A 68,408-nucleotide genomic window follows, 5' to 3' on the forward strand; every position below is an offset into this window, starting at 1 on the left:
AATTTGCATAGTTTTAGGCGCTCGCTCAAAACGCATTTGTTCAGAGCGGCCTATCACATTCAGTAATCAAAGTCATGTTATGTTTGTGTGTGTGTAGCCCATTCACTATCTCCATCTAACCCCCACCCCCTGAAGATGGCTGGACCGTCATTGTAAATACATCATTGTAAATACAAACCTATGCTTTGTATCTCCCCCACCTCATTGTAGATTGTAAGCTCCACAAGCAGGGTCGTCTTATTTCGCTTTAATTATTGTATTGTTAACGTTGTTACTTATGACTGTTGTGTTTGAAACTGTTCAACTGTAAAGCGCTGCGGAATATGTTGGTGCTATATAAATAAAGATTATTATTATATTCACACTGAGGCGATGCTGCAAATAATATTTTATTCTGGGACTTTTTTATTTTATACATTGATGATACTAGGACTGGGTACTGTAAATATGACGTGTATTTTACCAATCAGTTTATTCAACACACTGAATAGAGGATGTGGTTCATTTCAAGGAATAACTACAAATTCCTGTGCTGGTATGAAAAAAAGGAGGATTGTAATAACATACCATCCTCAAGTCACTTTTTATCATACCTGCAAATGGAATAGATATGCCTTGCACCAAACAACATCCTCCTTAAATTTTTTGAAAGTACAAACTGCAGAGAATGGTGGTGAACATACAAGTCATATTTAATTGGTTGACAACACATATCTCAACCACACAAGAAACATGTATAGTAAACATACGAGTTGCCAATGAAACAAAGTGTATTGCGCTGTGTGTGTAGTCGGCGCTAAAGACATTAATGAATCATTGTTATTTGACAACATATTTTTACTTTTATTTAAAAAAAATATATACAGTGGGGCAAAAAAGTATTGTCAGTCAGCAATAGTGCAAGTTCCACCACTTAAAAAGATGAGAGGCATCTGTAATTTACATCATAGGTAGACCTCAACTATGGGAGACAAACTGAGAAAAAAAAATCTAGAAAATCACATTGTCTGTTTTTTTTCATTTTATTTGCATATTATGGTGGAAAATAAGTATTTGGTCATAAACAAAATTTCATCTCAATACTTTGTGATATATCCTTTGTTGGCAATGACAGAGGTCAAACGTTTTCTGTAAGTCTTCACAAGGTTGCCACACACTGTTGTTGGTATGTTGGCCCATTCCTCCATGCAGATCTCCTCTAGAGCAGTGATGTTTTTGGCTTTTCGCTTGGCAACACGGACTTTCAACTCCCTCCAAAGGTTTTCTATAGGGTTGAGATCTGGAGACTGGCTAGGCCACTCCAGGACCTTGAAATGCTTCTTACGAAGCCACTCCTTCGTTGCCCTGGCGGTGTGCTTTGGATCATTGTCATGTTGAAAGACCCAGCCACGTTTCATCTTCAATGCCCTTGCTGATGGAAGGAGGTTTGCACTCAAAATCTCACGATACATGGCCCCATTCATTCTTTCATGTACCCGGATCAGTTGTCCTGGCCCCTTTGCAGAGAAACAGCCCCAAAGCATGATGTTTCCACCACCATGCTTTACAGTAGGTATGGTGTTTGATGGATGCAACTCAGTATTCTTTTTCCTCCAAACACGACAAGTTGTGTTTCTACCAAACAGTTCCAGTTTGGTTTCATCAGACCATAGGACATTCTCCCAAAACTCCTCTGGATCAACCAAATGCTCTCTAGCAAACTTCAGACAGGCCCGGACATGTACAGGCTTAAGCAGTGGGACACGTCTGGCACTGCAGGATCTGAGTCCATGGTGGCGTAGTGTGTTACTTATGGTAGGCCTTGTTACATTGGTCCCAGCTCTCTGCAGTTCATTCACTAGGTCCCCCGTGTGGTTCTGGGATTTTTGCTCACCGTTCTTGTGATCATTCTGACCCCACGGGGTGGGATTTTGCGTGGAGCACCAGATCGAGGGAGATTATCAGTGGTCTTGTATGTCTTCCATTTTCTAATTATTGCTCCCACAGTTGATTTTTTCACTCCAAGCTGGTTGGCTATTGTAGATTCAGTCTTCCCAGCCTGGTGCAGGGCTACAATTTTGTTTCTGGTGTCCTTTGACAGCTCTTTGGTCTTCACCATAGTGGAGTTTGGAGTCAGACTGTTTGAGGGTGTGCACAGGTGTCTTTTTATACTGATAACAAGTTTAAACAGGTGCCATTACTACAGGTAATGAGTGGAGGAAAGAGGAGACTCTTAAAGAAGAAGTTACAGGTCTGTGAGAGCCAGAAATCTTGATTGCTTGTTTCTGACCAAATACTTATTTTCCACCATAATATGCAAATAAAATGAAAAAAAAACAGACAATGTGATTTTCTGGATTTTTTTTTCTCAGTTTGTCTCCCATAGTTGAGGTCTACCTATGATGTAAATTACAGACGCCTCTCATCTTTTTAAGTGGTGGAACTTGCACTATTGCTGACTGACTAAATACTTTTTTGCCCCACTGTATATACATTATTTTCTCCCTCGTTTGGGGGAACTTGGTATAATGTTTGGCGTGTGCAGTGTGGAACACAAACTAACACTGGACGCAGGTGTGGTGGGTAAAGGTGCTACAAAAGTGGTGGGGGAAGGCAGATCAGTCATGGAAAGGGAGGTGGATAAACTAGTAGGAGAGGGTTGCTGAACTGTCAAAGTTTTTGTTGGCCGTTGGCCGTTTTGACTGTCTCCTGGTGTCCAATGCCCGCCTTGAGTCCTGGGAAGGCAACACACTTGTAGAAAAAAAGGAATGTGGGTCCCCAGTTTGCTGCACTTCCAGTTGAGGTTGCTGCTGCTCTTTTTGCAGCTGGAGACAAGCCTGCGATTTTTTTTTTTCTGCTGCTGGGGCTGCTGCTCGGTGGTGACGCTGGCAGTGCTCGTCATTGCAGGAGTACCGGTGACTGCAGTGCTGGTCCATGTTTGTGTGGTGTTGGCGGCTGGGCTCCAACCTGTCTGAGTGATGGTGGCAGGGCTGTTCCAGGTTGTACTGGTGTCAACAGTTTCTGTATTCCAAGCAGGCGTGTGGCCGGTGGAGGTGCTCCAAACAGGAGCAGCAGTTGCGATGGTGTTGGCGGTGAGGTGACCAGCTGCACTTGTGGTGATGTAATGTTGGCTATCAAGCCTGGGCATAGAGGTGGCCGTGCAGTGGTATGCAGCAGAAGTCGGTACAGTGGTGAAGCGAGTCAGCGGTGGCACAGGTGGGAATGACACCACTGACTGCTGCACGTACCGATTCTGCTGCATAGCCTGCAAGTAAGCAGTGTTGCAGGCCTGCAAGACACTCAGCTGTTGCTCAGGACTAAGGTGTTCCGCCATGCCCCGTTCGATTTTACTAAAAAAATGGTGCGCCGGTCTATTGTGGTCGGCCTCGAGACGGTCAAGGCGCTGTTCGACAGAATTGAAGCGGAGTTCCATTTGGTTAAAACCTTTTTCCACAAGGGAAAAACCGCTTTCAACTCTGACAGTGCCTTGAGGCTATCACGAAAGCACTCGCTCAAGTGCATGAACTCGGGCAAGAGCGGCCTGTCCAAGGCCCTCTGCCGCTGGCGGGTAGTACCCGCATAACCAGTGGCAGAGACCTGGGACAGGGGAACACCTGATTGACCAGCTTCCTGGTCACCAGCTGTGTGTGTGGCTGACCTGCAAGGTGCTTCCTGGTTGTCGGATGGCTGGGACTGGTCCGAGGTCGATCGATGAAGGACCGCTCCGGGGACAGGTTGCAGGGTGCTGCTCCAGGTGTTGTTTAAAGAAACAAAAAAAAAATTAGTGCCATACATTGACAAGAAGCATCAGCTGTGGAATAGAAAAGCATTGATTTATAATAGCAACATCCAAAAAAAAAAAAAAATACTTACGCTCTAGTGGCAAGGACCGGTCTCAGGAACTCCAAATTCCTATGGTATCTGTAATTGGTTCTGGTCCTTGCCGAGGAACCACTGCGAACCTGTCCCTCTGCACGAACATCAGTGTTGAAGCGGTCCTTCATCGAGCGCCATCGGGTACGGACTTTGTCCACTGTACAAAAAAAACAAAAAAAGCAAAAAAAAATTAGTATCATGCTATATATCTGCATCTATACAATAACAAAATAATTTACCATGTTGATCCTGATATACCGTCATGTTTCCACGTAGAATATATCTATGAGTATACATAACGGTACCATCAGTCACAACAGTCAAGGCAGCACGATGCATAACAACATAGCCAAAAGCCTTCACTATTGATCCAGGAATGTTGTGTTTACCGATAGAATTTATCTATCAAGAAACACAACAGAAGCAGGGTCAATAGTTACGGCACCATGACAGAGCATACTTACGAAACGCCTTTTTGGAGGTTGCAGGGGCGCTGTCCCAGCCACCCAGCCATCCATCAACGCTGCGGCCACCTCATTCCATAGCCTCCGAGTAACAACATTGTCCTTGTGCAGCTGGTCCCTGCTGTCCTACAAAGGTACCCGCTCCTGGACTAGTTGGATCAGTTGTTCATTGTCCAGGTAAACGTCTTCATCCCTCTGTCAAACCTATAAAAAAAAAAAAATCTTTCAATTGTGTTTTTTTAAAAAAAAGGCTTAAAAAAAAAAAAAAAAAAAAGGCGCGAAGGAAACAAATAAAAAAAAAAAAAAAAAAAATTAATTATATATATATATATATATATATATAAAAGTAAAAAAAATAGGCAGCACTCAAATTAAATGTGAAAAAAAAGTGGATACTTTACTGATCCTCAAGTGGCAACGTTTCAACAGTGACCCGTCTTTATCAAGCAATGTGCTCATAGTCAGTACAAACTTAAATAGTAGTAACACATGTGTATACAATTTCAATAATTAATCTGTTTTACATATTCAAAATGGCCATTGCCATAGTAACATTTACAGGTGCTCCATACAACATATGTGCATATGTCCGAAGATCTAGATTACAAAGTGCAACAGTGCATATACAGTGCTTTAAAAAGACTCAGCTTGTCAATAAAAACGATCATGAGTCATGACACAACTTATGAAGGTACCAAGGCTTATATAGTTAAAGAAATGGTATACTTTACTCATATCCATGCAGCTCTCTGTCACTGCTGGCAATTAGCTGTGGTCAGTGTTACTGCCCAGCTCCAACATGAAGTGGAATGGTCACAAACCCTAGAGGCACCCACCAAGGTGACCCTTCATAATCTTGTAGTCACTATCTTCACAACATCATAGAACTGGAAAAAAAATAAAAAGGATCTTGTAAAAACAGCAACACAACCATATTGTCACCTTGGTGGGTGCCTCTAGGGTTTGTGACCATTCCAGTTGTAAATCCGCAACCCCAGGCACTAATACATGTATCTACATGGAATCAGCAAAAGGGCTGTGGTGCCCTGAAGGAAAATGGCAGTTCTGAACAGTATGTTTAGTGAGCATGCTCAGGCATCCTGCATTGATCGGCCTTGCAGTGATGAATCACATGTTGGAGCTGGGCAGTAACACTGACCACAGCTAATTGCCAGCAGTGACAGAGAGCTGCATGGATATGAGTAAAGTATACCATTTCTTTAACTATATAAGCCTTAGTACCTTCATAAGTTGTGTCATGATCGTTTTTATTGACAAGCTGAGTCTTTTTAAAGCACTGTATATGCACTGTTGCACTTTGTAATCTAGATCTTCGGACATATGCACATATGTTGTATGGAGCACCTGTAAATGTTACTATGGCAATGGCCATTTTGAATATGTAAAACAGATTAATTATTGAAATTGTATACACATGTGTTACTACTATTTAAGTTTGTACTGACTATGAGCACATTGCTTGATAAAGACGGGTCACCGTTGAAACGTTGCTACTTGAGGATCAGTAAAGTATCCACTTTTTTTTCACATTTAATTTGAGTGCTGCCTATTTTTTTTACTTTTGTTAATTTGGCTGTTGGGACACTGCTGAATAGGTTTTGCACCAACTATTTAATTTTGGTAGTGCTGCCCTTTTTTTGATTTTTTTTTATATATATATATATATATATATATATATATATATATACATTGATGAACGTACATTACGGGTCACCGCCGGGACTTGGGATTGCTGCTCCAGCTCTTCCACCTCACTCGACTGCTCCGATCATGAGGACTGAAAAAAAAAAAATTGAAAATATAACCTTTGTATTGGAAGAAGCTATACTTACCCAAAGGCACCAACATAATCACCTCATGCTCTGCTTGAGCAACTTCCTCCCGGGATGGGGAATAATGCGATCCAGAAGATGACATTCTTGAATTTAAAAAAAAAAAACCACATTAGAACCAAATAAACTTGTAAAGACAAGACATACTTTTACATTAAAAATACTCACAAGGCATCTTGTGATAAGCGCAGATAAGCGCTGACGTGCGTTGAGCAATGCGATTGTCAGCGCTCCCATAGGTTTTAATATTGTGTTTTTGTGCATTCTGCGCGCACACGCGCAATTTTTGAGGCGTCGGACGGAACAAAAAATGCAACATGTTGCGTCTGGCGAGACCGGGCGCATACCTTGAAAAACCGCTGCACACGCGAATCGCTGATGGACGCTAACATGCGCTAAACATTGCGCACACATGTTAAAGATAGGGAAGACATGCGCAAGCGCATAACAGCGCACAAGGCGCAGCGCTTAAAAACGCTAGTGTGAAACCAGCCTTAATGTTGTGTTGTATTAGAGACTTGCTTGCTTCTCAGTTCAGGAATCAATGTTTCCATTCATTGCCAGCAAGCAGAGGAAGGTGTCCTGGATACGTCTTATGTATTGATCCTTAAAGGGGGCTTTACACATAGCGATATCGCTAAAGCGTTACCGATTTTGTGACGCAGCAGCGATATCGCTAGCGATATCGCTATGTGTGATACTTCCGACCGGCTCCCCCGCTGGTTATCGGTGATCGCGCAGGTCCATTTCTCGACGGCTGCTTCCTGCTGGCGCCGACAAGCGACGCGTGGATGCGGGTGGAGGACGTCATCATCGCCGCGTCTGAAAGGTAAGTAACGACTGCTGCTGCATCGCTACTGAGATCTGCCTGTTTGGCAGCTCACTAGCGACCATTTAGCGAAGCACCAGCGATCCTGACCGGGTGGTATCATGGTCGGGATCACTGGTGCATCGCTAAATGTAAAGGGGCTTTAAGGCCAGACAGGAGATTGCTAAAGGTAAATGTAAAACAATCATACTATTAATCTCATCAGTATCTCAGGGTCTCAAGCCATTGTTCTCCCAGCAACTATGCCCGTTCTGTAAATGGGGATAGTAGACCCCGGGGAGCCATCACTATAAGGGGTCTCACATGCAGTCCCAGGAAATGGGCTTCTGGAATAGTCTTCATTCTTTGAGCAAAAAGCAACTTTTTAAGGGGAAGGGAAGAAAAGAAGCCACATGTTTAGTGAGGAGTTGTTTGAGTGACGTTGAGGGGAGAGGATCTTCTAGGCTGAGGTCCTGGAGCCATGGATAGACGGCATATGGAGTTTTTGAGGTCAGCTGCTGGCTGAGCCGGATCCCCCTGCTATGGTTGAGGGTTCTTTCATCTGGATTTCACAAACTTTCTTAAGGATTGTTGATCCTGGATAAATGGACACTGGTTGTGTTATTTTCATCTGAAGGAGCCTGGACTTTGAGTATACTGGTGGGAGATACGAAATCTGTGGACCAACCAAAAGTTGGGAGACAGTGAGTATCGCCTGGTACGGGGGCAGTGGAACTATCGGCCCTGGGGAGGGGATCTTTTGGACTGGGGTCAATGTATTTTGGCAATCAAACTATATTTGTTGTAAAACCATGGATGTAAGTAATATTATTTATTTATATAGCACCATTAATTCCGTGGTGCTGTACATGAGACGGGGTTACATCAAAATACAAGTCACTTAGTTTGTTTAATGTAACAATGACAGACTTGTACAGAGGGAAGAGGACCTTGCCCTTGCGGGCTTACATTCTGCAGGATTATGAGGAAGGATACAGTAGGTCGAAGGTTGCAGTAGATCCGATGGTGTTGAGGTGGTTACATGGTCATTACACGTTGTAAGCTTTTTTGATGAGATGGGTTTTCAGGTTCCGTTTGAAGGATCCAAATGTGGTGGATAACCGGACGTGTTGGGGCACAGAACTCCAGAGGATGGGGGATATTTAGGAGAAATCTTGGAGGCGATTGGTTGAGGAGTGAATAACCGTGGAGGAGAGATGGAGGTCTTGGGAGGACCGGCGATTACGTGAGGGAAGAGAAAGATTAGTTTGGAAATATACGGAGGAGAAAGGTTATGGATGGCTTTGTAGGTCAGTGTTGGTAAATTTAATTGAATACACTGGTAAATTGGGAGCCAGTGAAGGGATTTGCAAAGAGGAGAAGCAGGAGTATAGAGAGGAGAGAGATTAATTAGTCGGGCAGCAGAGTTAAGGACAGACTGGAGGGGTGCGAGAGTGTTAGAAGGTAAACCACAGAGGAGGATGTTGCAGTAGTTGAGGCGGGAGATGATGAGGGCGGTTATTTGCCCTGGGTGCCAGCTAGGAGACAGCTGTGCTGATGAACCATTGACCCTTGGGGAAGGCACCCCTCCCCCCTGCTCCACATGGCGTGCCATTGACTGAAATATTTAAGTTCATCTTTTATTCCTTTTTTATTTTGTAATTGCCTGTATATACTGTAGTTGTCTCTCTTTGTAACATCTTTTGCACACTGCCTATTCTTTTTGGAGTAAAATCTATTAAATTTACCTATTCCGTTCTCCTTGCTCAATAAACTTACTGCCACATCTCCGTACCAAATTCATGCTACCTAGTGGGTTGGCTCCTGACCCGATATTGATATTAATGTAGAACTAGGAGCTGGTGGCAGTGGAGTGTCCTGGAATTTGGGGAGACTCCGGCAGTGATGGACGGAGGTTATTATGTGTATTACCCACCTATGCCTGGGGATATACATATTGCCCTCCCTGCAGAGTGCCCAATAGCCAGTACACGACCAGGCAGCCTTTCTGGTGACTACTTATCCTAGGTGTAGTTCCCTGACTGACTTGAGGGTAAGGGGGGCGCGAGAGAGCTGCAAGTTCCAAAGCAGAACTGGAAAGTTCCCTGACGAACTGGGGGCAACCAAACGCCCCCGAGTTCATGACATATATAAGATGGTTGCATCGCTAACCTGCGTAGGTGATTACTACAGCCCACAACCTCTGATTTTCACACTGTCTATAACAGTTACGTTATTGAACACTTCCTTTAGAGTTAGTTTCCTATGTTGGGTGGACCCAATTCCCCCCCCCCCCCCGGTCACTCCTTCCTATCTCAGGAATGTCCAGGCATACTACCTCCTAATGCCATTCCATTACAGAGAAGGGAAACCCATCAGGCTCTGGGGTTGGTGAGACTTCTTTAGGTCCACCCCGTGTTATACGCAAGCAATAAAGGTCTCCGCACCTACTCATAAGTCCCAAAACAGAAAGCCCCAGCCTATGATAATTGGGTGCAATAAACCACACCAACCTCATGGGACTCAGTACCTCAGGCTGTCTCAATGTCCACTTTAGCCACCGGATAGTCTTTACCATCCCCGTGAAGGCAGCGGGTGTCCATCTACTTCCCAATGATCAATTGGAGAGGTATTGTGGTCCTCACGAAAGTCACCAAACTCTCTGAAACCAGCAGTCCAGTCATTTGCAGACCATTCATTTTTTCAGGGCAAGCTTGGGACACCTCACCAGGTGGACAGCCCACACTGAACTCTGGATATGCGTAGTATGAACACCGGCATCCCATGCTACAGTCTATTTGCTCAGTAGTTAGTAGTGTTAAGGGAACGTCCTCGGATAAGGTGTTTTCCAAGCATGCTCGTATGCTGAGTGTCTTCAGCATGCTCGAAAAATATAACAGGAAATCCCTGCATGTGTTGCAGCTGTCGAACAGCCATGAGACATGCAGCCGTGGGCACTCAAACAAATTTTTCTAAGTACGGCTTCAACCGCTTTTGGATGAGGTATAGCAGATCAAACATTTGGGAGTGAAGAGGTATGGCATGGTGATATGCCAATCGGTGGACCCGTTGTGCCCTGACATTGTCACCCCCAAGCGCGCCAAAATTTCCATTTTCAATTTCATATACTTTGGTGTCCTCTAAGGCTAAATCATAGTAGGCCTTTTGTAGCTCCCCCATTCAGTATAGCGCAAGGACTTCCGCCCACTACTCTGGGAACAGTTTCTCCCTATCGGCATCCCATTCAAAAATGGTTAAAAAGGCCTCTCTATTGTCCCCAGAGATCATTTTCTGCAAAGCTCTCCTCACCGCTTCTCGGATAGAAAAATTATCATCTGACCTTGGAGTTGGAGTGGCCGCCTTGCCACAAACCGCCTCTGTGAGTAAATTAATCTGCTGTTGCTGATGCTGGAATAGTTACTGGTGCTGCTGATGAAGCTTTTGATGCTGCAGCTGATGCATAAGCAGCTTATTTTGTCTCCTAGTGTGCCAGATGTTTCTGCTGTTGCAGATGTTTAACCAGGTTCGCCATGTTGTTTGACGTTGCTCTGGTTTATAGCTGCCTTCACCTATGACATGCAGTGCTTCTGTAGAAGTCACATGTCTTCCCTGGGAACTTTGCCCATATTTCTAACACCAAGTAAAACAATACTATTCACTTGGGAGTGATCTGAGGTATTACAGGACCCATTTCTATTTTAAATCTGGCTGGTTTATGACAGTCGTCATAAACCACATCACAGGAAACTCAAGTACAGCACTTGTCCAGCTTAACCCTCCGTCAGGTGCAATATAGATTCTCCTCAGTTCATGCGCAATGTGCCTGACAAGCACAGGTCAGAAAACCACCTATAGTAGCTACATATTTCAATTTCAGGACTATAGAAGTAGTCAGTGACCTTCATAGGAATGTATTAAAAGAGATTACACCAAATCAGATGCAAAAAAAAAGCATTTATTAACCATAAACTTATTAAAACTAAAAGTACCACTTTTCGGTAGTACCGCCAAATAGGCTCCAGTTATCTTTACTTAACTATTGCTTAAATATAAAATTATGGAAAAAAACTTAAAGGATATTGCACTTAGATGTTACTTAATTATTTTCTACTCATCTTCAGTGGTTTCAATTGCAGCAGAAGCAGCACAGGTACACTTAGAAAAGCAAGGCTGGCAGACGAAAGTTGCATGGGAAAGGCAGATTGATTCTTTACATATTTTGCAGTCATATTTAGAAAGCCTTCTGAAACCAGATACAAATGAGCAGGTAGTACAACTGCGTCTTTTAGAAGGTGGTAGAGTCGGTGTTTGTTCTGGAACGTCCTTGGGACGATATCTCTTCAACCGGTGTTGCAGGGCAAGGGGCATTCCAACCGTCTTTGTACTTCTTAGGCTTAGCTCTCCACTCACCAGTTCATTAGCCAATTGTTTTAGGTACATTCTTCTGCGCATTTGTTTAAGTTCATTACCGAGGTAAATTACTTGTGAGTTGATGCCACCCACATTCAGCATTGTAAAGAAGATTACCATCGGCCAGCGTTTGGTATTTCGACTTACATTGAAATTGCCACACATTTGGTCAGCAGTGTCAATGCCGCTTTTGGTCAAATTATAAAAAGTTATGATTTCTGGTTTCCTTAGCTCCCCAGACTCTGGATCAATGGTGTAATCATTATGTAATGAAGAGACCAAAATCACATTTTTCCTCTCGCGTGGGATGTAAGAAACTAAAATCTTTCCATTACTGAACCCAAACATAGTGCTATACTGTTGTTTGCCTTTTGTATATAGAAAATCTGGAGGCAACTGCCTTTTGTTTTTTCTAACAGTTCCCACATATGACAGCTTTTTCGTTTTTAAAAAATCAATCAGATCAAAGTCAGTAAACCAGTTGTCAGCAGTGATATTTCGACCAGATCCAAACATTGGCTCAGCAATTCTCTTTACCACATCACTAGGCTTGTTGCTCACATTGAAAGGACCTGGTGGCTGTCTTCCACAATAAACTTCCATGTTCATAGTGTACATCATCCTTGCATCAACCATGGCAAAAATTTTAATTCCATATTTGTTTGGCTTTGATGGTATATATTGCCGAAAACCACATCTTCCACGGAAACCTGGAAGCATCTCATCAATAGTGAGGTTTTGCCCCGGGCAATAGCTTTTTTGACAATTCATAATAAATTGTTGAAATATGTCCCGAATTGGTGCAAGCCGGTCATAACCTTTTCGTTCTGTCCGGGTACTTCGATCATCGAAACGGAGGCAACGGATCAGGACTTTGAATCGTTTCAGATTCATCACAAGGCTGAATTTTTCGATGCCATCACCGTCTGTCCCCCACAGCTCCTCCAAACTTTGCCTATTTGCTCTGAAAGCACCAGCTAGGTATAACAAGCCAATAAATGCCTTGAGTTCAATCACATCAGTGTTTTTGATGTCCCTCTCTCTGGAGAATTGCTCTTTGATTGTGTCAATATACTGGTTAGTGAACCGAACAATAGTTTCCAACATGCTATCTGTAATTAGATTACTCCAACATTCCACTGCAGTTTTAGCTTTTCTAGCACTTCCAATAACTCCAGGAAGGTGTGTAATAATATTGTGGGATTCTCTGCGCTGTTTGTTCTTGGGTGCCTTTTTGTTCCACTTTGTATTTTTATCTTTGCCCAAATAATAAGCTAGATCTGTGTCTGTTTCCTCTGTATCAGTGTCATCACCATCCTGCTCTGTTCCAGAATCAGTGTTACATTCTGCTACCTCATCTTCAGATGAAATGTCACTAGATTCCTCTAAATCCTCAGTTACTGCTGGTTCTTCCTCATCATCTTCTAACAAAAAAAATCTTCATTTCTTCTAAATGAAGGGGTTTAGATGAATCATACTGTTTTCTGGCCATTGCAGCAGAAAATCTGAAGCAAGAGAGAAAGAGTATGTGTTAGGGCGCAATGTGCCTTAGAAGCCACCCTCCTTTTGTCTAAGAAAACAGTACTTATGTACACTAACTTAGCATTAATCCTTCATAAAACAAGCTAAATACACAATCGTGATGAATAAAAAAAGAAAATACTAACCTTTCAATTTGTGTTGAAATCAGGCGCAATGTGCCTGAGAAGCCAAAGTGTTGATATCTGCTCACTAGAAGGTCTGCTGAGTCACTGTGATATCAGGTTTCACAGAGCCTGTAGAGTCAGGAGATAACTAGGAGGGGTGGGGTTTTCTGATAAGTGGGCAAGGAGAGAGAAGTGAAACTAATTACTGTGTGCCTGTCAGATCTATTGCGCCTGATGGAGGGTTAGGCTACAACATAAAGTCCATATAATCGTGCTGGTTAGACCACCTGGCTTAGAGTCCAGCTTCTTAGTCCATTATCAAAGGTATTCAATCCAGGAGATCTGCACACCTCCTTACACACAAGCATATGTGAGACAAACAGCTCTCAATTTACAAAGTGAACCACACCCAGGGGTGGAGATATTGTGACCAGCAGTCTCTCCCAACTCAACAGCTGCTCACAATCAGTCAAACCTGATTAACTCCTTTTAAGTCCTATATGTACTAAAACATTACTTCAAGTTTATCTCCCAAACACTAGGTGTCCCACAGACACCTTACAATAATTATGAAGAACAGTTTTCAATAGCATGATCCAAGGTGGAGAGTAACCAAAATTTATGCAGAACAGGCATCTCTCCTGTGATAATGTAATTGAGGTGCAGAATATAACCCATCACCAATGGAGAAAGGGATAAAAAAAAACCTAAAGAAAAAGAAGAGATAAAATAATGTGGACCAATGGAGATGAAGGGGCAAGAATTTGAGTGAAACTGAATAAGAGCAGGAGACCGCTACTATTAAGGTACCGTATATACTCGAATATAAGCTGAGATTTTCAGCCCGTTTTTTTGGGCTGAAAGTCCCCCTCTCGGCTTATATTCGAGTCATATACATCGGGGGGTCAGAGGGGGAGGAGGGCGGGGGTGTCAGGTCATACTTACCCGTCCTGACGCTGTGTCTTGAGCCCCCAGCTTCTCCCCGTGCTCTCTCTTCCTGCCTTCAGCGGTCACGTGGTGCCGCTCATTAAAACTCATGAATATGCGCATATTCATGAGTTTTAATGAGCGGCACCACGTGACCGCTGAAGGCAGGAAGAGAGAGCGCGGAGAAGCTGGTGACTCAAGACACAGCGTCAGGACGGGTAAGTATAGCGATACTCACCTGTCCTGCGTCCATGGCTGCTTGCTGCTGTCTGTCATCGGTCAGTGACTTCAGACAGCAGAGGGCGCGGTGACGTGGTTAGTGCGCGCCACGCCCCCTGCAGTCTGAACGTCACTGACTGATGACGTGGCAGATAGCGGTGAGCAGCCATGGACGCAGGACAGGTGAGAATCTGACACCCAGCGATGGAGAGGTGAGTATGTCATTTTTTTTATTTTTACATGCAGCAGCAGCGGCAGCATATGGGGGAATAATCTTAAGGAGCTTCTAATGGGGGCAGCATATGGGGGAATAATATGGAGCTTCTAATGGGGGCAGCACATGGGAGAACAATATGGAGCTTCTAATGGGGGCAGTATATGGGGGAACAATATGGAGCTTCTAATGGGGGCAGTATATGGGGGAACAATATGGAGCTTCTAATGGGGGCAGCATATGGGGGAACAATATGGAGCTTCTAATGGGGGCAGTATATGGAGCTTCTAATGGGGGCAGTATATGGGGGAACAATATGGAGCTTCTAATGGGGGCAGTATATAGAGCTTCTAATGGGGGCAGTATATGGGGGAACAATATGGAGCTTCTAATGGGGGCAGTATATGGGGGAACAATATGGAGCTTCTAATGGGGGCAGTATATGGAGCTTCTAATGGGGGCAGTATATGGGGGAACAATATGGAGCTTCTAATGGGGGCAGTATATGGGGGCACAATATGGAGCTTCTAATGGGGGCAGCATATGGGGGAACAATATGGAGCTTCTAATGGGGGCAGTATATGGAGCTTCTAATGGGGGCAGTATATGGGGGAACAATATGGAGCTTCTAATGGGGGCAGTATCTGGGGGAACAATATGGAGCTTCTAATGGGGGCAGCATATGGGGGAACAATCTATGGAGCTTCTTATGGGGCAGTATATGGGGGAATAATCTATGGAGCTTCTTATGGGGACACCATATGGGGGAATAATCTATGGAGCATTTCCCACCCTAGGCTTATACTCGAGTCAATAAGTTTTCCCAGTTTTTTGTGGCAAAATTAGGGGGGTTGGCTTATACTCGGGTCGGCTTATACTCGAGTATATACGGTAGTTAAACTAAAAGATAGAGGGGTATCTAAGTAAACAAGTGAAATACACAAGGGAATTGTTGGAGCCAATGAGTTGCCTGCGCTTATTAGAGCATGGTAAAATGAAGGGTGACTATACAGAGGACCAGTGGTGCTGATTCATTTGAAAGTTAGTTTCAAACAAAAATATAAGTTTTGGGACTAAAAATATATAAGTCTCTGTATACTTACATGACTAATTCTTGCATGTTTTTAATTATTCTTTAAGACCAGTTCCTTTAAGCCCACCTCAAAGCCCGGACATGTCAGCTGTTTTTGTTATAATAATTGTAGTAAATACTTTTCTATTAATGGAGATATATAATAGTACACATGATTGAATATACAGTATGTCGTTTTTATGCTTAGACTTAGAAACTCTTTTCAGCTGGTGTATTGTGAAGATATGGGTGTTACCTTTGGGTATTTTGTGAATGCTAGCTGACTTTCTTAAATAAAGAATCATCACTTTTTGTACTCTGGTAACGTAGATAAGGATTGCTAACAGCTTAAGGTACTGTCACACTTAGCGATGTACCAGCGATATGACCCGGTCAGGATCTCTGGTGCATCGCTAAGTGGTCGCTAGTGAGCTGCCACACAGGCAGATCTCACCAGCGACATCGCTGGGGACGGGGGTCGCTACTTACCTGTCAGACTAGGCGATCCTGACGTCCTCCCGCCCGGCTCCACGCTCGTCTCTCCACAGGAAGCGCTGCAGGAAGCTGATGACGAGAAACAGTCCTGCACGTTCTCGCGCGATCAGCAGCGGGGGAGCGGGTCGTAAGTAAGTATCACACACAGTGATATCGCTAGCAATATCGCCATAACGTCACAAATATTGCTAGCAATATCGCTTAGTGTGACAGGCCCTTAAGCATATTCCAATGTATGTACTATTTTGCAAACGTAGTATTTTGAACACCCTCCTCTTTTCTTACTTAAACTGTAAGAATATGTATTGCGTCAGACAGATGACTGCTGACAACTGGTGTGGCTGTCATTCTGTCTCCTTGCCAGCATGATCAATAAAGAACAAATAATCTTGCTTATTCAGATCTGGACAATTTCTAATTGGAAGATTGAAACTCCACTGACAGTTTTGAACAGCTGACATGTGTCCGCAATAGGCGTGAGCGGAATCGTGATTCGCCCGCGCCTTTTAACTAGTTAAATGCCACTGTCAAACGCTGACATCGGCATTTAACTAGAGCTTCCAGCCGCCAGGCCGGACATGGGCGCACCGCTGACCCCCGTCACGTGATCGGGGGTCAGCAATGCATTGCCATCACAACCAGAGGTCTCCTCGTGACATCCTATGGAGACTTTTGAAGTAAAAAAAAGAAAAAAAAAGTTTAAAAAAATAAAAAAGCATAAGTTCAAATCACCCCCCCTTTCACCCCATTCAAAATAAAACAATAAAAAAAACAAACATACACATATTTGGAATCACCGCTTTCAGAATTGCCCAATCAACAAAAAAGGATTTACTTGGTCGCTACATGGCGTAGCGAGAAAAAAAAATCTAAAAGCCAGAATTACGTTGTTTTTTTGTCACCGTGACATTGCAATAACAGGCGATCAAAGATTGTATCTGCACAAAACTGGTATCATTAAAAATGTCAGTTCAGCATGCAAAAAATAAGCCCACACCGAACCCGAGATCACCAAAAATGAAGACGCTACGGGTCTCAGAAACTGGCGCAATTTTTTTTTATTTTTTTTTTTAGCAAACTTTGGAATTTTTTTTCACCACTTAGATAAAAGAGAACCTAGACATGTCTGGTGTCTATGAACTCAAAATGACCTAGAGAATCATAATAGTAGGTCAGTTTTAACATTTAGTGAACCTAGCAAAAAAGCCAAGCAAAAAAACAAGTGTGGGAGTGCACTTTTTGCAAGTGCACTTGGAATTTTTTTTCCCGTTTTCAAATACACGACATGGTAAAACCAATGGTGTCATTCAAAATGACAACTCGTCCCACAAAAAATAAGCCCTCACATGGCCATATTGACGGGAAAATAAAGTTATGGCTCTGGAAAGAAGGGAAGCGAAAAACGAAAACGCAAAACCGAAAAAAGCTCCGGGAGTTAATTAGTTAATATTCGGGAATAAATGAATATGATTTTAAAATTCCACAATGTTTAGAAGAGGACAAATTTTAAAAATAAGTAGAATTATACATTACATCCACTGACTAGACAATGGACGTTAGATTGTCTTGCACAGATCCTGGATGATCAATGAACTTTACTATGATCGGCTATGAAATGCAACAATGTTTAGAAAAGATATTTTAATAACTGTTATCAATAATAGGAGAATCTTTAGAGGAAATGTAATTTTTTTTGCAAACTTATTGAAATTTTGAACCTTTCATCTTAAATCACAACAATAGGTAATGGGGAATTTGAAAGCTATGGAAAGAATCATCTACAATCTATAGTGTGTTGACTCATGTATTTTTTTTTTTTGTGTGTGTGTGTGTGTGTTGCTATCTTGCTGTGTAGAATTATATTAGAACCCTAATGCAAGTCTACCAATAATGACTGGTCTGAAGCTCCTCTGACACTATGCCCTTTTGCAGATATCATGTCTTTTATCGTGGTCATTACAGGAGCTGATTTGATTGCGCTGCTGCCTGCAGAAAAATAATGCCCAGTGCCATTTAACATATTGCTAAAATGTAACACTGGAGCACGGAAAGGTCCGGTGTGAGACATAAAAGAGGGTAAAAACCCCGACAAAAAGGTAAAGGAGCCCTGAAGATAGGGAGAGAGGAGCAGGGAAACCACTAAAGACTAACCTGAGACTGAACCCTGCGCTCCCTATCGTCCCTAGATGGGTTTTTCTGACTGTACACAATCACGTGCCTAAGCCATGGCTAGTCTTAAGCTAACCCTGACTAATGAGTAGAGCAGCAAGACACTAGTCTCACTACTACAGTAAGAAACACAGGGAGAAAGGCACTGGGAGAAATCAACGAGCAACTGAAACTGCCCAGCTTTAACTAGAACAACTTCTCCAGGGAGGTCAGCATAGAAAACCTATAACTGGCATTGGAGAGAGCTAGCAGTGAGTTTAATGGAGGGAAGCGACAGCAAGATGCAGCTGTGATGGAAGTATATATGTATTTCATATAGATCTCACTTGCATATATATATATATACTCACAGCTAATATATACACTATAATCAAGTGTATGAAATGGTTTACAAACTGATAGACAGACTGTTTGGTACTTTCCGGGCAAAGAAGAGGAACAATACCAGATGTGCTGAGTCAGTCAATGTTTCAATTTTTAGCTTAACCCCTTACTGCCAGCTGACTGAATAGTACGTCAGCTGGCAGTATCCCCTGCTTTGAGGTGGACTCCGGTGGTGAGCCCACCTCAAAGCCGGGATATGTCAGCTGTTTTGAACAGCTGACATGTGCCCGCAATAGGCACGATGGAACCGCTATCAGCCCGTGCCTATTAACTATTTAAAATGCCACTGTCAAACACTGATCCAGGGGTCAACGATGCGTTGCCATCACAACCAGAGGTCTCCTCAAGACCTCTATGGTTGTTGATGGCAGATTGCTATGAGCGCCACACTGTGGTTGGGGCTCATAGCAATGCTGTAATTCATTACACTGGTTACCAATCCACTCCAGAATCCAGTATAAACTTATCACTCAACCACAAAGCACTCAATGGCTCAGCACCACCCTACATCTCCTCCCTTGTCTCAGCCTACCACCCTACCCCTGCCCTCCGTTCTGCTAATGACCTGAGGTTAACATCCTCAATAATCAGAACCTCCCACTCCCGTCTCCAAGACTTTTCACGTGCTGCACCAATTCTTTGGAATGCACTACCCAGGTTGATACGATTAATTCCCAATCCCCACAGTTTTAAGAGTGCCCTAAAAACGCATTTGTTCAGACTGGCCTACCGCCTAAACGCATTAACCTAACTATCCCTGTGTGGCCCATTAAAATTTTTTTTACCATAATCAGGTTCCTCACATCATGTTCTCACATGCTTTATGCATTTAATAGCCCTCTTTGTCTGTACTGTTACATATTTAGACTGTTAACTGGTTCATGCAGCATTACAGAAACACCCGATTCGCACTCTATGGCTGGTCCGAACAATGAAAGCAATTGTTACCATCTACCTTTCGTATTTACCCTTTTTCCTCATAGATTGTAAGCTTGCAAGCAGGGTCCTCATTCCTCTTGGTATCTGTTTTGATCTGTGATTATTGTTATGCTGTAATGTCTATTGTCTGTCTAAGTCCTCTCTATAATGCAAAGTGTTGCGGGATATGTTGGCGCTATAGAAATCAAATTATTAATTCAGCTGTGCATCACCTCTATGTAGCAGAGGCGATCGTGCTATGGCAGCTTCTAGCCTCCGATCTAACCTGATCGCTAAACGGCGTAGCGAGGAAAAAAAACAACGCTAGAAATACTTTTTTTTGGTCGCCGCGACATTGCATTAAAATGCAATAATGGGTAATCAAAAGATTGTATCTGCACCAAAATGGTATCATTAAACATGTCAGATTTGGCAAGCAAAAAATAAACCCTCACCTAACCCGAGATCATGAAAAATGGAGATGCTACAGGTCTCGAAAAACGGCACAATTTTATTTATTTTTTTTTTAGTAAAATTTGGAAAAAATTTTCACCACATAGAAGAGAACCTAGACATGTTTGGTGTCTTTGAACTTGTAATGACCTGGAGGATCATAATGGCAGGTCAGGTTTTGCTTTTAGTGAACCTAGTAAAAAAGCCAAACAATAAACAAGTGTGGGATTGCACTTTCTTTGCAATTTCACCGCAAAACATAAGCCCTCACATGGCCATATTGACGGAAAAATAAACAAGTTATGGCTCTGGAAACAAGGGGAGCGAAAAGCCGAAAAAAAGCTTCGGGAGTTAAGGGGTTAATTGCAGAAAAAGGCAACAGTTAAACTTTAGTTGTTTAATCAGCATTTATATATACCTTGATTACAATAATCCATATATATATTTAGATAGCCAATAACATTAAAGCTCAACAGTATGGTAATTAACTAACCACCCCTTTTCTAATTATAAAAACATGTATGTACAATAAAGTTTCAGTATTGATGGAATGTTATTCTGTCACTTAGGTGTATAGTGTCATTCTTGAGTGTTCAAAATACCATATTTTTCGCTTTATAAGACGCTCCAGATTATAAGACGCACCCCAAATTTTGAGGAGAAAAATAGGAAAAAACTTTTTTTTAATAAAATGGTGGTGCTTTTTATAATCTAGGCGTCTTATTGCTTAGCGGGGGTGGTGGGAAATGGGGTCCCAGGGTTGCAGCTGGAAGAGGCAGGAGTGGAACGTTGCTGCTAGGATGAGTGGGTGTTTTGATGTGCTGCTGGTGTCCGCGCATTGTACCTGGTGCTGCCGTCTGCTCTGTCTGCCGGGTGCTGCCGCCCGCTCTGTCCCCCGGTGCTGCTGCTGCGCTCTGTACCTGTTTCTGCCAGGTGCTGCTGCCCGCTCTGTCCTCCGGTGCTGCCTCCCACTCTGTCCTCCGCTGCTGCGGGGTGCTGCCGCCGCGCTCTGTCCGCCGGGTGCTGCCGCGCTCTGTCCCGTGCTGCGTGGGGGGGCTCTGCCGTTCCATCCATGCTTTCTTGTCTGTGCGGCGGATTGCTTCCTGGAAAATGGCTGCTGTGCAATCGCAGATGGAGATCTCAGCACTGAAATCTCGGGAGATTTCAAATTTGGGGGGAAAAAGTGCGTCTTACAAAGCGGAAAATACGGTACTTAGCATAATTTGGGAACGGCCCGGTGCACACAGGGATAGATTTATCCTAACCAAACCTATTCCTTCACACAGCAGCTGAAATAACAGCCATATGAAATCCCAGCAGGATCAAAAAGGAACTCTTAACTCCTTTACCACCCAGTGAAAATCAATCCTCTCCGCTCAAATTAATTGCTGAGCAGACTCCAATGAGGATCTGATATCTGCCAATCACTGTAACCTTCTGATCCTAGATACCCCAAAGGTCTGACCAGGGCACGGTACATTCCTGACATGAAAGAGCAGACTCGCGCATGATGTCAGGCTTCCTCCTAAAAAGCTATCACATACCGTAGTGCAGCACAATGATCTAGAGGGGACTAGCACTATTAAAGATGTGGGAATCTTAGGATTTTACAGCAGGGTGATAGGAGGTCAGAGTGCACAGTTCATCATTACACATAAGAATAAAAAATTATATTAGCCCTAAAAATATACATTCAATATTTGACTTGTCACTTCCAAATCATTTAAAACTTTTACATTTGGATTTAGATTAAATTATAAACTGTGCACCCAACAATATATTATATTGTATATGCAGACAATAAAATGGAAAAATTAAAAATGAACAGAAAAAAAATATCAGAATTTTATCTTTAGTAAAAATATGTTCTTGATACTTGATGTGACCTCTTTGTTTCGTAGGCTGTATATAAAAGGGTTTAAGAGAGGAGAAATAGTAGTGTACATTAAAGACACCAAGCTGTTCTGTCCAATCCTATATGTTGACTTGGGTCTAAAGTACGTAAAGATTGCTGAACCAAAAAATATTGTAACAACTATTACGTGAGAGGAGCAGGTTGCAAAAGTTTTTTTCTTGCTGGATGTGGAGTGAAGTTTTAGAATTTTTGAAATGATCTTCACATAGGAAATTAATGTTACAATGAACGAACCAATCATTACAAAAAAGACAGACAAAAATATCACAAGTTCATTAACCCAAGTGTCCTGGCAGGCGAGTACTAGGATGGGTGGAACATCGCAAAAGAAATGGTCTATCTCTTTTGATCGACAGAACGGTAAAGATAAAGTCAATTTTGTGTGAATTAGAGAATTCACTGCACCAATGACATATGATGCCACTATAAGCTGGATACAGACCACTTCACTCATAATCACAGTATACATCAGAGGGTAACATATGGCAATATAGCGGTCATAAGCCATGGCTCCCAGCATACACATTTCTGCTGTACCCAACAGCAAGACACAATACATCTGTATAGCGCAGCCAGAGAAGATGAGTTTACCTTCTGGCCATAGACTGGACAACATCTTCGGGACGGTACATGAAACATATATTATTTCCAAGAGAGATAAGTTAGAAAGAAAAAAATACATTGGAGTGTGGAGTCTCGGACTAAGCTTGTATGCAAGGATTATACATAGGTTCCCACACACAGTGATGATATATGTACATAAGAAGATCGGAAAAAGGACGACTTGATTCCTGATAACTCCAGAAAATCCGAGAAGAATAAATCCTGTTACCATTGTGTGATTGCTATTCATTTCATAAGATTTCCTATGATAGAAAGAAAAATAGTGAAATTTTAATTAAGTATGAAATCTACTATGATTTTTAAATAAATAGAATATAATATGACATCAATGCGTGATCTACAGGAGCAATTGTTGGCAAAATGCTGGGCAAGTAAATTTTTCTCCCTATCCCTTAAAAAATTCACTGAGTTTCTTTAGATAGACAATTAATGTATGACTGGTGGGGATCTGACCCTGAGGATTCTCGGTGATCAGAACAAAGATTCCATGTATACCCCCATATAGCTGCATGAGCAGCTGCCCTACAGTCTTTATTCTGCTTATCTTAGTAGACAGGAAATCTTAGACTGCTATCGATCTCACACTGAGCGGCTATCATAGTCAATCATTATTTCCTTACCCCAAAATCACAGTTGCATATTAAAAAAGGCACTTACTATAATGGGCAGAGATTTGTCCAGAAGAGTATCTTTGTTCGATCCTATTGTTCTATTCACAATTTTTATCTGCTACTTGTTCCATTAGTTTCTGAACTGTTGAAACCATTGAAGATGCATCTTAAATGGTAAATGAACCATTCCTTTATTATTATTTAAAAGGTTGTGAATCCTTTGGGGCTCATCCCTTGAGTAATGCAGTCTTGCTTATGCGAGAAACATTTTCAATTTAAGTTGTTTAACCCCTTTCTGACCTCGAACGGTATAGTACGTCCGCAGTCAGATTCCCCGCTTTGATGAGGGCTCCGGTGGTGAGCCTGCATCGAAGTCGGGACATGTGGGAAAAAATCGAAATGCCAGATTACGTTTTTTTGGTCACCGCAACATTGCATTAAAATGTAATAACGGGCGATCAAAAGAACAGATCTGCACATAAATAGTATACTTAGAAACGTCAGCTCGGCACACAAAAAATAAGCCCTCACCCAACTCCAGATCACGAAAAATAGAGACGCTATAGGTCTCGGAAAATGGCGCAAATTTTTAATTTTTTTTTTCTTGCAAACTTTGGAATTTTTTTTCATCACTTTTCTTTCATCAAAAAGCATGTTTGGTGTCTATGAACTCGTAATGACCTGGAGAATCATAATAGCAGGTCAGTTTTACCATTTAGTGAACCTAGCAAAAAAGCCCAACAAAAAACGTGTGAGACTGCAGTTTTTAGAAATTTCAACCGTACTTGGAATTTTTTTCCCGTTTTCGAATACACAGCATGGTAAAACCAATGATGTCGTTCAAAAGTACAACTTGTCCCGCAAAAAAATAAGCCCTCACATGGCCATATTGCTCTGACAAGAAGGGGAGCGAAAAACGAAAACGCAGACCTGTAAAAAGCTGGGGTCATTAAGGGGTTAAATCTTTCAAAAGTTTTTAAAACAATGTTGGAGAATATAAAAACTTTTTTTTCCAGTATTAAGAAGTTATTTTTAGTATATATTTTAGAGGCTGCTGGAAAGTGTGACTTGAGAAGGGTTCCAGAAATGAGAGTGAGCTAGCTGCTCAATAGATGGAGTCTAGGAAGCTTGGGAGATAGAGCGCTGCTTAGCTTAAAGGCATGCCTGTTGGTTACAAGAGTAAGAGTTACTGAGACCAGAGCTGGACCTAACAGCAAGCACAGTACTTGAAGTTTTTAGATTGCTTGTCTGCTGAAGAATCTATAGTTACATAGATAATATGGTTGAAAAAACACTCCAGCCCATCAAATTCAACAAATGACAATGAAGGACACCGATAGAGAGAAGTGGCTCTAAACACCAATGAGTGTTACTAACCTCTTCCTGATGACTACACTGTAGGACTGTCATCTGTCAACTGACTGCTGTTCGTGAAGTTACGTTACCACCAAGCTCAGTGCCACAACTTGGATGTGTAACCAACAAGCTCAGTGTAAGGCTGTATGCCCACGTGGCGTTTTTTAAGCATTTCCGCCGTGTTTTTGCAGCTGCGGAAATGCTTTAAAACGCATTCCCAAGCAATCCAATGGGATTCCGTAGTTGCTGTGCCCATGCTGCGTATTTTACCGCTCGGAATCGCATAGTGGTAAAATCCCCAGCACGTGTATTATTTCTGCGGAATCACGGTGATTCCACTGCCATAGAATTGCATTGAAACGCTCACTTTACTCATGTGGCTATGCCCACCATGCGTAAAGTGAGTGCTTCAAGTGCGGATGGTACCCAAGGTCTGGAGGAGGGAAGACTCCTCCATGCCCTGGGTACCATATTCCTATAAAAAGTAGAATTAAAATAAAAATAGGGATATACTTACCCTCTATCGTCCCCCTGAGTCCTTCCCACCCTCATTGGCGCTGGCGGCAATTTCCGTTCCCAGGGATGCATTGCGTGAATGACCTCTGACGACGTAATGATCTCGCGTGACCACTACGTCATCAGAGGGTCATCGCGCAATGCATCCCTGGGAGCGGAAGTTGCCGGCAGCGTCATGAGGGCCGGGAGGATTCCGGGGGCCGATGGAGGGTAAGTATATCTCTATTTTTTAATTATTTTTTAACATTCTATCTTTTACTATTGCTGCTGCATAGGCAGCATTAATAGTAAAAAGTTGGTCACACTTGTCAAGCACTATGCTTGACAAGTGTGACCAACCAGTCAATCACCTTTCCAAGCAATGCTTCAAATCGCTTGGAAAGCGCAAGCATTCTTCAAGCTAAAAACGCTTGTGTTTTGTGGGAAAACGCATACGAATTCTGCATGCATTTTACCCACGGCGGGGAGTTGCTGAAGTGCTGCGGACATTTCCACAGCATTTCTGCAACGTGGGCACATAGCCTAACAGTGTTGTGTTTGCCTCAGTATTGTTGTGTAAATAACGATTCATACCACACCATTAAGAAGTGTGATTCTTAATGTGTATCCATCAAGTTTGTGCTCAAATTTAGAGACTGTGATGTGACCACTGTGTGACTATGAGCTTGGCACAATATCCTGTTTGTGTTGGTAATTGGAATTTTGTACCCTTGAAGTTTTTTAATTGTGGGAGAACTTACTGAATATAAAAGACCCAACTTTTTTATATTATTCAAAGGTTTTGGTAATTTTCAAGGAACAAAACAACATAAAACATTATTCAAATTCTGACATAAAATAAAGAAACACAACAAGATCCCATTCAGGAGATGAGGACACCAAACGGTTGACTAGAGGATGTGTGGCGCCAGTCGCCACAGAGGTACTGCACCTCACCCAGAGGTGTGGTATCCCACAACCAGGTAAGTGGGTGCACCCGACCAGAATCCAACACACCAGTCGTGTAGCAGAGCACCCTTTATTGGCTCCCTGCTTGGAACATGAAGAGTGCTGGGAGGTGGGCGGAGCGCAGCTTAGGGTGGGAGCAGGATAGAAAGTGAGAAGAGATCCCTCTGAGGGAGGGAAGCAGAAGGACGTGTCTGCAGCAGCTCTACAGATTAGAGGCTACTGGACGGATTATGTTACAAACGAAGCTCTCTAGGAAAGAAGGTTCTTCTGAGACATAGGTGGAGCATACTCCCCGTGGGTCCCTTATCCACGCTGACTACAGGTCAGGTGGAGGGAAAAATTGACCACAAAGGGAACGGCCCGTTTGCATTCCTCAGGGTGCCACTGGCAAGCCGAAAACTTTAGTTACTTTATGGACCATCGCCCCTACCACAGTTACTCCGACTGGAAAGGTGCTATATAGAATCACAGAAACGGTGAGGTGTTGTCTGAACAGGATTCGCAGCTGCTGGCCCAGAACGATAACGGAAGTGCTAAAGTCGAAGGAAGGAGTTAAGCAGCATATTGTTTGGAGACGGCCAGGAAAGGTACACACTGACAGAGAAGGCTGGAAGGGTGTTCTTCATCTCATCTGGAAGTTGGCTGGACCCCTCATCTGGAGGGCGCAGCACTGATGTACTGCAGATAGAACTGTGAGTAAAGCCCATTGAACTACATGCAAGTGTGTCTTCCACGTTCTTTCCGCGCCTCACACCCAGCTCTGCTACATTCTCCACTCACTTCCTCACCATCTACCCACTCATTTCATCTGCCCTGGGACTACAGCTCTACCTGTGGAGAGCTTCTACATCTCAGCTGCACCACAACATCTGTCCCAGAGAAAGCAACACTGCAGCGCTGGTCAAACTGACCAGAAACCACAGGTGGCATCACGAATCACTTAATAAACTCTCCCCATCCAATTCTACCCCTTTTACATGACCGCCTGAGGCCACGGACCACGTCACTTCCACTGTGACATTTCCCATTGAAGTTAACGGGCCCGGCGCCGAGTATCCCATGGCCCCTCGGGCACGTCACTCTTGGCGTCATGAACAGGATGACGAAGCCCGATATCACCGGGTCCTGTGTGCTGAAGATTTATTACAATTGAAAGTTGCAAAAATGTGTAAAACAACGGATGCTATAGACTGTAAAATGGACTCTCAAAATGGCTGCCAGAGCAGTGCTGAGGGGTGTGCCATTATGGGTGGCACGAAAAGCCAGGAAACCCCCTTGCCTGTATTACTATGCTACAGCAACATGGCCAACGCCCAGAGGGGTCCGAGTTTTAGCCTGGTATGGTGGAAAAGGAAAGAGACGCCGCACCAAAGGGGAGGAGAGAAGCTCAGCAATGGGAAAAACCACCAACGAGAAACCACAACGCTGGGCAGCCATCATGGAGAGAGGGAGACCAGAGGAGCGTGGGGAAGCGCGTCGTCCTTCACCCAGCCCTGCGGTGCTCGGCTCCAGCTTGGTGAAAGAATTAGACGTGGCCTAGCTGGAGGAGATCCGCCGTCTACACCGAGATCTGCGGGACCACCAGGCTCTGTTAGAGCTGAAGAGGCAGCATGCCCAGGAGGGGTCTGCCCTCGGAGTACCCCCGACACCAGTACCCGACCCCAGCACTCCACCACTACCAGCCACTACCAGACCCGGTACCTGTGGCTGCAGTGTCACCGGATGTCACCGCCGCCATCCAGGAAGCAACTACACCCACTTCAGGAAGCGGCTCTCCTGCACCATCCACTCTGGATTCGGCCACCACATCAGCATCCTTGACACCGGAGCCTGCGGAAGATCCAAGTGGTGTAACAACAGGTATGACCGCCGCCCCTGCATCCTGGGAGACCCTGATAGGCCCCGGTGATCCCCCGCCTGTTCCAAAACCCGGGCAGGTAGTGATAGATCTGGCCTTGGACACCATACCCAGGGGGGAGAAGCTGGAACTGCTAGCGGCACTGCCCCCATCCTCCATAGGCAGGGGCTGTCAGGAAGACCTAGCCAGGGAGGAGTACCGTCAGTGGCAGATTCAAAAACTCGAGGCAGAACAAAAGGAGCAGGAGGAATGCAGGTTGGCTGTGCTTGGTCCGGATCTGCGGGGAAAGCGCCAGGCCCACGCAGATCGGTATGGACTGCGTGATTCGGCAGGATGGGGCAGAGTCCTGAACTTCAATCTGGATAAGGGATTTGGCTTTATTCAGGACCCCCAGGAAATATCAGACCTTTATGTAAGCCGCTGGGATGTGGAGACACACCTTAGGAAGGGACACCCAGGCCGTGACTTGTACCGGGGGATTACATCATCTTCACCCGTCATGAGGGGCTACGTGACTGGTACGCCCTAAATGTACACCACATCCCAGAGGAATTTATTGCGGCCTACGAACACGAAAGGGCACCAACCACTGTGGCAGCTGTAGCTCCTACCACAGTCTATACCCCTGCCAAAACAATGGCGGCGACGGCAACTGCAGTTTGTCATCAGGGTGCCTCTATCAAGCCGATAGCTTTGGTTACTTTATGGACTATCGCCCCTACCACAGTTACTCCGACTGGAAAGGCGCTATATAGAATCACAGAAATGGTGAGGCGTTGTCTGAACAGGATTCGCAGCTGCTGGCCCAGAACGATAACTCTGAAGTGGAAGGAAGGATTTAAGCAGCATATTGTTTGGAGACAGCCAGGTAAGGTACACACTGACAGGGAAGGCTGGAAGGGTGTTCTTCATCTCTTCTGGAAGTTGGCTGGACCCCTCACCTGGAGGACGCAGCACTGAAGCGGGCACCTGTACTGCAGACAGAACTGTGAGCAAAGCCCTTTGAACTACATGCAAGTGTGTCTTCCACGTTCTTTCCATGCCTCACACCCAGCTCTGCTACATTCTCCACTCCTCACTTCCTCACCATCTACCCCCTCATTTCATCTGCCCTGGGACTACAGCTCTACCTGTGGAGAGCGTCTACATCTCAGCTGCACCACAACATCTGTCCCAGAGAAGCAACACTACAGTGCTGGTCAAACTGACCAGAAACCACAGGTGGCGTCACGAATCACTTCATAAACTATCCCCATCAAATTCTACCCCTTTTACATGACCGCCTGAGGCCACGGACTGGGTCACTGCCACTGTGACATTTCCTATTGAAGTTAATGGGCCCGGTGCCGAGTATCCCACGTCCCCTCGGGCACGTCAGATGAGCCCTATATAATTATGAAGATCAGTTCTCAATAATATGATCCAATGTGGAGGGCAAATGGGGGCTATGGCAACGGAATATAAGATGCATGGGGCAAAAACAAACGTGTAGTCTGAACACAGTCCAAAGGTCAGCAGCAGAATATCAGATGCAAAGGGGCAATGACAAATGCGTAGTCTGAATGCGGTCCAAAGGTCAGCAGCAGAAAAATATCAGAAATTACAGCACAGGGTACAGGCAAACAGACCAGAGAGCACCAGCTTAGATCAAGCTTTTGACTGGCAATGATCTGGGCCAGACAGCTCACCTAAATAATGGCAAATACCAAGAATATGGAGGACCTGTGGAAGTCTCTGCACCTTCCAGTCAGGTCAACTGAGCTGTCGATCAAAGCACCGACAGCTCAGCACACCCCAGCACAGGATAGGATGCCAGAGCTGTCCACAGAGTCCCAGACACTCTGAGAAGAGGAATCATGATATGTACAGTCATGGCCAAAAGTTTTGAGAAGGACACAAATATATTTTCAAATGATCTGCTGGCCTCTGGTTTTTATGTGTTTGTCAGATGTTTTTATCACATACAGAAATATAATTGCAATCATATTATGAGTAGCAAAAGGTTTTATTGACAGAATGAGTTAATGCAGCAAGTCAATATTTGCAGTGTTGACCCTTCTTCTTCAGGACCTCAGCAATTCTCCCTGGCATGCTCTCAATAAACTTCTGGATCAAATCCTGACTGATAGCAGTCCATTCTTGCAAAATCAATGCTTTTATTTTGTCTGAATTTGAAGGTTTTTGTTTGTCCACCCGTCTCTTGATGATTGACCACAAGTTCTCAATGGGATTAAGATCTGGGGAGTTTCCAGGCCATGGTCCCAAAATCTCTGTTTTGTTCCCTGAGCCATTTAGTTATCACCTTTGCTTTATGGCAAGGTGCTCCATCATGTTGAAAAAGGCATTGTTGATCGCCAAACTGCTCTTGGACGGTTGGGAGAAGTTGCTCTTGGAGGACATTCTGGTACCATTCTTTATTCATGGCTGTGTTTTTAGGCAAGACTGAGAGAGAGCCCATTCCCTTGGCTGTGAAGCAACCCCACACATGAATGGTTTCAGGATGCTTGACAGGTGGCAAGAGACAAGACTGGTGGTAGCGCTCACCTGGTTTTCTCTGAATAAGCCGTTTTCCAGATGTCCCAAACAATCGAAAAGGGGATTCATCAGAGAAAATGACTTTACCCCAGTCCTCAGCAGTCCACTCCCTGTACCTCTTGCAGAATATCAGTCTGTCCAGGATGTTTTTCCTGGAGAGAAGTGGCTTCTTTGCTGCCCTCCTTGAGACCAGGCCTTGCTCCAAGAGTCTCCGCCTCACAGTGCATGCAGATGCACTCACACCTGAATGCTGCCATTCCTGAGCAAGCTCTGCACTGCTGGTAGCCCGATCCCGCAGCTGAAACACTTTTAAGAGACGGTCCTGGCGCTTGCTGGTCTTGGGTGCCCTGGAGCCTTTTTGGCAACAAGGGAACCTCTCTCCTTGAAGTTCTTGATGATGCGATAGATTGTTGACTGAGGTGCAATCTTTCTGGCTGCGATACTCTTCCCTGTTAAGCCATTTTTGTGCAGTGCAATGATGACTGCATGTGTTTCTTTACAGATAACCATGGTTAACAGAAGAGAAACAATGATGCCAAGCACCAGCCTCCTTTTAAAGTGTCCAGTGGTGTCATTCTTACTTAATCATGATAGATTGATCTCCAGCCCTTTCCTCATCAACACCCACACCTGTGTTAATGGAGCAATCACTGAAACGATGTTAGCTGGTCCTTTTAAGGCAGGGCTGCAATGATGTTGAAATGTGTTTTGGGGGATAAAGTTCATTTTCTAGGCAAATATTGACTTTGCAAGTAATTGCTGTTAAGCTGATCACTCTTTATAACATTCTGGGGTATATGCAAATTGCCATTAGAAAAAATGAAGCAGTAGACATTGTAAAAATTAATATTTGTGTAATTCTCAAAACTTTTGGCCATGACTGTATAACAAAGAACTGGGTAGATTGGTAAATGAGTATGATGACGATTTTGTCTGTACATAGTGATTCAAGTATATTGTGCCAAGTACTTCTCATACAAGAGGGTCATGACTTACTTTTGCAAAGTAGCCCACAGGAGGATTCTCCCGTTTTCCTGTGGGCCAGTCTGAGCTTGACCTCCACTGTGGATAAAAGTTAGTGAAAGGGAAGAAGGAATAAAGTAGTGGGGAGTAGGAGGCTTGTAGCTGAGTGAGATTGGACAAGAGTTTGAGATTTTGATTATTATGGCTACTAAACAAGTAAGAGGAGTACCTCTATCGGAGCCTATGGACTGCCTTAGCCTATTAGAGTATGCTAAGTGGAGAGTGACTAGACAGAGGACTATTGGGGCAAGCTCAATTAGATAGTTTAGTTTCAAACAAAAAAGAACTATTTTTGTCCCAAAACTTGAAACCTATAAACTTTCTTTATACTTACATTAATGTTTTTACATGCCACCAGAAGCACCTGCAACAGGCCGCTGTATTACTTTTAGGGTGTGAACCAACCTAGCTTTTTTTTGTCTTGTCTTTTTTTTGGTAAAGAGCAATTTTAATTTTTGCAAATTTGCATACTAACCAATTTAGCTACCATACTACTGGCTTTTGCCACATCTTCCTTTCCATGCATGCATCTACCTGGTAATGTACCTTTAAAAAGGTTGCAACATTTTTGACAAGAAGCGGGAGAATTTAAAGGAAAAAACTTATAAATGACAAGGTGAATGTTTTACATACCTGTTAGTCAAATTTTCCATTTGTTGCTACATTGTCTTTTTTGGGAAGGGAATTAATTTGCTTAACTTAAAATCTGAAAATAAGCTATTACTATGAATTAAGATATTTAACAGTGTAGTTCAATTTTGACACTCCTGATTAAATTGTCAATTTGGAGACACATGCACGCCACAAAGATATTGAGGAACCTTGATGAAGAGGGACCGCGTCCCTCGAAACGCGTCGTTCAGACTGACCCTTAGCAGTACCCGTCCAGCCCAGCAGCTGGTCACGTGACGTCACGCCCCCAGCGTTCTGCTCCCTGCAGTGTGTCGGCGGCGGTGCTTCGGCCGGAGCCCGCCGTCAGCCTCTACCTCTCTACAGCTCCCCGCTCTCCATCCCCGCTTGGCAGCCAGATTTCAACTATCAATGGCGGACTGAGAGCGCATCGCTACATGCTGCACGTGGTTTTACTTCTCAATAGCTGAACTCAGCAACCTGGCTCTGCATTACCACAAGTAAGTGTCTAAACTCACCGCTATTTACTAACAACGGTGAGAGCCTAATGTGCACAGCATCTGTGCGGTCTAATCACTGCTTGTCACTCAATTTACCGCTATTTGGCAACAACAGTGTGCAATATTAGTGAAGGGTCAATCCCCGATATAAAACTATGTTTTAACGACTTTTTGGCCTTTATTCATTCAAGGCTTCTTGCGCATAAGCGCAGTGAAGTTTGTTTTATATTTTAGCTTGCAATTTATTTAACAGGATCTGCACAGCGCCTGTCTTTGACTTGCAGCTATTGCAGTAGTTTCCTTCTAGGTAGAGCGCCAGTGTGTATAACCAATTGTGATATGGAGGACATACTGGTGCTGCACTAGTATTAATCTTTTTGGCCTCTTCCTACTTCCTAAATAAACATAATTTTTGGATAGCTAATAAAAAGTTTTTGTAACTAATCTGTCACGACTCTGTTGCCCTAACTCTAGTGGCATCCTAGCTCGTCCTGTTCCCTGAATTACTTCTGATGGTAAAGATGCTGGGGCCATGTACCTTGCCTTAGCTCCTGACTCCAACCTCAGTCTGTTCCCTTCACCCACCCAGGGAAGAGAGGAGTAGTGTACCAAAATACACCAAACAGACTAACAAGGTAGTACAAACGAGTAAAGGAAAATACCAGTCATACAAATATGCACACATAAACAGCAAAGGGAGACGCAAGGGAGTGGAGGATGATTGTTAAACCAAAGTACTAGAAGAAAGGGAATTATTACACATTCAAAACCTAATGAGTGCTGCTGAAGAAAATAACGCAAATAGGTTCTTATCCAAGACACAAATCTAATATATAAAGCTCAGTGTATGTGTATGTATGTATGTGTGTGTGTGTATGTCCGGGATTGGCATCCGCACTGTCACAGCTACAGCCACAAAATTTGGCACAGTCACACATCTGAACCCCGAGAGTGTCCTAAGCTATGTTGTGAGGCAAAATTTTAACCCCATGTCATAATGGTTGCCATGGCGACGCTGATGTCATCATAGGTTGCAAGGCCCGCCGCTCATTATGATGTCATAATGGTTGACTGTGGGATGGAGGATGTGTGATGGGTATATGGGCACTGGACTATGGGATGGAGGATATGTATGACGGGTATATGGGCACGGGACTATGGAATGGAGGATGTGTGATGGGTATATGGGCACTGGACTATGGGATGGAGGATATGTATGATGGGTATATGGGCATGGGACTATGGGATGGAGGATGTGTGATGGGTATTTGGGCATGGGACTATGGGATGGAGGATATGTATGATGAGTATATGGGCATGGGATGGAGGATGTGTGATGGGTATATGGGCATGGGACTATGGGATGGAGGATGTATGATGGGTATATGGGCATGGGACTATGGGATGGAGCATATGTATGATGGGTATATGGGCATGGGACTATGAGATGAATGATGTGTGATGGGTATATGGGCACTCGACTATGGGATGGCGAATATGTATGATGGGTATATGGGCATGGGACTATGGGATGGAGGATGTGTGATGGGTATATGGGCACTCGACTATGGGATGGAGGGTATGCATGATGGGTATATGGGCATGGGCCTCTGGGATGGTGAATATGTATGATGGGTATATGGGCATGGGACTATGGGATGGAGAATAATTATAATTTGTTATAACTAACCACAGTTAGTTACTATGCCCGGGCAGTGCCGGGCTCTTCAGCTAGTGGTTTGATAAAATTGAATTGTACTCACCAGATGGAGCTTTAATTGGGCTTGTAGGACTATTCACTGCAGCAGATCCACAGGTCCACTGATGACCAACCGTAGGGAAAAAATTTGGGTAAACGTGGATTTATTCTGCGATGCTGAATAACTGAAAAACCGGGTGTATTATCATAATATGTGGTTTTATTCAACACGATCACCTGACAGACAATGTCAGAGTTCAAAGACAAGACACATGGTGTATTCACATTTGAATTAAAAGAACAAAAAATGTTCTTATTGCGTGATATTAATATTACTTTTATTTGTATTTGCAGCGGGAATATAGACAGAAAACTAAAAAAAAGAAAGAAATGAAGAAGGGAAATGTCATAGAAGAGACAAGAACTCACTGCCTCAAAATGAACGGAATACAAAAGTGTCTTCTGATGCAGTTACACATGAACCAAACTGACTGAGGAATTTTTCATTCAAATCTAAACATATCATGGACAAAAGATATATATCATATATGGCTTTTAATAATAAAATTAAAAGCAAATGAACTGTAATAAAAATGTATTTAAAAAATATGGTTTTATCATTCAATAAACAATATATACTTGGATATGTGTATAAAAGGTGTTTTTTCTGTGAGAAATCATTATAAATGCACAAGAATGATAAACTTTATTATTAAATTACAAAGATAGGCCATATCTCATAAAATATATTAAAGGATTAGCATAAAAATTATTTGATTAGCTAAAATAAATTTAAAAGGAAAAGTGCAATTGTACTGTAGGAAGCGAACCAGCTCCAATAGGCAACATTATATACTCAAAAAATAGAGAGCTGAGAACGTATGGCTGATCGTTCACAAGAAACGAAGGGAATGTGATGATGAGATGATTATAATCACTTCCCACTAAAAGCATTCCTCATTTCACACACGTAAATTAATATGTTAGGAAGAAATGAAGAGGCAAACATTTTGCACAGATAAATTAATAGGTTCGCAAGAATTAGCGATTAAATGTATTGAAATAAATTGATTCTGTATACATAATTAAATTCATTAAAATTCACATGAAATTTAGGTGTGTTGATGTGGTTGAAGAGACTGTGTTCTGTTCAATTGAACCTGTGGAGCCGTAACGAAGAGCGTTCAGAACAAGCAAAAAAAGGGAGAAAGAAGGATCGATACTCACAATGGTTTTTTGAATGGTTTGGTTGTGCTGTTTAAAGATTAATAATCTTACATTATACCATACCATTAATTGTACTAATCATATAACAAATGTGCATAGTGCTTGGATTCCCATCATAAAAACTAGAATTATAACAAAAAATTACTATATATATATATATATATATTCTATTAAACAAATCAGTCAAAAACTTCAGTAATTTCATTTAACCCATGTGGTTTTAATGTATTTAACCCCTTCACGACCAATGACGCCACATAGGCGTCATGAAACCTGGTTCAAATCTGACCAGTGACGCCTATGTGGCGTCATGACTTCTAAGCCCCCCTGCGGGTCGGGTGACCGGGGTCACTGAAAGGTCACCCGACCCGCAGATACAGGGGGCTTTGTAATTCACCACAGGGGGCGTGGCTTCGCCCCCACGTGGCTACGATCGCTCTGATTGGCTGTTAAAAGTGAAACAGCCAATCAGAGCGATAGTAATATTTCATCAATGAAAATTGATGAAATATTACAATCCAGCCATGTCCGACGCTGCTGTAGCATCGGACATGGCTGGAGACACCGATTCCACCCCCCCACGGCGATCGCCCCTCCGCAACTGAATGACAGCAGCGATCTGCTGCTGCTGTCATCATCTGCCCCCCTCCCATTCCCTCTGCTCCCCGCCAGCCTCCGATCCCCCCCTCACCCCCCCGGTACCTCCTGAGTCCCCCGTCCCTCCCGGTGTCCCTCGGGTCCGGATGATGGGCGCCGCCATCTTTGAAAATGGCGGGCGCATGCGCAGTGCGCCCGCCCGAATCTGCCGGCTACAGATTCCATTCTTTCATTTTGATCACTCTCACAGTGATCAAAATGAAAGAAAAAGTAAATAAACCCCCCGATTATCACCCCCATAGGTAGGCACAACTAATAAAATAAAGAAAATATTTTTATTTTTATTTTTCCATTAGGGTTAGGGTTAGGGTTGAAAAGAGGGTTAGGGTTAGGGTTGAAAAGAGGGTTAGGGTTAAAAAGAGGGTTAGGGTTAGGGTTGAAAAGAGGGTTAGGGTTGAAAAGAGGGTTAGGGTTAGGGTTGGAAAGAGGGTTAGGGTTGGAAAGAGGGTTAGGGTTGGAAAGAGGGTTAGGGTTGGAAAGGGTTAGGGTTGGAAAGAGGGTTAGGGTTGGAATTAGGGTTAGGGTTGGAATTAGGGTTAGGGATGGAATTAGGGTTAGGCTTGTGGTTAGGGTTATGGTTAGGGTTGGGATTAGGGTTCGGGGTCTGTTGGGGTTAGGGTTATGGTTAGGGTTGGAATTAGGGTTAGGGATGTGTTGGGGTTAGGGCTGTGGTTAGGGGTGTGTTGGCGTTAGGGCTGGAGTTAGAATTGAGGGGTTTCCACTGTTTAGGCACATCAGGGGGTCACCAAACGCGACATGGTGCAACCATTGATTCCAGCCAATTTTGCGTTCAAAAAGTTAAATGGTGCTTCCTCCCTTCCAAGCCCCGACGTGTTCCCAAACAGTGGTTTACCCCAACATATGGGGTATCAGCGTACTCAGGAAAAATTGCACAACAACTTTGGGGGTCTAATTTCTCCTGGTACCCTTGGGAAAATAAAAAATTGGGGGCTAAAAAAATATTTTTGTGGAAAAATTTTTTTTTTTTAATTTTCACGTCTCTGCGTTATAAACTTCTGTGAAGCACTTGGGGGTCCAAAGTGCTCACCAGGCATCTAGATAAGTTACTTGGGAGGTCTAGTTTCCAAAATGGGGTCACTTGTGGGGGGTTTCTATTGTTTAGGCACATCAGGGGCTCTGCAAACGTAATGACGACCGCAGACCATTCCATCAAAGTCTGCATTTCAAAACGCCACTACTTCCATTCCGAGCCCTTACGTGTGCCCAAACAATAGTTCCCCCCATATATGGGGCACCAGTGTACTCAGGACAAACTGTACAACAACTTTTGGGGTCCAATTTATCCTGCTACCCTTGTGAAAAAAAAAATTGCTGGCTAAAAATCATTTTTTTTGAGGAAAAAAAAATATTTTTTATTTTCACGTCTCTGCGTTATAAACTTCTGTGAAGCACTTGGGGGTTCAAGGTGCTCACCACACATCTAGATAAGTTCCTTAGGGGGTCTAGTTTCCAAAATGGGGTTACTTGTGGGGGGGTTCCACAGTTTAGGTACATCAGGGGTTCTGCAAATGTAACATGATGCCCGCAGACCATTCCATCAAAGTCAGCATTTCATAATGTCACTACTTCCCTTCCGAGCCCCGACGTGTACCCAAACAGTGGTCATCCCCCACATATGGGGTAGCAGCGTACTCAGGACAAACTGGACAACAACTTTTGGGGTCCAATTTATCCTGCTACCCTTGTGAAAAAAAAAGCTAGCTAAAAATCATTTTTTTTGAGGAAAAAAAAATATTTTTTATTTTCACGTCTCTGCGTTATAAACTTCTGTGAAGCACTTGGGGGTTCAAGGTGCTCACCACACATCTAGATAAGTTCCTTGGGGGGTCTAGTTTCCAAAATGGGGTCACTTGTGGGGGGGTTCCACAGTTTAGGTACATCAGGGGTTCTGCAAATGTAACATGATGCCCGCAGACCATTCCATCAAAGTCAGCATTTCATAATGTCACTACTTCCCTTCCGAGCCCCGATGTGTACCCAAACAGTGGTCCCCACCCACATATGAGGTATCAGCGTACTCAGGACAAACTGGACAACAACTTTTGGGGCCAATTTATCCTGCTACCCCTGTGAAAAAAAAATTGCTGGCTAAAAATCATTTTTTTTTGTGGAAGAAAAAATATTTTTTATTTTCACGTCTCTGCGTTATAAACTTCTGTGAAGCGCTTGGGGGTTCAAGGTGCTCACCACACATCTAGATAAGTTCCTTGGGGGGTCTAGTCTCCAATTTGGGGTCACTTGTGGGGGGGTTCCACAGTTTAGGTACATCAGGGGCTCTGCAAATGTAACATGACACCCGCAGACCATTCCATCAAAGTCAGCATTTCAAAATGTCACTACTTCCCTTCCGAGCCCCGACGTGTGCCCAAACAGTGGTTCCCCCCCACATGTGGGGTACCAGCATACTCAGGACAAACTGGACAACAATTTTTGGGGTCTAATTTATCCTGGTACCCTTGTGAAAATAAAAAATTGCGCACTAAAAAATAATTTTTTGAGGGAAAAAAATTTTTTTTTATTTTCACGGCTCTGCGTCATAAACTTTTGTGAAGCACTTGAGGGTTCAAGGTGCTCACTACACATCTAGATAAGTTCCTTAGGGGGTCTAGTTTCCAAAATGGGGTCATTTGTGGGGGAGCTCCAATGTTTAGGCACACAGGGGCTCTCCAAACACAACATGGTGTCCGCTAACGATTGGAAGTAATTTGCATTTCAAAAAGTCAAATGGCGCTCCTTCCCTTCTGAGCCCTGCCGTGTGCCCAAACAGTGGTTCCCCCCCACATATGGGGTACCAGCGTACTCAGGACAAACTGGACAACAAGATTTGTGGTCTAATTTCTCCTGTTAGCCTTGTGAAAATTAAAAATAGTATGCTAAAAATCATTTTTGAGGAAAAAAAAATATTTTTTATTTTCACTGCTCTGTGTTATAAACTTTTGTGAAGCACTTGGGGGTTAAAAGTGCTCCCTACACGTCTAGATAAGTTCCTTAGGGGGTCTAGTTTCCAAAATGGGGTCACTTGTGGGGGAGCTCCAATGTTTAGGTGCACAGGGGCTCTCCAAATGCGACATGGTGTCCGATAACGATTGGAGCTAATTTTCCATTCAAAAAGTCAAATGGTGCTCCTTGCCTGCCGGGCCATGCCGTGCACCCAAACAGTGGTTTATGACCACATATGAGGTATCTGTGCACTCAAGAGAAATTGCTCAACAAATTTTAGGATCTATTTTATCCTGTTGCCCATGTGAAAATGAAAAAACTGAGGCTAAAAGAAAATTTTTGTGATAAAAAAGTATTTTTTTTTTTACAGATCAATTTGTAAAGTACCTTGGGGTTCAAAGTGATCACTATGCATCTAGATAAGTTGCTTGGGGGGTCTAGTGTCCAAAATGGGGTCACTTGTGGAGGAGCTCCAATGTTTATGCACACAGGGGCTCTCCAAACACGACATGGCAACCGCTAAATATTCCAGCATATTTTCCATTCAAAAAGTCAAATGGCGCTCCTTCCCTTCTGAGCCGTGCCGTGCGCCCAAACAGTGGTTTATGACCACATATGAGGTATCGTTGTACTCAGGAGAAATTGCCCAACAAATTTTAGGATCCATTTTATCCTGTTTCCCATGTGAAAATGAAAAAATTGATGCTAAAAGAAAATTTTTGTTGGAAAAATTAAAATGTCCATTTTTTCTTTCCACATTGCTTTAGTTCCTGTGAAACACCTGAAGGGTTAATAATCTTCTTGAATGTAGTTTTGAGTAGCTTGAGGGGTGCAGTTTTTAGAATGGTGTAACTTTTGGGTATTTTCTGCCATATAGACCCCTCAAAGTGACTTCAAATGTGAGGTGGTCCCTAAAAAAAATGGTTTTGTAAATTTTATTGTAAAAATGAGAAATCGCTGGTCAACTTTTAACCCTTATAACTTCCTAACAAAAAAATATTTTGTTTCCAAAATTGTGCTGATGTAAAGTAGACATATGGGAAATGTTATTTATTAACTATTTTGTGTCACATAACTCTGGTTTAACAGAATAAAAATTCAAAATTTGAAAATTGCAAAATTTTCTACATTTTCACCAAATTTCTGATTTTTTGACAAATAAACGCAAAAATTATCAACCTAAATTTACCACTAACATGAAGCCCAATATGTCACGAAAAAACAATCTCAGAATCGCTAGGATCCGTTGAAGCGTTCCTGAGTTATTACCTCATAAAGGGACACTGGTCAGAATTGCAAAAAATGGCCTGGTCATAATTAAATTCATTAAAATTCACATGAAATTTAGGTGTGTTGATGTGGTTGAAGAGACTGTGTTCCGTTCAATTGAACCTGTGGAGCCGTAACGAAGAGCGTTCAGAACAAGCAAAAAAAGGGAGGAAGAAGGATCGATACTCACAATGGTTTTTTGAATGGTTTGGTTGTGCTGTTTAAAGATTAATAATCTTACATTATACCATACCATTAATTGTACTAATCATATAACAAATGTGCATAGTGCTTGGATTCCCATCATAAAAACTAGAATTATAACAAAAAATTACTATATATATATATATATATATATATATATTCTATTAAACAAATCAGTCAAAAACTTCAGTAATTTCATTTAACCCATGTGGTTTTAATGTATTTAATCTATAAATCCAATAGATTTCTTTGCGACTGAGTTTTCGTAATCTATCAGTGGTGTTAATAGATATATATTCTATGGGACTAATGTTAAGCTCATTATAACTTTTTTCATGTGCAATAGAAAAATGTCTTGAAAGACCATGAAGAAGAAAGCCCTTACGAATATTATGCCTGTGCGAATTAAGTCTTAAATGTAGAGGTTGTGTAGTTCTTTTTATATATTGTATCCCACAATTACATTCAATTAGATAAATAATAAAATCAGTCTAACAATTAAGATTTTGCTTAATAGGAAAATTTTCTTTAGTTGAGGAGGAGGAAAAACTCATAGAACCATGATAGTATGACAGCATAAACAGTTTTTGGAGCCGCATTTTTAAATACATTAATGGTGGGGTTCTCTGAAATGTGATGCCTGGATTTCTGAGTAAATGGTTACCTAGGATGGGATCATCCAATAAAATATGCCAGTTCTTTTCAAGGACTTTCCTAATCACCTTATGTTTGGACTTATAGTGTGTGATGAAATTCATTGTATAATTCCTATCTGATGGATTTCCAGCTTTCTTCTTTAGTAATAACCAATTTTGATTAGTGGCTAACAGTTTATTGAATGCTCTTCTAATAAGTCCATCTGGATAGTTTTGGAATGAAAATATTTCCTGTAGTAGGGCAGCTTGTTCTCTGAAATCATTCTCCAAACTACAATTCTTTCTAATTCTATAAAATTGTTTACTGGGAATATTATTGAGCCATTTAATATAATGACGACTCCTATAGAGAATGTAGCTATTAGTATCCACTTACTTAAAAAAGCTTTTGTTAACCCCTTTACCCCCAAGGGTGGTTTGCACGTTCATGTTCAGGCCAATTTTTACAATTCTGACCACTGTCCCTTTATGAGGTTATAACTCTGGAACGCTTCAACGGATCTAGGCGATTCTGGGATTGTTTTCTCGTGACAAATTGTACTTCACTTTAGTGGTAAAAAATTGTTCGCTATAACTTGCGTTTATTTATGAAGAAAATAGAAATATGTTGAAAATTTTGCAATTTTCAAACTTTGAATTTTTATGCCTTTAAAACAGAGAAATATGTGACACAAAATAGTTACTAAATAACATTTCCCACATGTCTACATGAGCACAATTTGGGAAACTGTTAGGAAGTTATAAGGGTTAAAAGTTGACCAGCGATTTCTCATTTTTACAACAAAACTTACAAAACCATTTTTTTTAGGGACCACCTCACATTTGAAGTCACTTTGAGGGTTCTATATGGTGGAAAATAGCCAAAAGTGACACCATTCTAAAATCTGCACCCCTCAAGCTACTCAAAACTACATTCAAGAAGATTATTAACCCTTCATGTGCTTCACAGGAGCAGAAGCAACGTGGAAGGAAAAAATGAACATTTAACTTTTTAGTCACAAAAATGATCTTTTGGCAACAATTTTTTTATTTTTCCAAGGGTAACAGGAGAAATTGGACCACAAAAGTTGTGTCCAATTTGTCCTGAGTATGCTGATACGCAATATGTGGGGGGAACCACTGTGGGCACATGACAGGGCTCAAAAGGGAAGGAGCGCCGTTTGACTTTTTCAACCTAAAATTGGCTGGAATTGAGATCGCACGCATGTCGCGTTTGACGAGTACCTGATGTGCCTAAACAGTGGAAATCCCCCACAAGTGACCACATTTTTTAAACTAAATCCCCTAAGGAACTTATCTAGATGTGTGGTGAGCACTTTGAACCCCCAAGGGCTTCACAGAAGTTTATAGCGCCCGGGCGTGAAAATAAAAAATAATTTATTCAACAAGCATGATCATTTAGTCCCCAATATTTTGTTTTCCCAAGGGTTACAGGAGAAATTGGACCCCAAAAGTTGTCCATTTTGTCCTGAGTACGTTGATATGCAATATGTGGGGGGAACCACTGTTTGGGCACATGGCAGGGCTCAAAAGGGAAGGAGCGCCGTTTGACTTTTTCAACCTAAAATTGACTGAAATTGAGATCGGACGCATGTCGCGTTTGACGAGTGCCTGATGTACCTAAACAGGGGAAACCCCCAACATGTGACCCTATTTTGGAAAATAGACCCCCTAAGGAACTTATCTAGATGCGTGGTGAGCACTTTGAACCCCCAAGGGCTTCACAGAGCATTATAATGCCCCGGCGTGAAAATAAAAAATCATATTTTTTCCACAAATATGATCATTTAGTCCCCAATATTTTGTTTTCCCAAGGGTAACAAAGAAATTGGACCCCAAAAGTTGTCCAATTTGTCCTGAGTACGCTGACACCCAATATGTGGGGGGAACCACTGATTGGGCACATGGCAGGGCTCAGAAGGGAAGGAGCGCCGTTTGACTTATTCAACCTAAAATTAGCTGGAATTGAGATCAGACGCCATGTCGCGTTTGACGAGCGCCTGATGTGCCTAAACAGTGGAAACCCCCCACAAGTGACCCCATTTTGGAAACTAGACCCCCTAAGGAACTTATCTAGATGTGTGGTGAGCACTTTGAACCCCCCCAGTGTTTCACTAAAGTTATAATGCCCGGGCATGAAAAAAAAAAATTTCCACAAAAATGAATTCTTAGTCCCCAATTTTTAATTTTCCCAAGGGTAAAAGGAGAAATTGGACACCAAAAGTTGTCCAATTTGTCCTGAGTACGCTGATACCCCACAATTGGGAGAAAATTACTATTTGGGCACACATCGGGGCTCGGAAGAGAAGTAATGACGTTTTGGAATGCAGACTTTGATTAAATGGTCTGCGGGCGTCATGTTCCGTTTGCAGAGCCCTTGATGTGCCTAAACAAGAAACCCCCCATAAGTGACCCCATTTTGGAAACTAGACCCCCCTAAGGAACTTATCTAGATGTGTGGTGAGCACTTTGAATCCCTAAGTGTTTCACTAAAGATAATAATGCCTAGGCATGAAAATATAAAATCCTATTTTGTTCCCACATAAATGATCATTTAGTCCCCAATTTTTAATTTTCCCAAGAGTAACAGGAGAAATTGGATCCCAAAAGTCGTTGTCCTGAGTACTCTGGTACCCCACATGTGGGAAAAAACTGTTTAGGCACACGTCGGGGCTTGAAGGGGAGGTAGTGACGTTTTGGAATGCAGACTTTGATGGTCTGCTGGCATCATGTTCCGTTTGCAGATCCCCTGATGTGCCTAAACAGGAAAAAAAACCCACATGTGACATCATTTTGGATACTAGACCCCCAAAGAACAAATCTATATGTATCCCCAACTAATCTAATGTAAATTAGTAGTGCATAGAGGTGTGGTACAATTTGAAGCATTCCTTCATACACAGGCCAGGTTTTCGGGGCAGGTGTCGCATTGATAAATGGTGTCCCTGCGTATTCCTTTTTTGTAACACACTCGACACCTTTTTTGCGGCTTACCTTTTTTTGGGTTGGCGGTGTTACAGGCTGGCGGAACAAACCAAATAATATGATGATAGTAAGGTGCGTTCGCAGCCCGGGGTCCACCGTGCAGAGGTGGTAAACTGCTGCTTAGTAATGGCAGATGTATATAGCGGTATATAAAAGGTCACACACTGGTTAACGTTACCCGGTGTGAACAGGAGCAGACTCTTACGTCACAGAGCCGCAGTACCGTGAAACTTAAATGCCGGAGTCTGTTAGCACTCACAGAGCTCGGCAAGGGGGCACTCAGAATGTGGTCACAGAACTCTGCCCCAAGGACACGGAGTCAGAGTCCCTCTAGACCTTCAGAGCATGTGGCGTCGCACCTGCAGACCACTATAGATGCTGACCAGGGAGGAGTGTCGAGCACGTGTACCGTGGCGTGTAGAGCCATCTTTGGACACTGATTCTAGTCTTGGACTCTGCCTCTACCTACACCTACACCTGGACGCTTGACAGGCTAGGCTGCACAACAGATGCGTACCGAGGGTAGGGGTTTCCAATGAGTCATTCACCAGAGACATTCATACATGCATACAACACTCACTCCACATGGTCTAATCTTTGTCTATACTAGCGCATGGCCGTGCGGCCATGTGACTCTTTTATAGCAGCATCCTTCCGGGACCTTCCTGACCCTCCTGATGGTCCAATCCGAGCTGGAGAAGAACCTGAGCATGTGACCTCTTATCTCCAATAAGAGATCGTCCCATGGGCATGCTCAGTGGACCAAAAGGAGGACTTAGTCCCTGGAGTAGCTCGCTGCTGACCAGCATGTGTTGCTATAGCTGGACTAGAGGTGGCAACAGCAACCAAACCTACAGAGCTGGTCTGAGCAGAGCAAATGGAACAACAAGTCTGCTGAGCAGCCTCCTCTGTGGCTGGAAAGGAATGGGAGACTGCCGAATGCAAGGCTCGGGATTCCTGCTATGCAGCGGCCGGAACCCGATGCCTAACAGGCGGCACCACCCCTGCAAAATGCTGACCTTGTACAATACGAGCACCTTCAGTTCCAGAAGTACTGTGGCCTGCTCCTTCCTGAGCGCCAAACATCAGGGCCTTAACCATTACCTCATGGAAATGAAGGTATGACGTATCAGTGTGGCATGCACATTGTGACAGCAGGAATGTGTTGAGCATTGCCATTTGGATGATGTGCACGGCCAGCTTTTTGTACCACACCTTGGCCTTCCTCAATGCATTGTACGGTTGGAGGAGTTGATCGGAGAGATCAACGCCCCCCCCCATGTTTTTGTTGTACCCCACTACACAGGTTGGTTTGCCGACCTGTGTAGAGGTACCCTGTACAGTGCAGATGGTACTGCCATCACCATGTATGGTGGTCAAGAGATGGACATCTCTCTTGTCTTTGTACTTGACCACCAGCAGGTGGTCTCTACATTGGGCTCTGCTCTCACCTTTTCGGAGCATCTGCCCAAGTAGCGTCTTTGGGAGGCCTCTCTGATTTTTGTGGACAGTACCGCAGACTGTGGTACCTCGCTCAGAGAGGGATTTGTAGAGTGGGACACTGGTATAAAAGTGTATATCAGTGTAGAGGTGATTACCTTTATCCAGCAATGGATGCACCAAATCCCACACAATTTTCCCACTCACTCCCAGGAAAGGAAGGAGGACACTCAGGGGGTTCAATCCAGGTGTCCTTCCCTTCTACACTATAAACCTGTGGGTGTAACCTGAGGTACTCTCACACAGCTTATAGAGTTTGATTCCATACCTGGCCCTCTTACTGGGCAGGTATTGACAGAATCACAGCCTTCCCTTGACATGAACCAAGCACTTATCCATGCACATGTCCCTTTGGGGCACGTACACCTCAGCAAAATTTTTGTTGAAGTGTTCGATCACCGGCCGAACTTTGAAAAGACGGTCAAACTTGGGGTCATCTTAGAATCATAGAATCGTAGAGTTGGAAGGGATCTCCTGGGCCATCTGGTCCATCCCCCTGCTCAAAGCAGGATTCGCTAAATCATCCCAGTCAGATGTCTGTCCAGCCTCTGTTTGAAGACTTCCATTGAACGAGAACTCACCACTTCTCGTGGCAGCTTGTTCCACTCATTGATCACTCTAACTGTCAAAAAGTTTTTTCTAATATCTAATCTGTGTCTCAACCCATTCAGTTTCATCCCATTGCTTCTAGTCTTTCCTTGTGCAAATGAGAATAAAGTTGATCCTTCTACAATGTGACAGCCCTTTAGATATTTGTAGACAGCTATTAAGTCTCCTCTCAGTCTTCTCTTTTGCAAACTAAACATTCCCAAATCCTGCAACCTTTCCTCATAAGACAGGGTTTGCAGACCGGTCACCATTCTGGTCGCTCTTTTCTGAACTTGCTCCAGTTTGTTGATGTATTTTTTAAAATGTGGTGCCCAAAACTGGACACAATATTCCAGATGAGGTTTGACCAAAGAGGACACTGTGCGGGACACTGTGCATTATCAGTATAATGCATACAGGAAAGATGTATATCTTTGTACCGCGTTAGCCAGTAGATAGAAGAATATTTAGAATTGAGAGTCCTCAGTGGTTGAGGACAAGGCAATAGACAAGACAAGGCAATAGAGAAGAGTCTCGGAGTACAAATTTATGAAAACTTTTGACACATTCAGTGCAGGAATGAATGTGTTGCATGGATTTATGTCTTTTTACATCAATGAAGGAATTTGCTCTTCAGACCTTCTGGGGTCATCGCATCACAACACAGAACTAGAGGGCAATAAAACTTTCAAGCTTCTTATCTATGAACTCCAATATTTGTGTTTCTCCCTCTCCCATAATGACAGTTCTGATTCACATTACTTGTCTTGCCTATTGCGTTATTTCTGTGCTGTCTTGTGTATAAATGTGATTCTTCAGATGTTGTATTAGTCTAGCCTGATGAAGAGACCTGAGTAGTTTCGAAAGCTTGCAATGTGTTACCATCTTTTCAGTTAGCCATTAAAAGGTATCAACCACTGAGGACTCTCATTTCTAAATATTCCAATATAATGCAGAAATTTGTGGATGGCCTCAAAGCGCATCCGGGCCATGACCATTCGGAACACTGGAGTGTTATATAAAATATCAACACTCCAATATTGCCGAAGTTCGGGCTTCTTCAGGATCCCCATATGGAGGACCAGGCCCCAAAACTGCGTCATTTCAACTGCGTCTACAGGAGACCAGTTTGAAAATCATGAACGCGGTTTTTGCTCCAAAAATTGACGAGCGTACAAATTAGTTTGCTCCACCATGAGGTTATCAAAATCCTCAGAGAAAAAGACTTTGAAAAAGTCAATTTCTGTGAGGCTGGTGGTGTCAAACTTAATTCCTGATTCTGCCACAAAATCAGAAATCAGTGGCTCGTAATTTTCGGGGGGCAAGGTCCATACGGGGAGCGCTGGGTCAGCTGCGGGCATGCTGGGTGCTGCCTCATTTTCTGTCCTGGAGCATCTGTGTGGTGGTTACGCAGGACCCGAGGAGGAAGATGAGGAGGGGGAAGAGGAAGAGGATGAAGAATCCAAAAAATAATGAAAAGTGGGATCGTCATCCTTGCTATCAGTGTCGGAGGCAAGTATAGCATATGCCTCCATTGAATAGCGCTGTTGGGATGAATTTGATGACATTTTTGTGTAAATATGGTGCTTGGGTTTACACTTTATTGAAAACTGTATGTGTATGTGTGGGGGGGTAGTGATTGGTGTAAACTTTCTGTAAAGAAAAAGCTGTGGAAAAAAGTCTAAAACAGCAGGCCCTAGCTCTGATAAGTGAACTGTGTGTCACTTATCAAAATTGGGCTGCTGGATGTGTGCATGGGGGTGGCGCAAGGGGGAGTGAAAAAAAAAGGAAAATGGCAGTCACAAACTCTGATAAAGTGAACTGTGCCACTTATCAAAGTTTGGCAGCTGGGGGATGTGTGTGCGGAGTTGGCGCTAAGAAAAAAAAGGGAGCACGAGTGTTGACCGGTGAACTGCATCACCAATCAACGCTTGACAGCTGTGCAAAGGGGGGTGGAGGGGGTAAAAAAGGGGATGGAGGAATGGGATGGATGAAGAGAGATTGGGCAGGGATCAACAGTTAGGGTTGTAGTTAGGTGGCACAAACGGGGGTGAAAAAAATGAAAAACGGCAGGCACAAGCTTTGATAAGTGATGTGTGTCACTTATCCAAGTTTTGCAGCTGCGGGATGTGTGTACGGAGGTGGCGCAAAGGGGGCTAAGAAAAAAAAGCGAGCATGAGTGTTGATCGGTGAACTACGTCACCGATCAATGCTCGGCGGTTGCATACGGAGGCGGCGCAAAAGGGCAGTGGAGGGGGGTAAAAATAAGGGGAAGGGGGGATTGGGGTGGATGAAGACAGATTGGGCAGGGATCAGATGGGTTGTAGTTATGTGGCACAAAGAGGGTCAAAAAAAATGAAAAACAGCAGGCACAAGCTTTAATAAGTGACGTGTGTCACTTATCCAAGTTTTGTGGCTACGGGAGGTGTGTACGGAGGTGGCACAAAGGGGGCTAAGGAAAATAAAGCGAGCAGGAGTGTTGATCGGTGAACTGCGTCACCGATCAACGCTCGGCGGCTGTGCACAGAGGTGGCGCAAAAGGGGTAAAAAGAGGGGGAAGGGGGGATGGGGGATTGGGGGATGAAGATAGATGGGGGGTGAAGATAGATTGGGCAGGGGATCAGGGATCAGGTAACACTTACAGTTGGCGGTTTTTTCTTTCTTCTTTTTTCTGCAAGGATTGTGATGCTACAAGTTGCGGCACCACAATATCCAGCACAGGAGATCTTGCTGTGTCTGACATCTCTGCAGGAATCCTCAGCTAGAGTGAGGACCCCTGCAGAGATGTCATACAGGTCATCTGCAGGTCAGAGACAGGTCACAGAGCGGTCACATCGCTGCTGTGACCTGTCATTGGTGGGATCGAATTATTATATCGATCCCACCAATCCATGCTCTGCCTGGTGACCGTGGAAACTGACTAGGATCGGAGCTCACAGCTGATTCCTAGGCAGGTCATGGCCAGGTCACCAGCAGGCCGCAGAGCACAGACAGCAGCTGTGCCCTGTGGTTGGCGCGATCGCCGATCTAATCGATCGCACCAACCAGCTCCTGCAGGCCCTCCTGGGTCTGCACCAGGCTCCAGCCTAGGATCGGTGCTAATACAGCACCGATCCGGGCCGATACTGGCAGGGCACAGCAGCGATATAGCGCCGCTGTGCCCTGCGATTGGCACGATCGATTAGATCGGCGATCGCGCCAATCCGGGGGCTTTTTGCCAGAGCCTTGCATTGCCAGGCACCGGCTCTAGGATCGAGTACAACAGTACTCCAATCCTAGCCTAGGACATCATTGTTTCAGCCAAGATGATTGGCTGAAACAACTAGAAACGCTGCGATTGGCTGTCCAGAATTGAACAGTCAATCATAGCGCTTTGGATGCTGGGGGGGCAGGATCGCAGCCCGGGAGGCCGACGACATCTTCCCTATGGTCAGATGGCGTCGGAATTTTAATGCGATCACCGCGACGGTATCGCATTAAAGGGCTTGACGTACTATCCTGTCCACGGTCATGATGGGCCCGGGTACCGTGGATGGGATAGTACGTCAGATGTCAGAAAGGGGTTAAAATAGTATTATCATTTTAAAATATGTTGATGTCTAGGAAATGAATATTATGTGGATCATAAACAGTAGTAAAGGAGAGACCCCAATTATTATTATTTAACTGCGCAATAAAAAATGTATAACTCTGTTAGTATTATTTAAAATGAAAAGAAGGTCATCAATAAATCTCTTATAAGAGATTATTTATTTGGACCACTCATCATTAGTTAAAAAAATTATTTCAAAGTCCCCCACAAAAAGATTTGCGTTTGTTGGTGCTTCCTTCGAGCCCATCGCAGTCCCATTTGTCTGATGGTATAAAACCTCTTCAAATGTCAAAAAATTATTCTTTAAAATAAACTCAACGCCATTCATTAAAAACAATTTTTGGTCTTTAGAGAGTTTCATATCAAGGGACAAGGTAACTGTCGAAGCACATGAGACCTATCTCATGTTGAGATATTTGAATATAGTGAGGAAACATCCATTATGAAAAAAACATAATCAGCTTTCCACTTTATTGTATGTAAAAGTTGAATTAAATGAGTAGAATCACGTAGATAGCTGTTCAGGTTGCAAACATGTGCACGCATAATTCTATCAATGTAAGCAGAAAGGTTACTTGTCAAAGAATTGATTCCTGATATTATGGGTCTTCCAGTGGATTATTAGGATTCTTATGAATTTTCGGCAAATGATAAAAAAAATGGGGTGGTGGGGTTTACAAGAAGGAATTTCTTTTCTTTTTTATCTAAAATTCCCATATTTGTCCCTTCTGTAATTAATTCGTTAAATTTCTGTTCAGTTTCAGTAAAATATTAGTAGAGATTTTGATATAATTTGTGTCTGACAAAATGTTCATAGTTTCATTACAATAATCATCCCTATTTTGTATTACTATATCTCTCCTTATCTGATGACAATATTATGGTTTTTGTGATAAAGATTTCAAAGCTGTTATTTCACCCATACTGAGATTCCTTTTATTAATGTCTCTCATCTTATTTGAGCAATTTGATAGTTCTTTTAATTGTTTTGATACAAGATCATTGAACACTTTGATATGATGTCCTCTACTATCTAGTGGATAAAAATTAGAACATACAGATACATTAAGGTGAAAAAGGTTATCAGTAGATGTACCATTTTGTTGATTGTCAATTATATTACCAACAGGTTCGGAATTCAGTGTTTTATTAGGTCTTCATATTCTTTCTTATGAATGTCTGAAGATCTAAAAGAAATCAAAATCTTTTGTCTCATTAGTGGGACAAAAGGAAAGCCCTTTAGAAAGAAGTGATTGCTCATCGGCTGTCAATATATGAGATGATAGATTGAAAATATTGGTAGGACTATTCACAGGAAACTTTTTTCCGATGTTGGGATTTTTTTCCTTTCTTTTTTCCTCCCCCTCTTGATATGCTATAACATTTTTTATTTTTCCCAGTTTGGATGAAAAGAAGTTTTTTATTTGCGCCTTTTTGGGGGATAGAACTTGAGGTCAAAAAGGAACTGTAACTTTGTCACTCTTGTTGCTATTGTCTGTTACCAGAGTGCTGGGAGCTGAACAGATTGTTAGGATTGGTATCATGAATGGAGAGATCTAATAATGTGAAAGGAGTGGAATCAGGGCGATTCCATTAGAGATGGAGATATTGGATTTTCTACATTAGATAGGGTTATTTGACCGACACCTGTACTGATTATTTTATCATGTAGGTAACCTTTTCCCTCTCATCATTAAGTCGCTTAATTTGATTCTTGATACTTTCCAGGTGTTTCCTGGCTTCAAGAATAGAATTTGGAGATATAGTATCTTTCAGTTTAGGTGTTTTTACTGTCGTGTGTTTATCATTAAGACCACCTTCCATGTTGGCTATATTATTGGTGGTAGGGAGTGAGGTAGAAACAGAAGTGGACTGATTAGTAGGAACAAAAGAGGGATGATTAATTTTGTCTAATTTGTCACTTGGGATATTATTTCTAATATCCAAATTCTCTGAAATCTCTGCAATATTTTTGAAGATTGGGACATTAATGTTCAAGGGGTTGACAGATTTATTTTTAGGTCATCTCCCATCTTTCTATCGTCTTCCCTATCTCTCTGTAGTTTTTAGGATTTTTTTAAAATAGTTTCATGTCCCAACTGCATTAAACATGTAATAACATTTAAATTGATTTTCTTCTATTCCGGATGTCTGAAAAAAAATGAAAGATCTTGAGCTAATTTTAGGATTTTTTCAGTTGCTAATTCACTTAATTGTATACGTTTCTTATGGACATAATGCAGCATGTTTCACATACAGTTATTTAGATTATTATTCCAGTTGTTAGTAAAATCTATATCATCCAGAAAAGGTGATGTATGCACCAACCTTAGTCCTCTTGGGCATATTTTCCCTCCAAATAAATATATGTAAAGCGTGCATCAAGATTGGAATGGAGTTCTTCCTTCAGAGCGTCCTTGAAGTTGTAGAAAGTTTTTCTGAGGTTTTTCGTTTCCTCTTCACTAAAAGTGTCCAAGGATTCTTCTTTATCCGAAATGGGGCAGATTTCCCTGATGGTCTGACAGATAAAACATTCCCTTGAAGATAATCTATTCTGAAAATATTCCATGTTAAAACGTGGGATAGGACAAACTCCTGCTGCTTATTTCTCCAAGCTGAACTGGGGGACTTCCCCAAAAAAATGCTGTCAGTGAAAATCCAGAGAGCTGCTGGAGAAAATAGCGCAAATAGGGTCTTATCCAAGACACAAATAATTTGATACAATGGAATTGTACTCACCAGATGGAGCTGTAATTAGGCTTGTAGGAATATTCGCTGCAACAGATCCACAGGTCCACTGATGACCAACCGTAGACAAAAAAATTGGGTAAACATGGATTTATTCTGTGCTGCTGAATAACTGAAAAACCGGGCGTATTATCATAATAAACTGTGGTTTTGTTCAACACGTTTCAATGTTTTACGACATCATCAGGAAATTCCACCAATGTACAGATACAGACACTTCAGAGCTTTAAATAGAAAAAGGATTCAGATTTTGGTGCCAATGCGATCACCTGACAGACAATTTCAGAGTTCAAAGACAAGACACATGGTTTATTCACATTTGAATTAAAAGAACAAAAAATGTTAGTATTGTGTGATATATTACTTCCTTGTATTTCTATGTGCAGGGGGAATATAGACATAAAACTAAAAAAGAAAGAAAGAAATGAAGAAGGAAAATGTCATAAAGGAAACAAGAACTCTCTGCCTCAAAATGAACTAAATACATAAGTGTCTTCTCCTGATGCAGTTACACATGAACCAAACAGAGGATTTTTTTTATTCAAATCTAAAGATATCATGGACAATAGATATATATATACTGTTAGGTCCATATATATTTGGACAGAGACAACATTTTCTAATTTTGGTTCTAGACATTACCACAATGAATTTTAAACAAAACAATTCAGATGCAGTTGAAGTTCAGACTTTCACCTTTCATTTGAGGGTATCCACATTAAAATTGGATGAAGGTTTTAGGAGTTTCAGCTCCTTAACATGTGCCACCCTGTTTTTAAAGGGACCAAAAGTAATTGGACAATTCACTCCAAGGCTATTTCATGGACAGGTGTGGGCAATCCCTTCGTTATGTCATTCTCAAGCAGATAAAAGGCCTGGAGTTGATTTGAGGTGTGGTGCTTACATTTGGAAGGTTTTGCTGTGAAGGAAACATGCGGTCAAAGGAGCTCTCCATGCACGTGAAACAAGCCATCCTTAAGCTGCAAAAAAACAGAAAAAACCCATCCGAGAAATTGCTACAACATTAGGAGTGGCAAAATCTACAGTTTGGTACATCCTGAGAAAAAAAGAAAGCACTGGTGAACTCATCAATGCAAAAAAAGACCCACAGAAGACAACAGTGGTGGATGATCGCAGAATAGTCTCCATGGTGAAGAGAGACCCCTTTACAACAGCCAAGCAAGTGAACAACACTCTCCAGGAGGTAGGCATATCAATATCCAAATCTACCATAAAGAGAAGACTGCATGAAAGTAAACACAAAGGGTTCACTGCATGGTGCAAGCCACTCATAAGCATCAAAAATAAAAAGGCTAGACTGGACTTTGCTAAAAGACATCTAAAAAAGCCAGCATAGTTCTGGAAGAACATTCTTTGGACAGATGAAACCAAGATCAACCTCTACCAGAATGATGGAAAGAGAAAAGTATGGCAAAGGTGTGGTACAGCTTATGATCCAAAGCATACCACATCATCTGTAAAACACGGCGGAGGCAGTGTGATGGCTTGGGCATGCATGGCTGCCAGTGGCACTGGGTCACTAGTGTTTATTGATGATGTGACACCGGACAGAAGCAGCCGAATGAATTCTGAGGTATTCAGAGCCATACTGTGTGCTCAGATCCAGCCAAATGCAGCCAAACTGATTGGTCGTCATTCCATACTACAGATGGACAATGACCCAAAACATAACACCAAAGCAACCCAGGAATTTATTAAAGCAAAGAAGTGGAATATTCTTGAATGGTCAAGTCAGTCACCTGATCTCAACCCAATTGAGCATGCATTTCACTTGTTAAAGACTAAACTTCAGACAGAAAGGCCCACAAACAAACAGAAACTGAAGACCACTGCAGTGAAGGCCTGGCAGAGCAACAAAAAGGAGGAAACAGCGTCTGGTGATGTCTATGAGTTCAAGACTTCAGGCAGTCATTACCAACCAAGTACTAGAAATGAACATTTTATTTACAATTATTTAATCTGTCCAATTACTTTTGGTCCCTTTAAAAAGAGGGTGGCACATGTTAAGGAGCTGAAACTCCTAAACCCTTCATCCAATTTTAATGTGGATACCCTCAAATGAAAGCTGAAAGTCTGAACTTCAACTGCGTCTGAATTGTTTTGTTTAAAATTCATTGTGGTAATGTCTAGAACCAAAATTAGAAAAATGTTGTCTCTGTCCAAATATATATGGATCTAACTGTATATATCAGATATAGATTCTAACAATAAAATTAAAAGCAAATGAACTGTAATAAAAATGTATTTAAAAAATATGGTTTTATCATTCAATAAACTATATATACTTGGATATGTGTCAAAAAGTTATTTTTTTCTGTGAGAAATCATTATAAGTACACAAGAAAGATAAACTTGATTATTAAATTACAAAGATAGGCCATATCTCATAATATATTAAAGGATTAATGTAAAAATTATTTATGATTAGTTAAAATTAATTTAAAAGGAAAAGTGCAGTTGTAGGAAGTGAACTAGCTCCAATAGGCAAAATTAGATACTCAAGAAAAGAGAGAAGTGAGAACGTATGGATGATTGCTCACAAGAAACGAAGGGAATGTGATGATGAGATAATTAAAATCACTTCCCACTAAAAGCATTCCTCACTTCACACAGATTAATTAATATGTTTGCAAACATTGGAAGAAACTAAGAGGCAAACAAGAGTAATAATGAGATGATTCAATCACATCTCACTAGAGGCTTTCCTCATTTTGCACAGATAAATTAATAGGTTTGCAAGAATTAGTGAATAAATGTATTAAAATGAATTGATTCTGTATACATAATTAAATTCATTAAAATTCACATGGAATTTAAGTTTGTTGATGTGGTTGAAGAGACTGTGTTCAGTTCAATTGAACATGTGGAGCAGTAACGAAGAGCGTTCAGAAATAGAGAGCAAGAAGGATCGACACCCGTAATGGTTATTTGAATGGTTTGATTGTGCTGTTTAAGGATTAATAATCTTACATTATACAAAACCAGTAATTATGCTGATCATGTGATCAGACAAAAGTGCAGTGCATAGTGCTTGGGTTCCCATCATAAAAATATAGAATTATAACTAAATAAACGACTTTAATAGAATATATATATATATATATATATATATAAATAAATCAGTTAAAAACTTCAGTAATTTCATTTAACTCATGTGGTTTTAATGATTTTAATCTATAAATCCAATCTTTGTCACAAAACAATAATATTGTCAGCAGATAAGGGGGTACAGTAATACAAAATAGAGATGATTATTATAATGAAACTATGAACATTTTGTCAGACACAAATTATTATATCAAAATCTCTAGTAATATTTTACCTGAAACTGAACAGAAATATAATGAATTAATTATGGAAGGGATAAATATGGGTATTTTAGATAAAAGAAGAAAAGAAATTCCTTCTTGTAAAAAACCCCACCACCTCATTTTCTATCATTGGCCGAAAATTCATAAGAATCCTAATAATCCACCTGGAAGACCCATAATATCAGGAATCAATTCATTGACAAGCAACCTTTCTGCTTACATTGATAGAATTATGCATGCACATGTTTGCATGTTTATGTGATTCTATTCATTTAATTCAACTTTTACAAACAATACAGGGGAAAGCTGATTATGTTTTCTTCACAATGGATGTTTCCTCACTATATTCAAAAATCTCAAAATGAGATAGGTCTCATGTGCTTCCACAGTTACCTTGCCCTTGATACGAGACTCTCTAATGACTAAAAATTGTTTTTAATGAAGGGCCTTGAATTTATTTTAAAGAATAATTTTTTGACATTTCAAGGGTTTTTATACCATCAGACAAATGGGACTGCGATGGGCTCGAAGATGGCACCAATGTACACAAATCTTTTTATGGGGGTCTTTGAAAGAATTTTTAAAACTAATGATGAGTGGTCCAAGCGAATAATTTTTTATAAGAGATTTATTGAAGACCTTTTTGTCATTTGGAATAATGCTAACAGAGATATAGATTTTTTATTGCGCAGTTAAATAATAATAATTGGGGGTCTCTCCTTTACTCCTGTTTATGATCCACATAGTATTAATTTCCTAGATATCACCAAATTTTTAAATGATAATACTATTTTAACGAAAACTTCTTTTAAGGAAGTGGATGCTAATAGCTACATTCTCTATAGGAGTCGTCATTATATTAAATGGCTCAATAATATTCCCAGCAATCAATTTTATAGAATTAGAAAGAATTGTAGTTTGGAGAATGATTTCAGAGAACAAGCGGCCCTACTACAGGAAAGATGTTCATCCCAAAACTATCCAGATGGACTTATTAGAAGAGCATTCAATAATTCGTTAGCCCCAAATCAAAATTCGTTATTACTAAAGAAGAAAGCTGGAAATCCATCAGATAAGAATTATACAATGAATTTCATCACACACTATAATTCCAAACATAAGGCGATTAGGAAAGTCCTTGAAAAGAACTGGCATATTTTATTGAATGATCCCATCCTAGGTAACCATTTACCCAGAAATCCAGGCATCACATTTCAGAGAGCCCCACCATGAAAAATATCCTGGCCCCAAGTCGTTTAAAATGAGCAGCTAGGTCTGTAGGAATGCCATCAAATTCAACTAAAGCAGGGATTTATAAATGCGGCTCGAAAAACTGTTTATGCTGTCGTACTATTAATCATGGTTCTATGAGTTTTTCCTCCTCCTCAACTAAAGAAAATTTTCCTATTAAGCAATATCTTAATTGTTAGACTTATTTTGTTATTTATATAATTGAATGTAATTGTGGGAAACAATATGTAGGAATAACTACACAACCTCTACATTTAAAACTTAATTCGCAAAGGCATAATATTTGTAAGGGCTTTCTTCTTCATGGTATTTAAATACATTTTTCTATTGCACATGAAAAAAATTATAATGAGCTTAACATTAGTCCCATAGAACATATATCTACTAACACCACTGATAGATTACGAAAACTCAGTTGCAAAGAAACCTATTGTCTTTATAGATTAAATACATTAAAACCACATGGGTTAAATGAAATTACTGAAGTTTTTCACTGATTTATACATATATATATATATATATATATATATATATATATACTTTTTTTCTATTAAAGTCATTTATTTAGTTACAATTCTACTTTGTTTATGATGGGAACGCAAGCACTATGCACTTTTGTCTGATGACATGACCGGTATAATTACTGGTTTGGTATAAGGTAAGATTATTAATCCTTAAACAGCACAATCAAACCATTCAAACAACCATTGCGGGTATCTAGCCTTCTTCATCTCTTTTTTTACTAGCTCTGAACACTCACAGGTTCAACAATAATAATAATAATAATCTTTATTTTTATATAGCGCTAACATATTCCGCAGCGCTTTACAGTTTGCACACAGTATCATCACTGTCCCTGATGGGGCTCACAATCTACACTCCCTGACAGAAGTTATGTCGCTTATCCATGTTATGTAAATAAAAGCTTATAACCTGACGTTAAATTCATCCATTGGTTGTATAAATTATTCTTTTGAAAGATGAAACCCTCCAAAATGAGGTTACGGTTAAGAAAATAAATTGGCATCAATGCAGAAACATTGATCATTTAATGGACACAGAATGGTTAGATTTTGGCAAGATAAAAGTTTTGTCGCCTGGTGATATAATGCACCCGATCCTAGTTTACATTCTCACCTGTGCTCAGTAAATAATCGGTTAATTAGTGGGTGTGTCTAAAAAGAAACCCAGCACCCCAGACCTTCACTTGAACTGCAACTTGAGCTCTGACAACATGCCAAAAAACCACCCTGTGACCAAAGCCTTGATTATCAAGAGGCTGAAGACTAGATCCACTGCAGAGGTGGCTGGCACCTTTAATGTGTCTCAGCATCAAGTACAAAGAATTAAAAAAAGATTTGAAGAAACTTGAGATGTGTTTGACAAGTCCAGGTCCGGCAGACCCTGCAAGATAACTGCTCAGGAGGAATATTTGTTGATTAGAAAATCCAAAGCAAGCCCCTCTTCCACTGCAGCAGAGCCCCAACAGGCCTGGTCACCTCCAGTCCCTATGTCAACTAGAACAGTTTGTAGGATTCTTTCTCAAAATGGCCTCCATGGTCGAATCAGTGCCCAGAAGCCAGCACTAAACAAAAGGCAAATAAAAAACTGTGTGGCATTTGCAAAGTCCTACAACCTGCTAAACAGATAGACACTGGAAAAGTGGCAGAAGGTGGATTTCTCTGATAAATCTTCAGTAGTAGAATTACACCACAGCCGCTGCAAATACTGCAGGAGACCTACTTGAGCCCGTATGGATCCAAAATACACCCAGAAAACAGTGAAATTTGGTGATGGAAAGATCATGGTCTGGGGTTACATTCAGCATGGAGGTGTGCAAAACATTTGCAAGGTGGAAGGCAATATCAATAGACTAAAATATCAAAAAGTATTAGCTACCTCTTACATTCCAAATCATAAAAGGTGTCAAATTCTGCAGCAGGATGGTGCAAACATCCATCTCTACAACAAAGTTCCTCCAGGCTAAAAAGAGCAAAGTTCTCAAGGACTGGACAGCCCAGTCACCAGACATGAACATCATTGAGCATGTTTGGGGTAGGATGAAAGAGGAAGCTTGGAAGACAAAACCAAAGAATCTAGATGAACTCTGGGAGGCATGTAAGACTGCATTCTTTGCTATTCCTGATGACTTCATCAATAAATTGTATGAATCATTGTTGAACTGCATGGATGCAGTCCTTCAAGCTCATGGAAGTCACACAAAATATTAAATATGACTCTAATAGCACCACAACTTCATTTACCAATGCTATGTAACATATATTTGCATTTTAAGTTAATTATTTGTTTGAATATCACATTACTTCTTGTGGGCGACAAAACTTTTGTCTTGCCAAAATCTGACCATTCTGTGTCCATTAAATGATCAATATTTCTGCATTGATGCCAACTTGTTTTCTTAAACTAAACCACATTTCAGAGGATTTCTGCTTTCAAAAGAGTAATTTATACAACCAATGGGTGAATTTAACGTCAGGTTATAAGCTTTTATTTACATAATATGGATAAGCGACATAACTTCTATCAGGGAGTGTAAGTTCCCTATTGGTATGTCTTTGGTTCAATTGAACCGAGCACAGTCTTTTCAACCACATTAACACACTTAAATTCCATGTGAATTTTAATGAATTTAATTATGTATACAGAATCAATTTATTTCAACACATTTAATCGCTAATTCTTGCGAACCTATTAATTTATCGCAACAAAATGAGGAAAGCCTCTAGTGAGATGTGATTGAATCATCTCATTATTACTCTTATTTGCCTCTTCGTTTCTTCTTAATGTTTGCAAACATATTAATTAATCTGTGTGAAATGAGGAATGTTTTAGTGGGAAGTGATTATAATTATCTCATCATCACATTCCCTTCGTTTCTTGTGAGCAATCATCCATACGTTCTCAGCTCTCTCTTTTGTTGAGTATCTAATGTTGCCTATTGGAGCTAGTTCACTTCCTACAATTGCACTTTTCCTTTTAGATTAATTTTATCATAAATGATTTTTACACTAATCCTTTAATATATTATGAGATATGGCCTATCTTTGAAATTTAATAATAAAATTTATCTTTCTTGAGTATTTATAATGATTTTCTCACAGAGAAAACTTTTTGACACATAACCAAGTATATATCATTTATTGAATGATAAAACCATATTTTTTAAATACATTTTTATTGCAGTTCATTTGCTTTTAATTTTACTATTAAAATCAATAATTTTTATAGGTTGGAATGAAAAATTCCTCAGTCAGTTTGGTTCATGTGTAACTGCATCAGGAGAATACACTTATGTATTTAATTAATTTTGAGGCAGCGAGTTCTTGTCCCTTCTATGACATTTCACATCTTTATTTCTTTCTTTCTTTTTTTAGTTTTATGTCTATATTCCCCCTTCAGAAAGAAATAAAATGAAGTAATATTAATATCACGCAATAACATTTTTTACTCTTTTAATTCAAATGTTAATACACCATGTGTCTTGTCTTTGAACTCTGCCATTGATTGTCAGGTGATCGCATTGGCGCTGAAATTTGTATCTTTTTTCTATTTAAAGCTCTTAAGTGTCTGTATCCGTACAGTTGTGGTATTTCCTGATGAAGAAATCTTAAAACTTTGAAACTCATTGAATAAAACCACATTTTATTATGATAATATGTCTGGTTTTGGTTTTTCGGTTATTCAGCAGCGCAGAATAAATCCACGTTTACCCAGTTTTTTTCCTACATTCAAAACCTATTAACAGTCATAGATAAATCCAACAAATGCCTTCTCTAGCAACAACCTCCTGCCATGCAACATAAGTTAACTCTGACAATGAGTGCTTGCCAGGGCCAAGAATATATTGGAGATGGGAGTGGCTAACAGTGCATAGCTGAGCCTTAATCAGGAAAGCTTCCAGGAGCTCTCAACTGAACCAATCAACCCCTGCACTGCTAAAAGAAGTCTACACCATTTAGCATGAAGGTGAAGTGCTTCTAATCAGTCAGAGCAGGAGTAGGAGAAATTGGACACTGTGGTCTTCTGTCTCCTCTCTGTCATGGTAAACCTGTGACATAACCATTTTCAAAATATTTTTTTCACTCCTAGTTGGGAAGCCTTATTAACCCCTTCCCGACCTGTGACACAGCGTATGCGTCATGAAAGTCGGTGCCAATCCGACCCGCAGATACAGGGGGCTTTGTAATTCACCACAGGGGGCATGGCTTCGCCCCCACGTGGCTACGATCGCTCTGATTGGCTGTTAAAAGTGAAACAGCCAATCAGAGCGATAGTAATATTTCATCAATGAAAATTGATGAAATATTACAATCCAGCCATGGCCGATGCTGCAGTAGCATCGGACATGGCTGGAGACACCGAATTGACCCCCCCACCGGCGATCGCCCCCCCTGCCACTGAATGACAGCGGCGATCTGCCGCCGCTGTCATCATCTGCCCCCCCTCCCATTCCCTTCACTCCCCGCCAGCTTCCGATCCCCCCCTCACCCACTCTCACCACCCCCGGCACCTTCCAAGTCCCCCCGTCACTCCCGGTGTCCGGCGGGTCCGGTTCATGGGCGCCGCCATCTTAGAAAATGGCGGGTGCATGCGCAGTGCGCCCGCCCGAATCTGCCGGCTGCAGATTCCATTATTTCATTTTGATCACTCTCAGAGTGATCAAAATGAAATAAAAAGTAAATGAACCCCCCGATTATCACCCCCATAGGTAGGCAGAACTAATAAAATAAAGAAAATATTTTTATTTTTATTTTTCCATCAGGGTTAGGGTTAGGGTTGGAAAGAGGGTTAGGGTTAGGGTTGGAAAGAGGGTTAGGGTTAGGGTTGGAAAGAGGGTTAGGGTTAGGGTTGGAAAGAGGGTTAGGGTTGGAAAGAGGGTTAGGGTTAGGGTTGGAAAGAGGGTTAGAGTTGAAAAGAGGGTTAGGGTTGGAAAGAGGGTTAGGGTTGGAAAGAGGGTTAGGGTTGGAAAGAGGGTTAGGGTTGAAAAGAGGGATAGGGTTGAAAAGAGGGTTAGGGTTAGAATTAGGGTTAGGCTTGTGGTTAGTGTTATGGTTAGTGTTGGGGTTAGGGGTGTGTTGGGGTTAGGGTTAGGGTTGGGATTAGGGTTAGGGATGTGTTGGGGTTAGGGTTGTGGTTAGGGGTGTGTTGGGGTTAGGGATGGAGTTAGAATTGAGGGGTTTCCACTGTTTAGCCACATCAGGGGGTATCCAAACGCGACATGGTGCAACCTTTGATTCCAGCCAATTTTGCGTTCAAAAAGTCAAATGGTGCTCACTCCCTTCCAAGCCCCGACGTGTGCCCAAACAGTGGTTTACCCCCACATATGGGGTATCAGCGTACTCAGGAAAAATTGCACAACAACTTTTGGGGTCTAATTTCTCGTGTTACCCTTGGGAAAATAAAAAATTGGGGGCTAGAAAATTATTTTTGTGGAAAAAAAATGTTTTTTTCATTTTCATGTCTCTGCATTATAAACTTCTGTGAAGCACTTGGGGGTTGAAAGTGCTCACCATACATCTACATAAGTTCCTTGGAAGGTCTAGTTTCCAAAATGGGGTCACTTGTGGGGGGTTTCCACTGTTTCGGCACATCAGAGGCTCTGCAAACGTAATGACGACTGCAGACTATTCCATCAAAGTCTGCATTTCAAAACATCACTACTTCCATTCCGAGCCCTGACGTGTGCCCAAACAATGGTTCCCCCACACATATGGGGTATCAGCGTACTCAGGACAAACTGGACAACAACTTTTGGGGTCCAATTTATCCTGTTACCCTTGTGAAAAAAAAATTGCGGGCTAAAAATCATTTTTTTTGAGGGAAAAAAATTATTTTTTATTTTCACGGCTCTGCGTTATAAACTTCTGTGAAGCACTTGGGGGTTCAAGGTGCTCACCATACATCTAGATAAGTTCCCTGGGGGGTCTAGTTTCCAAAATGGGGTCACTTGTGGGAGGTTTCTACTGTTTAGGCACACTGGGGCTCAGCAAATGTAACATGACGCCCGCAGACCATTCCATCAAAGTCAGCATTTCAAAATGTCACTACTTCCCTGCTGAGACCCAACGTGTGCCCAAACAGTGGTTTCCCCCCACATATGGGGTACCAACGTACTCAGGACAAACTGGACAACAACTTTTGGGGTCCAATTTCTCCTGTGACCCTTGTGAAAATAAAAAATTGCGAGCTAAAAATTCATTTTTTGAGGAAAAAAAAAGATTTTTTATTTTCATGGCTCTGTGTTACAATCTTCTGTGAAGCACTTCGGGGTTCAAGGTGCTCACCACACATCTAGGCAAGTTCCTTATGGGGTCTAGTTTCCAAAATGGGGTCACTTTTGGGGGGTTTCCACAGTTTAGGAACATCAAGGGCTCTGCAAATGTAACATGATGCCCGCAGACCATTCCATCAAAGTCAGCATACCAAAACGTCACTACTTCCCTTCCGAGCCCTGACGTGTGCCCATACAGTGGTCATCCCCCACATATGGGGTATCAGCGTACTCAGGACAAACTAGACAACAACTTTTGGGGTCCAATTTCTCCTGTTACCCTTGTGAAAAAAAAAATTGCGGGCTAAAAATCATTTTCTTGAGGGAAAAAAATGATTTTTTATTTTCACGGCTCTGCGTTACAATCTTCTGTGAAGCACTTGGGGGTTCAAGGTGCTCACCACACATCTAGATAAGTTCCTTGGGGGGTCTTGTTTCCAAAATGGGGTCCCTTGTGGGGGGTTTCTACTGTTTAGGCACACAGGGGCTCAGCAAATGTAACCATGATGCCCGCAGACTATTCCATCAAAGTCAGCATTTCAAAATGTCACTACTTCCCTTCCGAGCCACGACGTGTGCCCAAACAGTGGTCTCCCCCACATATGGGGTACCAGCGTACTCAGGACAAACTGGAAAACAACTTTTGGGGTCCAATTTATCCTGGTACCCTTGTGAAAATAAAAAATAGCGTGCTAAAAAATCATTTTTGAGGAAAAAAAAATGATTTTTTATTTTCACTGCTCTATGTTATAAACTTTTGTGAGGCACTTGGGGGTTCAAAGTGCTCACTACACATCTAGATAAGTTCCTTAAGGGGTCTAGTTACCAAAATGGTGTCACTTGTGGGGGAGCTCCAATGTTTAGGCACACAGGGGCTCTCCAAATGCGACATGGTGTCCGATAACGATTGGAGCTAATTTTCCATTCAAAAAGTCAAATGGCGCTCCTTCCCTTCCGGGCCCTGCCCTGCACCCAAACAGTGGTTTATGACCACATATGAGGTATCAGTGTACTCAGGAGAAATTGCCCAACAAATTTTAGGATCCATTTTATCCTGTTGCCCATGTGAAAATGAAAAAACTGAGGCTAAAAGATAATTTTTGTGAAAAAAAAGTACTTTTTTTTATTTACAGATCAATTTGAGAAGCACCTGGGGGTTCAAAGTGATCACTATGCATCTAGATAAGTTCCTTGGGGGGTCTAGTTTCCAAAATAGGGTCACTTGTGGGGAAGCTCCAGTGTTTAGGCACACAGGGGCTCTCCAAACGCGACATGGCAACCGCTAAATATTCCAGCATATTTTCCATTCAAAAAGTCAAATGGTGCTCCTTCCCTTCTGAGCCCTGCCGTACACCCAAACAGTGGTTTATGACCACATATGAGGTATTGGTGTACTCAGGGGAAATTGCCCAACAAATTTTAGGATCCATTTTATCCTGTTGCCCATGTGAAAATGAAAAAATTGATGCTGAAAGGAAATTTGTGTTGGAAAAATTAAAATGTCCATTTTTTCTTTCCACATTGCCTTAGCTGTTGTGAAGCACCTGAAGGGTTAATAATCTTCTTGAATGTGTTTTTGAGTAGCTTGAGGGGTGCAGTTTTTAGAATGGTGTCACTTTTGGTTATTTTCTGCCATATAGACCCTCAAAGTGACTTCAAATGTGAGGTGGTCCCTAAAAAAAATGGTTTTGTAAATTTTGTTGTAAAAATGAGAAATCGCTGGTCAACTTTTAACCCTTATAACTTCCTAACAAAAAAATATTTTGCTTCCAAAATTGTGCTGATGTAAAGTAGACATGTGGGAAATGTTATTTAGTAACTATTTTGTGTCACATAACTCTCTAGTTTAACAGAATAAAAATTCAAAATTTGAAAATTGCAAAATTTTCAAAATTTTCGCCAAATTTCTGATTTTTTCACAAATAAATGCAAAAATTATCGACCTAAATTTACCACTAACATGAAGCCCAATATGTCACGAAAACACAATCTCAGAATCGCTAGGATGCGTTGAAGCGTTCCAGAGTTATTACCTCATAAAGGGACACTGGTCAGAATTGCAAAAAATGGCCAGGTCATTAAGGTCAAAATAGGCTGGGTCATGAAGGGGTTAAAGAAAATAATGAATGCAGCTATTATATTCCAAAATTTGCAAACATGTTATTACTTTTTATTTGAGCTATATTCCAGCTTTATATAATCACATTTTTTTAGTAGTTCTGTAAGATGCTGTTTCATCGATCAGATGCAAGTGTAAGGAGATGGCCGGTCCTCTCAGTTACGCCCTCACCTCTTGCCCTATACCCTCGTGCACCTCCTGTAAAATATGTTATGGATCATCATCTGTTGTACTTGCTTGCTATTGTGCAATGTAATGTATGTGTTGAACTTGTTATGCCATATAATGTATTATATATGTTCCCCTTTAATGGCTATACCTAGTTAGGGAAAGAAACAGTTAATATTAGTGGATGGGCCAACAGCAGCAGTAAGGTCACAGGAGGCTGCTGTTTTCCCTCCAGAACTGCCTGGGACATCAGACAGGACTGACGTATAGGATACAGGGCACTGCCAGGCCTCCTGACAAGAGGGAACTGTTGCTCTGGATCTCACAGGACTGTGGAAAAGGGCTGACAGTTTACACTATGAGTCTCCAGGACTATAGAGGGGCCCCATGCTGAAGGGGTTACAAGCACCCAGATCCTAGCATGTGGATTCTTGTGACTTTCAGCTTCTGATGCGGTTGTGGGTACGGTCTTAGCCAGAGTCAGGGAGAGCAGTGGTCCAGTGGTGTACCTTTATTTATCATCTTATTCCTATCAACCTGTTCCATTAAAAGTTATGTTTTTCCCCATTGGACACAGTTGCCTCATCTGCCTCTGATTTGCCCAAACTGCTGCAGCTGGAGCCAGCGCAAGGTACATTGTGAGGAAGATTGTGTTGGTCCCATCTGTCTATGTACAAGGGACCAGGGGAATGCTCGCTGACAGTGGGTTCAGTGGACTCTATTCGGCTACTGTGCCTTTAAGAACTTGGCTCCGCCTGCCACCTCCCCTGGTCACCCTTGTTACACAGTCACAGAAACCAGGCATCTGTAGGACTACTGTGCATGAATTACTCTTGAGAGCTAATAATTGTGTATATCCCACTTGTTTTTGAGCCTACAAAGAAACTTTATATCAGAATTTTGACTTAAATACTGCATCATTCTGCAAGATGTAAGCTCTCTCTCTCTCTCATAATCATTGGGGTCCTGTTTATACCTTTTATGTCCTACCTTTATTTGTCTCTTTTAATTGTTACATATTCTCTAAATACATTTTCCTTTTATTCAATCACCTGTGAAGACGGATACTTTTGCTTGGAGTATATATAGATTTCCATATAAGCCAATACTTCTTCACTTTCAAAGCCATGCTCCTGTTCCCTAAATAAAAGGATAATTTTTGGACAGCTTGTAAAAAGTTATCACTTCTTCCATAGCAAAGATCAAAGCTCCTAATACTCCCAAGCAGGAATTATTTTTCACCACCCAGTGTAAAAAAAGCTATTGGTTTATCTATTTCCACTGCCTGTCCATAAAAAAACAGCAAGGCAGGCATCTACCACCAAAACGGATAATTTGTGGACTGTTAATACAATGTAAGTAGCATAAAAAGTTTGTGCTATTAAATAGGCTGTTTGTTACCACTGGTTGCCATTTCTTTCTTTTAGACAGATTAATGCTACTTTGACACTTCTAAGTCTGAATTTGGATTAAAGAGCTAAAAACCAATGCAATACAATCCTAGGAGCTTAAATGTAGTGGCATAACAATGCATAGAGGAAAATCTTGAAAATGCATCACATGCAATGATCAGAAGAGTAGAAACTGCAAAATGTTTCTAAGAATAAATCTGAGAACATGAAGACGTATTACATTATGAAGAAAATAGAGATGTAATGGAATTTACAAATGGTTGTTTTCATTCTAATGCTTTTTAAAATAGCACCTACAAGAATCCAGCATGAGACCAATAAAGAAAAAAAAATACTCTTTATTGAAAATAAAGTGGACAAGACACATTGATTAAAACCATATATGACAAGAGAGACAAGATAAAATAAATGAAAGTGGAGGGATAAAGTGCCAAAATTATTATGTAAATGTGTATTAAAGAATGAACCTGAGACTGAAGACAAAATAATTAGATATGAAATCCTATAAACCTAGTAAGTGATCCTAAAGTGCTTGATTCTTGGTATCCCTATCTATGAATATAATAGTAAAAAAAAACTGCACAGTGCAATGAATATGAATATATAAATACAACAAATAAAGTATCAGAACACAATAAAAAATGCAGCTCTTAATTCATAGTACACTAAACATTGTATAGTTCAATTCTTAGTGAATGATGGAATACCAAGAATAAACGATCTAAAAGTATATGAGATTTATACATAAGGGATCACATCAATGTAAAAATAATAAAAAGGACTCCAAATCCATAATATCGAAGTTCACTGCCCATCCTACTCGTCACCCTCCAATGCACGTTTCGCAAGGCTTCCTCAGAGAGACTCTGAAACCACTTGAGGCAACATTTATTTCTGTATAATAAATAGACAAGTCTCCTTCCACACTAATATGTTACCGGGTTACATTCATGTTTGTTGATAAATCTGGAGTGATCTCAGGGGTAAGTTTATTTTAAAGGTCATCATTAACTCATTTACCCACAAGGGTTGTTTGCATGTTAATGACCGGGCCAATTTTTACAATTCTGACCACTGTCCCTGTATGAGGTAATAACTCTGGAACGCTTCCATGGATCTCAGTGATTCTGACACTGTTTTCTCGTGACATATTGTACTTAAAGTTAGTGGTAAATTTTCATTGATATATCTTGCATTTATTTGTGAAAAAAATGGAAATTTGGCAAATTTTCCAACTTTCAATTTGTATGCTCTTAAATTACAGATTAATGGCACACAAAAAACTTAATAAGTAACATTCCCTACATGGTTACTATACATCAGCACAATTTTGGAACTGAAATTT

At 41.7% G+C, this 68,408-nt stretch overlaps 1 protein-coding gene and 1 long non-coding RNA gene across 2 annotated transcripts; one reads left to right on the top strand and one right to left on the bottom strand.

Annotated features, from left to right (window-relative positions):
• Positions 1 to 5,332: 5,332 nt before the first annotated feature.
• LOC141098093 (uncharacterized) lies at positions 5,333 to 34,746 on the top strand. The gene is made up of 2 exons (XR_012234145.1): positions 5,333 to 5,521; positions 34,457 to 34,746. It is a non-coding gene; the product is annotated as an uncharacterized lncRNA (long non-coding RNA).
• On the bottom strand, positions 21,726 to 22,655 carry LOC141098092 (olfactory receptor 5V1-like). The gene has a single exon (XM_073585666.1). It carries the CDS (start codon positions 22,653 to 22,655, stop codon positions 21,726 to 21,728), a length of 930 nt encoding a protein of 309 aa, XP_073441767.1.
• Positions 34,747 to 68,408: the final 33,662 nt, after the last annotated feature.

The sequence above is a fragment of the Dendrobates tinctorius genome, unplaced genomic scaffold (genome assembly GCF_039654945.1).
Source record: "Dendrobates tinctorius isolate UK_male_01 unplaced genomic scaffold, ASM3965494v1 ptg000086l, whole genome shotgun sequence".
Classification (NCBI taxonomy): Eukaryota; Metazoa; Chordata; class Amphibia; order Anura; family Dendrobatidae; genus Dendrobates; species Dendrobates tinctorius.

Coding starts and splice junctions, on each gene's coding strand:
- LOC141098092 (XM_073585666.1), bottom strand. CDS start 22,655: ATGAATAGCAATCACACAATGGTAACAGGATTTATTCTTCTCGGATTT.